The following is a 52,112-nucleotide window of genomic DNA, read 5'->3' as shown; positions in this document are numbered from 1 at the left end:
CCCACTCCTCAGTATATAACCAAAAGACTTAAAATCAACATACTACAGTGACAGCCACATCAATGTTTATAGTGGCTCAGTTCACAGTAGACAAGCTGTGGAACCAACCTAGGTGCCCTTCAACAAATGAATGGATAAAGAAATTGTGGTATACACACACACAATGGATTATTACTCAGCCATAAAAAAGAATGACTTTATGACATTTGCCAGAAAATGGATGGAGGAGACTAAGGGAAATAAGCCAATTAAAAAAAAACCCACAAAGATTGAATGTACTTTCTGATATGTTTATGGTAACCCACAACAAGGGAGGAGGGAGGGAAAGAATAGAAGTTCAGTAGATTAAACAAATGAGGGTGCAGGGAAGGGAGTGGGAACAGGAAGAGGAAAGACAGAGGAATGAATTTGGCTTTCCTGTGTACACGTATAAATACACCACAGTGAATCTCCACATCATGTACAATCACAAGACTGGAATCCTAATTAGAATAAGATGTACTCCATGTTTATATAAATATGTTGAAATATATCATCATCTATAACTAAAAAGAACAAATTTTTTAAAAAGCTGCAAAGTAATGTATCAAGTAGTGGTGAGAAAACCTTCCAAGATGGGAAGGAGGTGTTGTGGTGACAGAAAATAGATCTATCATATACGTAGAACTCATTTTGCTTCATTCACAGGTGTCATGGATCAGGCAATACACCTTTCCAAATCCCTAGGATTAGAATGTAGGGGTTGCACAGCTAGGCAAATGTTGTACCACTGAGTTATACCTCCAGCTCTGTCTCTAATATTAAGACACACCCCCACTTCCTCACAAGCCGCTGTGTCCTAAGTCTTGGCAGGATCTTAAGCACCAGCTGTATACCCTAGTACAAGTCACGTAGGCTCTCTACACCTCAGTTTTCTCATTAGCAAAATGGGGTTAATAGTAATATTTACCTCATAGTGCTTCTATGAGATAATGTATACAAAGAGATTAGTTTGCTGCTTAGCTACTGGTCAGGGGAAGCATCTCTGGTGTGTTTTGAGTCTTGTCCATGTGATTAATGATGTCACAATGCCCTACTAGACTCCGACTTCTCCATTAGGGAGTTGCGGATCCTTTGGAGCCAAGGAATGGAACTGACATGCAAGATCTCTATCAACTGAAGGTTTCATGAGCACGCTCCTTTGCCAAGATCTTGGTGAATAGTCTCTCACTGTGCGATTATATTTTAGAAATTATTTTCCTTTTTATCATGATTGTGCTTGGCTGGATGCTTTTTGTTGGATTTGCATGTTACATGGGCACATTTCCAGAGTTTGTGGTAAGTAATGACTTTATGTGTAAATCCCTGGTAGCCACCTCTGGCTCTGCCTCACACCTCCATCTGGAATTTCTGACCAAATTGGAGAGAGCTGAGGTCTCACCACTAATTAGAAATCAGGATGTGATGGGAACAAAGTTAGTTTCCCAGGCTCCTCCTCATCTCATTGGGACACTCTTCTTTTAAGTCCTTTTTTGTTTCCCCTTCTTTCTTGAAATGTATAAGGGGTCTGCTGGAGACAGTGCCTAGCTTCTGGATTTTAAGACAAGTAGATCATGAGTTGCTGGTAGGAATAGGGACCATGAGGACTTGGGGGACCATTCAGCAGTGCTTCCAGTCACCACCCAGAGTTACTTACCTACAAGGCCAACAAGTAGAGCCATCTTGATCTTTAAATTTCTTTCTGACTCAGCCTCCACCTCTAAAGTGGAAACAGAAGTGGCCCATTTGTGAGAGCAAGGCACGACGGAGGAGCCGGGCTTTGGAGGAAGATCTGTCACTGTAAGTAGGTGGTCAGATTTGTTGGGCTGGGTTTCCAGAGAACTCTAGCACTGGAGTCTCCTCGGAGAGAGTTTGATCTCCTGGAAAATAGAGTAAACCATAGAAGGGGAGATCATTTGAGGTGTATGGTGGGGAAAGAGGACTTGGGGACTACTATGAGGCCAAAATTCAGGTATAAGTATCCTTTTGTTTTGTTGTGATTTTTTGCTATTCTGGAGATAGAATCCAGGCCTTTCACATACTAGGCAAGTGCTCTGCCACTGAGCTACATCCGAGCCCTATAGGTATTGCTCTTGAAGATGATTCCCATTTATTTATTTTCTCCTCACAAATACTGTACTATCTTGTACCAACTCACCCCTCCTCCCTTCCTACCTCATTCTTTGCCTCATGCTCCCTTCCCTTTCTTTCCCTTCCTCACCCCTCCCCTCTCCTCTTCTTCCTTCCTTCCTTAGGATCAAACCCAGGGATGCCCTTTTTATTTTATTTTTGAGATAGGGTCTCACTAAGTTTCTGAGGCTAGCCTCAATCTTGCTGTTCTACTGCCTCAGCCTCCTGAATTTCTGGGATTACCAGCATGCACCACTGTGCCTAGCTTGTATCAACATTTTAAACCACCTTTTTGGCAGATCATAAAACTAGAGAACATGAACTTGAGTTCAAGTTCTAACTTTGCCACTTATTAGCTATGTGACCTTGGGGAAGTTTAATTTCCTTGAACCTCAGTTTCATCATCTGTACAATGGGAGATATCTCAGTATCTTAACTATTTTTGTAAAAATTACATATGGGAATTCATGTAAGTATTTAATGCAAAACCAGACAATTAACATTTAGTAAAATACTAACTTAACAACTAAGTAAAATAATGAACTAGTAAACAAAGATTTACTGATGATAGTGTCCTCAGGCATTTACCCAAGGCCAGCTCAATGATGAGGGTAGGATTCAAGCTAGGGGCCTCTCATATTCATTCCACTAGACCAGACTGCCTACAGAAAATATTAAATGGACATATCACTTTCAGCAAACCATCTCCTAGGTTTCTTGCATCCTATTGTTTGGTTTTTTTTGTTGTTGTTGTTGTTGTTTTATTTTTTTTATGCCTCTCAAGAGTGGTTCCATTGTTAGATAAACTTAACTCTTTGTAGTCTTATTATCCTGATCACACAGGAGCAGTGTTTTTGGAAGCCCCCTGCCACCTTTTTTTTTTAAGAAGGAAGAGGTGTCAAGCCCTAATCTTAGGTATATTAAGAGCAGGACACTTGGTGATTGGTTTTTCTTGTTGTTGTTAGTTTTTTGCTTGTTTATTTTGTTTTTTTAATCCATCTGCCCCAGGATTTCCAAGAGAGCATTGGCCCAAAGCAGTCAGACCTTTGTGAGAAGCGTGGGGATGTGGATGGAAGAACTGAAAACATATTTAGCTGAGACATTGCCACATTGTGTAATCCTGACCAAATCACTTAAACAACTCTATGCCTATTTCTTCAGCTGTGAAATGAACATAATAGTCCATAGTCCATCTTTCTTGTCTTCTTTTCCCACGGTAGTTGTAAGGTTTATGCTGCATGATGAAAATTGCATTTCACAAAATGCAAGAATTTTCCTTTTTGAACAACCTAACAATAGCATTAAAGTTAATTGCTCGGCTGGGGATGTGGCTCAAGCGGTAGCGCCTGGCATGTGTGCGGCCCGGGTTCGATCCTCAGGACCACATACAAACAAAGATGTTGTGTCCGCCTAAAACTAAAAAAAAAAATGTCAAAAATTTCTCTCTCTCTTAAAAAAAAAAAAAAAAGAAAGGTCAGGGGCTATAGAGCTGCCACTCTTTAAAGTTAATTGCTCATAGTATACCTAACCAGTTAATTCCCTCAATAAATCCAGGATGGTTTTGTTTTGTTTTTTTGAATAGCGATTTTTTTTTGTATCAGATTGTTTAAAGCTACCAGTTATATATTTTAGTATGCAATGAGTTGTTATTAAGGATGTGATGTTACTGAGATCCTAAACAGTCACTAGAGTATAAGGGCCCTTTTGATAAGGTTTCTTTGCTCCAACATATGTGGCATCCTGGCCAACCATCCCATAGCTGTGCACTGTGATTTTTTTTTTCCCTAGTGTCACAGGGGCTGATGTCACAATTGGTATCTGAGCCCTGCCCCCCAAAATGGCCATGGAGAGCCATTTTAGTTTAGAGTAGACCCCAGAGACCCTCAACCAGGAGCTGTCATGCTGGGCCATCCATCCTCTAGTCTCTAATGAAGACAGCCCAGTTCCCAGAACTCAGGGAATAGAACACTACCTTCCAGAACCACCGATTTCCCTAGGCACACACCACCAGCTGAGCAAGAAGCCCCACAATGATCGTTGTCTTATGGTTGCTTCTCATTGCAGGAACGATGTGGAAGGGATTTAAATATCCCCCAGGAGGGGTAAGTGTACCTTTGACTTTGTTCCTACTTTGAAGTGTATACCCCTAAGTAACAAACTAAGCATGAAAATCCAACTCTAGTAACTTTAGAAACAAATACTCTCTTCTTGTATTTAAAAAAAAAAAAAAAAGTTAGCCAGGCACGGTGGCACATGCCTGTAAATCTCAGTGGCTCGGGAGGCTGAGGCAGGAAGACCGCAAATTCAAAGCCAACCTCAGCAACTTAGTGAGACCCTGTCTGAAAATAAAAATAATATTTTTTTTAAAAGGGGAAAGGGGCTGGGGATGTGGCTCAGTGGTTAAGCACCCCTGGGTTCAATCCCTGGTACCAAAAAAAAAAAAAGAAAATTACCTACTTCTGTTACTATTCACACTCAGAATTCGGAGTTCCCACTTTCTTTCATGTGCTCTTTTATACATATTTTCTTAAAGGAGTTTATTGATTTTTTTAAAGTTCTTCATTTAGAGGTAAGGGGATGGATGTTTCTGGCCCAGAGCCAAAGGTATCTGACATGGGTGATCTAATCTATAGTATGCTAACAGCATATTTTTAAATGAACAACCTTCATAAGATTTTCCTAAATCAGTCCATTTCAGCAACCCAGACTTAACCCATCTTTGCATAAATACTTGTTGACAAAGGGTTCTGGTAGCTGATGTTTCTTTCCTTTCTACCTCTTGTCAGCTCCCACTTTGTTGAGCCCCCTGGCAGCCAGCATCAGAGGTCTTAGGTACCTGAGACAGAATTGGACACAACTACCCTTGCCGCCCTTGGCAAGAAGAGCAATTGCTTGAGCCCTTCACCCTAGCAACCGCTGGACCCACCTGACATACTTTTTTCCCCGCAGACCCCTGTGGAAGTAAGCAAGGATGATCCTGGTGAAGTAATGCAGCTCTGAAGCTCACCTGACTAGCTGTACAGTTCCTGTTGTTGGTTTCTCATAAAGTAATTGCACATTATTTTGTCATATTTTATGTCCAGTTCCGCACTTTTTAAGATGAACAAAGACGGTATTATTATAACAGGAAGGTGGAGGGTAAGAAGGTGGTAGGAGATGATTGGGTCCCTTCCAAGGCAATTTTGTGTCCCCTACTCAATTTCCTTAAGGATAGAAATTTCTAGAGCTCTTTAGACCTAATTTCCAAATAATATCCTCCTCTTAAGTACTGTTAACCAAAAAAGGCTAGAGGATACAGCAACTTTAAGCCTTTTCTTTGTAGGCATTTCTCTGTAGCCTTTTTAGTTATTACTAAGAACACAAAGTTTACCCCATGTGGGGAAAGGAACTCATTTTAAAATTGAGAACAGATACTAAAATATACATATTAGCCTTCTGAAACTGGGTGTTAACTTTGCAATGTGGCAGAAATTGAGAGGCTTAAATATCTTGCCAACACAGCTCTAGGCCGAAGTCAAGATTAAGACCCAGGCTTTGTCCAGTACATGCTTTTATGTGCTAAGGCAAGTCCAATGAGAAGGACTGGGATTATCTGAGGATTTTGTTACCTAAATGTCTATCACCTGAAGACAAGAAGCTGCCTGATAATTCCTTAAAGCCAGTATATGTAGACATAAAAGCTAACGGCTCAGACCTCCATATGGTACAGCGTAGTTTATGAAACCGGGATGGAACCTGAGTATGAAACCTATTTTATTAATATATTTAAGTGTAGGAACACTAGAATTTTTTTGTGGTGCTGGGGATTGACTACAGGGTCTCTCACATGCCAGGCTAGCATTTTACCACTGAGCTACATCCCTAGCCCTGAACCCTAGGATCTTTATAAGCCCTCTGAAAGTGGTTTGAGGATTTCAATTAACACTCAGGAAGTGGGAACACAGGTTAGGGATTGTAATTCCAATGCTCTAGAGAACTGCATCCTTTCCAGCAAAGCAGATCTTTTGGTTATATAGTCTCAATGGTTTGGATGTGAGATGTCCCCAAAAGGTTCATATGGAAAATGCAGGAATGCTCAGAGGTAAAATGATCAGATTATAAGAGCTTTAACCTAATCAGTGGCTTAATCCACTTGATGGTTTAATTAATGAGTGGATTACTAGGTTAGGTAACTAATAGGCAGGTAAGATGTGGCTAGAGGAAGCAGGTCATTGGGGTGCCTTTGGGGATTATATACTTTATATTATGTATTATATAAGCTAATGAGCTTGGCAACTTTTCTCTGCCCACCTTTTTGTCATGTTATTCTGCCTCACTCTGGTCCCAGAACAATGGAATCAGCTGACCATGGACTGAGACTTAATGAAACTGTGAGTCCAAAATAAACTAGTCAGATAGTTTGGTTATAATGACAAAAAGCTCACACAAGATTACTTGGTACATGTTTAGTAAACTATTTGTAAGTGGCTCTTCACAATGAATGGATTTTCCTTTTTATGAAAAATAAAATGAATCTGAAATCCATAAACACAACTACTATAATTTCTGAATGTATTATTCTAGCCACTTTACAGTTCTCTTAACTTGGGTATCTGAGAGCACAACAGGACTTAAGCTGGTAAAAGGAGAGAGAGATCAGTAGTAGGGGCTGAAGAGACATGAATGTATGACAGAGAACAAGCAGAGAAGTGTGTACAGGAGACAAACCCAATCCCTAAAGTCTGAAAAATCTATGGAGATTTTAGCTAGAAAACTGTATAATATGATAAGGAATAACTCAAAGTTTTGATCAATAAATGCAAATCACTAAAAATATCAATAAAATATCTTTAATGCCTACAATTTCTTGTATACATAAATTGCAAAACATTCACCTGTATATGCAAAAGTATTTTCTCTTGCAGGTCAACAGCACCAGAAAACAAGCTAAGCTATGTAAAAGTTGTTTTTTTGTTGTTGTTGTTTGTTTTTTTAAACTTGATTTGTCCATTATGTAAAAGACATGATGGATTTAACAACTTCAAAGAATCTATATTCCACTCTTAATCATATACTAAACACCTGAATATTTATTTCATCACATCCACTCACAAAATAAATAGTCTAATATATTCAGCACACTGAAAATAAAACAACCAGTCTCTCTTCATATATTTATTCTCTTTTCAAAAATGTTTTGGTCTCCTGCTATATCTCAGAAATGTACTAATAGCTGCTTTTAAGTTACAAAATACAAAATAACAATTTATTTCTTGGAGAAAATCTTGGGGATTACCATTAAAAAATGAAATTTTGAGTTCCCATAGACTTTCTTTTTGTTAACAGTCTTTGAACTTTCTCATGGCACACATGTAAGGCTGCCTGTGACATGTGGTACCCTGGCCTCCAAATGGACATAATTGCATTTATAGTTTATAGAGAAAATACAAAGACAAGTCTGAAAGTAGCCTTAAAAGAAAGTGCCCTTTGCTTTGACATAGAAACATCACAAGCAAAATGGACTGTGCAATCAGAGCCATGAGTTTTATGAAAACTACTTTCTTTTCACATCTTTTGTGTTAGAGAATGCCACACCCATGATCATGTAACATTATTATAATTGTGAAATAACATTATTACATTCGTGAATTAACATTACCCAATAAAAGGCACATCTTCAAATATTAAGAAAATCTAAAAATCAAAATAGTAGAGAATACATTAAAAATCAATCACTTAATTTGTAAACCTTGAGAAAATAACAGCCCATTCCAGTTTCTTCAGAGGCTTGTAAGCTTTTTATAAGAGTGGTCAGGAAGTGTAGAACAACAAAATGGAAGACAGGACTTGAAAACAAGGCCAACATTAATTTACAACTTTCTTTTTTTTAATGAGCCAGAAGTATTCTTTTATAATGTTGATGCAAGTCAGCATCTTATTATGAAAGAATACTTCTCGCTCAAAAGTGATAGATTTACAACCTGACTCTTCCTACTAATCTAGCACAATGGTTTCTTTCAGTAATAAGTGCACCATTCATTCAGTGCTAGTAAATTTTAAGCCACCAGAAATCTTTCAGCTATAAGTACTTGATTGTAATTACAAATTTCAGAGTCTGAATATTGAAAAAAAAAATCCAAGAAAAAAAATTTTTTGAGGGAGGGCCTATGGTAGAGAAAATGTTCTAAACCTATTAAACAGAATATCCCACTACCCTTAAATCAATTTCACTGAAGGTGTTTGAGATGGGTGAGAGGAAGTCAATAGGATTTTCTACTACTAGTGTAACATCTATGTGAAGAGTTATGGTGTTACTCCTAATGAAGAAAACACATTTCATGGGATTCCAACTTTAAAATTGAATCCTTGCACTTTCAAAGTTTGAAACTCAATTCAAAATAAGTTTTAAAGGACTTGGTCATATGGTCCCATTAATGAAAGCTAACAATGGTACTCTGTAATACTATAATACCCAAACTCGAAGAATAAAGACTTCATGGGTAAAAAGGAATATATGAAAATGTCTGTGTCTGCTGAAGAGTGAGTAAGGATTCTTTGTAGGACAATTCCCCTTCTACTTCCTTTCCCCCACTGTCCAGTGGCTTAAGCCAGAAAAATTATTGAAGTATTGTCCTACAAGCTTATTTCTGACTGCCTCCAAACCTCCATATTTGGAGTTAAGGACAAATGCTCTGTGATATCCTGTCTCATTTTCTGTTGCTAACTGTCCTTGAGACTTGGCTTCCTTCCAGACAGATCTCAGGTCAGCCTGACTGGAACTGCTTGGACTTGAGGCTTAAGTGATATAATGTCTATAGATATGACTTTAAGAGTGAAAATGAAGAAAGTTCCACAGCCCAATAAAATACCAATAACAGGAAACACCCTTTTCTACCTGGGGGTTAGGGGTTGGGGAGTCGGAATCTCTTCACAGTGCATAGTTTGAAAGAAAAGTGCAATATGGGCAAAAAAGAGAAGGTGATGCTCTTAATACACAACAAATTTAGTTTTTGGTTTTTTGTCATTGATATTTTCTAAGGAATTTAAGCTAAAAATGCAGTCATTAACATCAAGAGGTACAGGGGGACCTTGGGATTCCAAAATATCTTTGTACTGGGGGAGCCTCTCATGTCACTTTCTTGTTTTTAAACACTCTCTCAAATCCAACATTTGAATAAAATAATTTTTTTCTTCAATATAAAAATGAACTTCTTTAGAAAAAAATAAATCAGCACAGTGACCTTGTCTGTTTTGCGCTAAAGCCAACATAACAATAAATCTAAAAAAAAAAAAAAAAAACAAACACAAAAAATAACCCAATAAATCTGAAAGGAAAACTCAGAAAAGAACATTCTTATATTGGCCTAACTTGTATTTTTAACTGGAAAACTTTTATTTGCCTAACCACCTAAATTAATAAGAATGTTCAGTAATGCAATCCATGTATAATGCAGAATACAATATAATTCCTTCTACTTTGTACTTTAAAGTCACAAGGATGACATCCATGTGATAATTATAAAATTTACTCTACATTTTTGAGTTCTCAATCCAAACATATAGATTAGGACAGGTCACTTTATTGCTGGAAACATTCATGGAAGGGCCAGGTTCCTCATAAAGACAATAAGTTTGATTTGGAGTTGGGCAGGCAAGTGCCCTACTCACATCAGCAGAATTATAAGGAGTCAAGAGGCAATCCTTTCTTTCCTTTTAAAGTAGCAAAGGAACAACAGAAGATTGGTTGACTTGTCAGTGGCCCCACATTAGAGTGCATAGCTCATCAGGATCAAGGCTGGCATCTGTGAACAGTTAACTTCATAAGAGCACACTGTGGGCATTACAGATTTCACCCTGGAGTATTTGAAAATACTTTATGCTCAGTTGACAGCCTGTAAGTAACAGTATGCATTCCTTCTCTTGAGTACCCAAGTATAAATCTAAAATGAAGGGGGCTTATTCAGTCTGAAGGCAGAAACTCCTTGCAGCAGTGTTTCCAGAATTTTTCAAAAATAAAGAGCAGCTAACGTCTCTTCAGCTTCTTGGCTTTTCGACGTTTCATTTCTTCTTCTTCACGTCTCATTTCCTCTAAGTCCTCTTGCATACCTAGTCTTAAACTGTTGAAAAACAATTTAAATGGTATTTGTCAATATACATGAGATTACCACTTTAAAAATCAAAAAGTGCAGTTTCACCTGGAAGCTCACATGAACCCTGCTGATGTTCTCAAAAAGCCTCAAGATTTTATTTTTTTTTAACAAACCCAAATTGTAGAAGAAGAAAAAAATCTTACAACAACAAAACGCCTTAATATTTCTATCAAAGTAATAAAATATAAATTTATTTCAAAAGCTTTTTAAAAATAAAGAACAAAGATGATTTACTCAATAACAACATTCAAAAGAACACTTTGTCTGACATTTTATCTAGTTACAGAAGGGGGAAAGAGTTTTAGTTTTGTGGGTTGAGACTGAAGTGAATTATTTACTAATAATAGGTAATAATAATAATTATTAATTAACACTATAAGCAAAGTAATCACAAGTTACCCCTACTGAAAAATTATCATTAGTTTACTATTTGGTAGCCAAACAGGAACCAGGTAGAGGGAATCTAATTTACTGCTACTGGGTCCTCAAAGCCAACAAAGTTAGAAGTTAGCGAGAATGAATCTAATGGAGGAAGAAAAGCACAGCATTTCCCTCACAATATTCGAGGCCTCTAATATTTACTGTATGTTACACATGTGAGGCATGGTAAGCACCTTATACGCATTGTCTTAATCTTCATAATACCTCAATGAGTAAAATAGTGTATTCAAATTTTACAAATGAGAAAACATTTTAAAAGGTTGTGGAAAAGTTTTAGGATATTTTTGCACAAATGTGTAAAGTTTTATGCTTACCTCTTTGCTTCTTCCTTCTGCTGCTCTTTCCAACTACTCTCCATGTAACGTAAGGCATAATCACTTTCATCTTTGTATCTGAAGAAAGTTGTTAAAAAAATTAAAATTTCTTAAAAAATTACATCCTCTCACTTGAAAAAATCAAAACCTTTATAACTAAATCAAACACATTTAGGATCATTCCTCCTTGCTTAGCACTTCTACAATAGGTAGAAGTGAGTTTCTGCTGCAAAAACAAATTAAATGAGCACTTATTATTCTTAGAAAGCAGCTATTCCCAACTCCAATGTTAATGAAGGTACCAATCCAACAATGCTTCCTCAATTCACTCAATTTATATTAAAATCCTGAAAGCACAATATGAAAATTATTTTATATATGTGAATCTCATTTAGTTTCATGACCATCATGAGGTGGCACAGGACTTTAGGACAGAAGAAACTAAAGTAATTTTATTGATGGTTTGACCAAGAGTTGATAGCTAAGTTATTGACAGCACTAAGATTATATTTTTATTTTTTTTTTTAAAGAGAGTCTCCCTATGTTGCTCAGGTCAGCCTCAATTAATGATCTTCCTGCCTCAGTCTTTTAAGTACCAGGGACTACAGGCTTATGTCACTGCACATGGCTCAGATTAGATTTTTAGATCTGATTTTTAATCTAATTCTTCCACTCTAGTAATTTTTTTTTTTAAACTTTTCTCATCTAGGGTTCTAAAGAGGTAGCAAGTACTAATGTAAGGATTGTTCTAGGCTTTATACCCAGCTTCTCAAACTTTAATGTAATTATATATATATGGATGATCTGGAGACCTTATAAAGTAGATTTGGATTCAGTAAGACGGAGGTGAATCCTTAAAGCTCATATTTATAACAAGCTCTCAGGTGTATCAATGTTATTGGTCCCACACTACTGTCCATGGACCACATTGAGTAGTTAAAAAAAAAAAAAATTTAATATTTTGTTTTAGTTGTAGTTGGCTGGACACAATACCTTTATTTTATTTTTATGTGGTGCTGGGGCTTGAACCCAGTGCCCCGCACGTGCTAGGCAAGTGCTCTACCACTGAATCACAATCCCAGCCTCTAGAAGTAAAACTTTTTACACAAAAGAAAAGCAGGTGTCAGATCAGGGTAGATTTCTGACTTCAAAGCCAATTTGTTTTCTTTTTTAAAAAAAGTCTTAGCCATCTTTGTCTACAACCTGAGATATGAAAAATTGTGCTGTATGTGTAATATGAATTGTAATGCATTCTGCGGTCATATATAACAAATTTTTAAAAAAATGAAAAAAAAAATCTTAGCCATTTCTTCATTTCCTTCTTTTTTCTTTTCCCTTTTCTTTCTTGGCATTTTGAAACCCAGGGTGCTTTACCATTAAGCTACATCCCCCCAACCCTTCATTTAATCTTCTCTTGAGATAGGGTCTCACTAAGTTGCTGAGGCTGGCCTGAAGCCTGCTATCTTCCTGCCTCAGTCTACTGAGTCATTGGGATTAAGGCATGCACCACCACACCTGGCTTTAGTTGGGGAAGAGAAATTTAAAGGCTGAGATTAAAGTCCTGTACTTTGGGCTCAGCCCAAAGCCAATCTATTTCTACTACATGTTCCATTTTCCTTAAATATATATAAGATAACAGATTGAAAAGGGTATTTTTTTTTTTTTTTGGTCCTCATGCAAATAACTAAACTATTCTGGATTCTAAAATATTAAGTGCCCAAAGGGTAATTCTATTCAAAATAACTGTCACCCAAGGCTTTCCAATTAAGCATTACACTCAGTGAACCTACTATTTATTTCTCCCTTATAACATGAATTATTAAAAATAAAAAGTATATCACATTTATCTAAATCTTCTTTAGCCTTACTTTTTTCGGTCATAGCCAAAGATTTCTCGAATGTGCTTGGATATTTCTTCCTGAGGTTCTCCTTCATCTTCAATGAAATCATCCATTTCAGAATCATATTCATCATCATCATCTTCCTCCTCATATCCTCGCTGCCTTTTGTAACTAGTAGGGAAAGGAAGTCTTTGAGGACCTAAGAAGAGAAACCACTATTTAAAGGAATATTAAAACTTTAAATATTAAAATATTACCACCCAAGTTCTATGTAATTTGAGATTCTGAGAAATCATTGACAGTATTCTTAAAAACTAGAGCAAACAGGCTGTCCTTCAGCATGGTATCCTGAAGGAATAGAATTTGCTTGTCCCAAGTTTTTTGCCACTATGGATCAAACCCAGGGGTGCTTGACCACTAAGCCCTAACCCCAGCCCTTTTTCTTATTTTTAATTTTGAGATAGGGTCTCGCTAAATTGCTGACGCTGCCCTCAAATTTATCGTTCTCCTGCCTTAACCTCCCGAGTCACTGGGTTTACAGGTATGCACACCATGCCTGACTTATCCCAGATTTTATCAGAAATGTCTAACTATATTTTCTAGCTTAGCAGTGTCCATACGTCTGGGATTTAAAAGATCAGTAAAATACCTAAAGATGAATAAATAAAAGTTACAAACTGTCACAGAATCATTAACTTTTATTTTTGCCAAATAAGATAAAAGGAAGCACCCTTCTATTTTTGTCACCATAATTTCATTAAAAAATTTTAAGTCCTATATGTACCTATAATCTCACAGGGCAGAGGATTTCTTGAATCCAGGAGCTTGAGGCCAGCATGGGCAACAGACCAAGACTCCATAGCAAAAAACAAAAATTCAACAGAGTATAAAAGATTCTCAAAATAATTTTTCAAACTGAGTGACTAAACTGACTACAGGAAAAACTCACTCCATTACCTCTTTTTTTTTTTTTTGTCAAAAGACTCATTAACATCTCTCCTGTCTCCAGATGTAAAAATAAAAAATGTCTCCAGACAATGTGAAATGTCTCCTTGGGGGAAAAGTCACCTGTTGAAAATCAATGACCTAGCTGAATGAGGAAAAAAAATATATATTTTTTTCCTGGTATTAAGGACTGAGTCCAGTAGCACTCTACCACTAAGTTACATCCCCACTCATTTTCATTGGGTCAGGATCTTGCCAATTTGCAGAGGCTGGCCTTGAACTTGTGATCCTTTTGCCTCAGCCTCCAAAATAGCTGGGATTACAAGCATGTGCTACTGTGCCCAGTTGAATTAGAAAATTTAAAGGAATTTCATCATTGTTTTCTTTTTCTCCACAGTGCCTAACAAATGCTTTAAAGTAATGCCTGTTAGCATGAAGCAGCTATAACCTAGTAGCTAACAGATGCAACCAATGATTCTGCACCTTGGGACAGCAGATTCCTAAAGCACCAGTGGTTAAGACTTTGATACTACCCATTATAGGGAGAAGAAACACAAGGACAGTCTAAAATAGCTCCACATAATAGGCTCTTAACAGGGGCTGGGGATGTGGCTCAAGTGGTAGCGCGCTCGCCTGGCATGCGTGCGGCCTGGGTTCGATCCTCAGCACCACATACAAACAAAGATGTTGTGTCCACCGAAAAATAAATAAATAAATATTTAAAAAAAAAAAAAAATAGGCTCTTAACAAACTTTGACTCAATGAACAATGCACCAAAAGGTTTCAAGATTACAATTACCCTTGATCCCCTGAAGACAGGTCTCTTCAGTGTTCATGAAAAGATTAATTTAACCACTGAACCATATAAGGCATGTGCAGCCCCCTATCTCACAAATCATAAAGCAAGTTTACTGTAGCAGTGAACACAGATAAGTCTCTTTCTAAAGACTTTTCCAAATCACAATCATTAAAGGAACAGGGCAGGCAGACAAAACATTAGGATTCCATCACTACCAGAGTACACTAAAGGGCACATGGAAGGATTTGCAAGGTCCTTGATTATATAACACAAAGTACTCTTTCCAATTTCCTGGGGAAATTGAGAGGCAATTTTACCTTGGGCAGATCTGTAGCCAGAGAGAGCAGGTTTCATTCCATTTATCTGTCCATTGCTGGTTCGGCTAATAATATTCTTGGAAGATATTGTTTCTGAGACAACAGTACACTTGGGCTTTAAAGGGGGACCTGGGCTACTAACTGTTCGCCCAGGTCCTAAGCCGCTTACTGGTCTTCCAGGGCCTGAACTACTGATAGTACGTCCAGCTGGAACAGAGCCACTTATGGATCGTTCAAGCCCACTGACCGACCGCCCAGGGGGTCCTGAGCTAGTCACCGGTTGTCGAAGGTCATGTGGACTGCTTGTAGGCCGTCCAGGGCCTCCAGAACTGCCTACGAGTCTCCCAGAACTACCTGAGACACTGATGGGTCGCCCAGGGCCACTTGAACTGGTTGCAGGTCGTCCAGGGCCATTTGTACCAGTGACTGTCCGCCCAGAAGGATTTGAGTCACTGACTAGCTTCTTGGTCCCACTGGCCGAGCGCTCAGGTCCTGAGCTGGAGCTGCCATTCTGGCGTCTAGGCACAGGGCCAGAACTAAGTATGGACCGAGCAGTCCCTGGGCTGGGTCTCCCAGGGGCTGAGTTGGAGTTGCTGCCTGGCTGCCTGGTACCTGGACTCTTAGCCTTATTGTGTTGGGTGACTGTGGGCCCAGGCTTGGAATGGCTAGGATGAAAAGGGGGAAATTTTTTGGCTTTGTGCTCAGTAGCAGATTTCTGAGTCCCACTGGCAGAAGTCTTTGGGACACTTGGTGAATAGGTGCTAGAGTGGGGCTTTCCAGCCCCATTGAAAACAGGTCTGTCATGACCCTCACGAAGTGAGGGTTGGGAACTATAGCCAGATCCTGCCTTGGTCCTCTCTCCTGGCATGGATTTGGATGAAGACACTGATAAGTGTTTCTCATGGGCTGTGCTGGGTTTGGATTTCTTCTCACTATGAGGAAAGGGCATTCCTTTAGAAGAAGGACGCCTGTCCCCAGAACCTTTGCTAAGTTTTGTGCCCACACTTTCCTTCTGAGAGGGTGCCTTTTTGGACACAGTTGGAGGTAGTTTTGCATCTGTCTCAAGTTTCTTTTTCCTATGCTTTCGTTCCAGGAATTCTCGCTCCCTAAGTTCTTCCGCAGTCATAGGCCGCTCTTCTGATTTCTTCACTACCTTGATCTCCACTGGTTCAAACTGCTTTTTCTCAGCCAGCCTCAGTAAATCAGTGAAGTTCATAGGTGGTGGGGCACTTTTAAGGGGGACCTTTGGTTTGCTTTCAACTTTGGGAGGTACTTGCTCTTCTTCATACTCCTGTTCTGACTCTGCTTGATTGTATTCTAAAAATTCATCCTCTTCTTCCATCTCATACTCTTGTTGTACTGCCTGGCTGGTGTGGCTTTCCACTGCCTGCCTCCTCTTTGACTTTTCCTCAATAGGAATCCCATTGTAACCATGGAAATTATCCTTTGTCCTCTTGGCCATAGCTCTTGCTTTCTTGTCATGTTTGAGCTCAATTCGTTTTTTCACTAGTTCTTCTTTTCTCCTTTTCTCTTCTAAGGCTAAAAAGGACAAAACAAGAACATATTATTTCAAGGTCTCAAGACATCAGTGTGCTCATCTGAAATCAGTAGTTGGCCAAAACAATGTTCAAGTTATAAATTGAAGATATCTAGGAATCAAATGTGGAAGTCATTTGAAAAGCAGCAATTGAGTCATCTTTACATAATGAGTAGGTAACATATGGGTTTTTCAATATGACTCAGTAAGTGGGAAATTTGGTTTTCTGCTTTAAATACAGAAAACAGGGCCAGACACATGGCACACACTTAAAATCTCAGTGACTTCCAGAAACTCCCAGAGACTCAGGAGGCCAAGGCAGGAAGATTTCAAGTTCAAGGACAGCCTTGGCAATTTAGCAAGACCACTTTCAAAATAAAAAAATAAAATAAAAAGGGCTGGAGATGTAGTTCATTGGTATAGCACCTCTGGTTCAATCCCCAGTACTGCAATAAATACATATATACAAGAAAATGGTTCGTACCAAATAATATACCAAGTTAGGGGAACAACTGGTACCCACTTATTAATTATAAATCAATAGATACTTATTCAATCTTTTCTTTGTCATTTAAACTACTACTTGAGTTTCATAGTTTTAAAAAGTCCATATTTAAATTTTTTAGATAACACTCTTTTTGAAAATATAACATCCTTATTAATTTAATAAAATACAAAACAAGTAGAAACAGTTTTAGAACCAAGGTTAAATAAGTTAAAGAATGAAGAACTTATTAGGGATTCACTATGGCCAATTAGAAGACATGATCACTAATCCTCAAAAGTTCCTTTTTTTTTTTTTTAAAGAGACAAGGTCTCACAATGTTGTCCAAGCTGGTCCCAAACTTCCTGGTTCTAGCTATCTCTCCCTCAGCTTCCCAAATAGGTGGGACTCCAGGGCATGCTACTGCACCTGGCTCCAAAAAGCTTTTAAGTAGCAGTAAAAGAAAATTTACAAGTTACCAACATATGAACAAAAGGAAAGCTATAAATAAATTTAATACATACAAACATCCACCCCAAATCCACTACTCTGCTGTTTTTATGAACATCCAGTGTTGCAAATAATATATGAAAGTAGAAGACCTTAATATTAAGACACTTGCCTTTTTGTCTAAGTTCCTCTTCTTTCCTTCTAAGAAAAGCTTGTACAGCTGCTGATTGGACACCTTTAACTTTTGGGTCTTTCTTGGGAGGTCCCACTGCTAAACTATATCTTTTCTAAACATAAGAACAGAGAGTAAAAGTTATAAACAATGCAACTTTAATAGTATAATGTCTAGGGATTGGGGTATAGCTCAGTGGTAGAGCACTTGCCTCCCATGTACCAGGCACTTGGTTCAATCCCCAGAACCTCAAGAACAAATAAACAAAAGCTTTCCTTCAGAGGTAAGCATTCCAAAGTCTAACTTTTCAAACAAACAAAAAAAAAAATTACTACTTTACTGTCTCTCCTGACTTTGCTATTCCAGATGATTTTCTAGTAGGGAGTTATAGCTATGTAGGCTATTTTGCTTAGAACATTGAAAACACTGACTTTTTTATTTGACTATAGGCAAAAGCCAGAGATAAAAACCATAAATAAAAAACATTTCAAAGAATTTTAGGGGGACTAGAGTGTAGCTCAGTGGTAGAGCACTTGACTAGCATGTGTAAGGGCCCGGGTTCAATACCCCTGCACAAGAAAAGAAAGGAAGAAATAAATCTAAACAGAGAAGGACCTGATTCTTTATAACCTTTAACTATAGTGCTACCTCCATTATCTTACTATACAAACTCAGGACAGGAGACCAGTTCCATCCTAACCCAAGAAAGTGCTAATATTATCCTGGCACAGATGGTATTTCTCTAGACTTTAGTTTTTATGTAACTGCATAAAGAAATGACTAAAAGTAGAATATTAATTTGAATTATGAAAGGAAAAATTTTCATTTTATAAGCATTATTACAAAAGTACTATAAACACAGAACTAATAATTCAGACCAGGGATGAGTCATCTTTAGGACCATTCCACATTATAATCATGGGCCAGGAAATAAGTTTGTTTGTTTTTACAGTGCTGGGGGTGGAACCCAGGGCCTCTCATATGTTAGACAAGCACTCTACTACTTGGATATACTTCCAGCACTTGGATTAAGAATTTAAAGTACCTTCCTTTTGTCTTGTTAGGCAGATGCCAGTTCAAGTATCTCCTGAACCTATTGCTATGGTAGTAGAAAAAGAAACATTAATCTCCTAGAACAAAGTGAGCAATTTATAAACCAAAAAAGTATTTCCACAATGTGTATGAAATTGTTAGAGGAAAGCCAAAGGATCTGTGCTTACTATAAAGGCTGCCAAATACAAAGTATCTTGAAACAGGCTGAAGTTGCAACTAAATTAGTCTACCAACAAAGCTACTGGTCAAGGAGGCGCAGGCCCTAATCCAACCTGAAAATCCTGCATGATAGCAATGCTGAGAACTGACACATCCCTGACAGAAATCCCAAAACAGCACCCCAATGTTTTCCCCAGTCACCTTGGCTGAGACATAATAAGTTCCTTTACTAAGATCCTATTTTTGTAAATTGAATTGTAGACTCTTTCTTTCCCAACATTTAAAAGAAGGAAAAAAGAGGGAAAGGAAGACTAAAGAGAAAGATGAGTAATAATGCTAATCTAACTAGATAATATAAAATTGCCCTACTTTACGAAAAGAGAACCTCAAACCCAGGCCCTGTCCACAAGCAGCTAACATTTTCATTATGGAAATGCTACCACAAACGAGATGCCTGATTTAAACTGATTTAAGACAGAAAGTCACTCATTAACTCCACTCCAACCTATCAGGAAGGTTTGGAAGAAGAGGATAATTTGATTTTTGTTGCCAAAACTTAAGATTTTCCTGTTCTTGTCCAATTTATATATATCATAGATTCACCTGCCAAATCCATACTAGGATTTCCCCAGAAAAATGTGAACACATAACTGATGCTACATATTTAAAATAGGGCTGGTTTGTTGTCTATGTATCATAGCACTGAGCACAACTTAACATGATTCTGAGAAAGACATCATTTGCCCTAATTTGGGAATGCCGAGAGACAGAAACTTAAGAAATGACTAGCAGAAAAGCTGTTCTTGATTGAATACTGATACCCAAAGGCGGGGAGGTATGAGATATAGTTTAATGCAATTTAACCAAAATACATTCATAATTTTTGCCTTTTAGTATACTACCTATATTATTATTGACTAATTTTAAAAAACAATATAGACCTAATACCACAACCTATTATATTGCTGAGCTTTACCTCAGCAATAATACTCATGAAATGGCTGGTTAGAAAAGCTACTTATATTTTTCCAATTCATATCAAAATATATAACTATTAAAATAAAAGTATTTGTGTATCACCTAAAATCATAGTACAATCAAATCTATATGCAGAAGAACAAGGAAAGGGGTATTCAAGAATTCAGCTTTGGGCTGGCACAGTGGTACTAAACTGCTTTGATAAAGTTTAATTTTATTTACTGATGTAATCTTATTTACATGAACTGAGTCATAATGAATAGTTTCCTATATTCTCTGAAACTTGAAAATGCATTCAAAGGATACCTAGAAATAGTTTAGGTCACAACCTATAAATCTTCAGGTGGCCAGGGAGAACTGGGTCACCACTGATCATCTCTATTTTAAAACATCTTCGAGATATAATTCACGTACTATAAAAACTAACAATTTAACACATACAATTAATGACTTTTCTTATATTCACAGAATTGTACAACTATCACTACTGACTCCAGAACATTTTCATCATTTTGAAAAGAAACCCATAAAAAGCAGTCACTCCTCCTTCCTCTCTCCTTGTCAACCCCTGGCCACCACACAAATGTACTCTCTCTATGGATTGTCCCATTCTAGATTTTCATATAAATGAAATTGGACATTATGTGACTATGATAGTTAATTTTGTTAACTTGACTGGACTATAGAAATCAGTTACTTAATGTAGGTGGTCTCATCCAATCAGTTGAAGGCCTTAAGAGTAGGTCTCTAAGGTTTATCTGAACTGAAAAGGATGAATTATACTTTAAGACTACAGTAACTCCTGCCTCATTTTCCAGCCTGCTGGCTTTTTCTACAAATTCTGGGCTTGCCAGCCTCCATAATCAATTCCCTAAAATAAATCCTACTGGTTCTGTTTCTCTGGAGAACACTGACTGATAACAGTAGCCTTTTGTATTTAGCTTCTTTTATTTGGCATAATGTCTTCAAGGTTCATGTTGTTGCATCTATCAATATTTCACATCTTTAAGGGATGAATAATATTCCATTTTATAGATATTCAACATATTACTTGTCCACTCATCAGTTGGACATTTGGATTGGCTCTACTATTATGAATAATGCTGCTGGTGAACATTTGTGTAGGTTTATGTGAATATGTGTTTAAATTTATCTTGGGTATATGACCACAGATCTTAATATTGAGCTGGAAAGAGCTTTTGAAGGAAGGTTACACTCAAAAGATTTATGGAATACTTTATAAGATAGCTTCCCACAGGGGTAGATGAGAAGAGAACGATTTCTTTTCTTTTTTTCCTCCCTCTCTCTCTCCTCCCTTTCTTTGGTACTGGGGGTTGAATTCAGGAGTACTTTACCACTGAGCTATTTTCCCAGCCCTTTCTATTTTTTATTTTGAGACAGGGTCTCACTAAATTGTAGAGGCTGGATTTGTACTTGTGATCCTCCTGCCTCAGCATCCCAAATCACTGGGATTACAGGTGTGTGCCACTGTGCCTAATAAGAATGATGTTTAAAAAAAAAAAAAAAAAAAATCTTAGGCTGAGAGTATATTATATTCTGTTTAATAAGGGAGAAGAACTATTTGGCACTTTACCCTGCATCAGATAGTCATATGTAGCTCTAGCAGCAGTACATCAAGATGTGCCCATCAATTCTGAATCTGATTCAAGGCAAAAGGCTGCTTCATTGTCTGAGCTTCAGGAAAAGCAGCTGGACAGAGTTTCTTTTATTCTAAGCATATCTATTCTATTACACTGCAAGCCAACTCTGTCACTCTGCTGAACCCAATGAATAATCCACAATAGTGGCACTTCTGCCATTTAAATATAGAATCAGAGATTTTGCCAAAATTTGTAATCCTAAAGCCAAACTAGAAAATATTATGCCACTTTAAAAAAAATCATATGTGTTTATATAGAAACTATACTGTTAGGTCAGGTTATGAAAATAAGGAGCACTCAGTTGGGCATGGTGGTGCATGCCTGTAATTCCAGTGGCGTGGGAAGCTAAGGCAGGAGCATCACAAGTTCAAAGCCAGTCTCATCAACTTAGCAAGGCCCTACACAACTTTGTGAGACCCTGTCAAAAAATAAATAAAAAGAAGGGCTGGAAATGTGTCTCAGTGGTTAAGAGCCCCTGGGTTCAATCCCAGGTACCAAAAAGAGAGAGGAGAAAAGAAAAGAAGGAGCTTTCAGTCTAGAAATATGTAGTTATAGAATGTGTTATATTGGAACCAGTAATCAATCCCCTCTTGAAAGCTGTACTTTACCAGGAGATAATATAGTGTTATAAGTAGAAAATAAAAATTTTGTGATGATTTTACATAAATTAGAGTGTTACTGGTTAGAAGTAGGAGTGTGAAATATTCAAAGAATATATCCTTAACTTTAATAAACACCACACAATTTCAAACATCTTCTCAAAACATCACAACCAGGGAACAAATATAAGAAAACAATTGTTTTCATTACACTAGCTTAGCCAGATGACTAAAAAGGGTAAAATGAAAACACCCCCCCAATACATACTATTCCCAATTGCTATGGGGTTATATGTAAAATTTACTGTAATTGGGTTTACAAAACATATATGATTATAAAATGTAATAATATCAAGTAGATACTTCGGAGTTTCTAGTCCAACTCTGTTAGAAATGGTCCAAAAAAGATAAATGAGAAGCTGGGGTATGGCCCAGCACATGCAAGGCCCTCGGTTTAATCCTCAGCACATAAACAAACAAAATAAAGGTACTGGGCCCAACTACAACTAAGCTGGGCATAGTGACACATGCCTGAAATCCCAACAGCTCAAGAGGCTGAGGCAGGAGGATCAAGAGTTCAAAGCCAGCCTCAGAAAAAGTGAGGCACTAAGCAACTCAAGTGAGACCCAGTATCTAACTAAAATACAAAATAGAGCTGGGGATGTAACTCAATGGTTGAGTGCCCCTGAGTTCAATCCCTGGTTCCCCCCACTCCAAAAAAAAAAAAAAAAAGATAAACTATATTTACAAGCAATTACACAGTTTGTAACAGGTCTCCTGACTAAGGTCCAAATTGTTCTCATTATAACATGCTTCACTTCTCATTAACTCCAACACTTTCATCTTAACTCTAACCTCAGTCTTAAGTGACATTCCTTAATTTCCTCTGGCCTCTTGAATTTCATTACCTCAGACAGGTCTACAACTGAACTTTTATCTTATCTTCCTTCACTATCAGACTCACTTCTATTTATCAAGATGGCACTGATAACAAGGCCAAAAAGGCCATAAGTACTCCTCTATCCACCAGTTTTGTGGTGCTAAGGATTGAAACCAGGGCCTTGTGCATGTGAGGCAAGCACTCTACCAACTGAGTTATATCCCCAGCCCTATCCACCAGTTTTTAAATGGTGTTAGTTTGGCATTTAAATGTCTCTCCCCTCAGACTTTACTATACACTAAGAATGTCATTTTTTAAAAAACCACGGGTGCTGGGCATGGTGATGCATACCTGCCTCAAGAGGCTGAGGTAGGAAGATCACGAGTGTGAGGCCAGCCTTGGCAACTTAGTGAGATCCTGTCTCAAAATAAAAAAGGACAGGGGATGTAGCTCATTGGGAGAGCACCTGTGGGTTCAACCCCCAGTATCAAAACAATAAAACAAAACAAAACACTAAGAGTTATTGTCAAAAGCAATATTAGATAAGAGTTGAGACAGGGAGCTGGATGAGTTCAGGCTATATAGATGTCAATCTTTCTTACCACCAATACACTTCTTTTCATTCAACTCAAGGTCATGATTAAGAGCAAGAACTCTGGAGCCAGACTGCCTGGATTAGACTCTCTGCTTGTCATAAAAGACCTATCAACTATTAGCTCTGTGACCTTGTGCAAGTTCCTTCACCTCTCTGGGCCTCAGTTATCTTCTCAGTAAAACAACCTCCTTTATATGGTTATTATGGTGATTAAGTTAATACATAAAATGCTTAGAACAATGCCTGGCACAAAGTAAATACTATAAATATTATTATTACTACTATTCAGAGATAGATTCTCTAGGTTGTGACAAGGGAAGACAGGTAACAATCCTTATGGGGATAATGTGGACAGTAGTTTTTAAGAGAATTTCTCCTAAAACACTGGTTGAGAAGTGTGGTTCAAAGTTAGAGACCCAAAACTGCCCCAGGTAGTGGACAAGTCATATTCAGATCCAGGAAGGGAGTCATCTAGTTATAATCCATTATAGATCAAATGTTACCCACTGGAAAGTTTCCTGCAGAGACTTTTTTGTTGGCCCATACTGTTCTTTAAAAGGAAACCCTACTATAAAAAATCATAAGCTGGGTACAGTGGCACATACCTGTAATCCCAGCAGCTCAGGAGGCTGAGACAGGAGGATAGCCAGTTCAAAGCTAGCCTCAGCAAAAGCAAGAGACTGGGCAACTCAGTGAGAACCTGTCTCTAAATAGAATACAAAATAGGTCTGGGGATGTGGCTTAGTGGGTGAGTGCCCATGGGTTCAATCCCCGATTCCCCCTACCCCTTGCAAGAAAAAAAAAATCAAAGACTTTCTTTTGAATACATAGAGCTTGGAGCCCATTATTTTTATATCCACTACTTCAAGAAGTTACATCAAGGCTGGAGTTAGCAAGCACTTGCCTAGCATACACAAGGCCTGGTTTGATCCCCAGAGTTATAGGAGCTGCAGTGGGGGAGGGGGGAGGGGGGAGGTGGAGGTGTTACATGAAGAATCTATCTGGCCCCTAAAAATATCTGAATCTGTCAGCTCAGTTAAAAGTCCCTGAACTCCATTTCTAGTACATGGTTCTTGTACTGGAGGGACAAAACTGGACCCCCAAATTCTCATAAATCTGGTATCACATGAAGACTTGCTCTTCAGCTTTTGGTTTGGGGTGGGGTGCACACCAGATTTTCCATGAGAAGGACCATATAACTTGTCTCATGTATTATAATGAAACTTACAAGAATCCATATTCTAAGCTGTACTATTCTATCATAATGAGACAACTACATTTTGCTATTGAAACCCAGAGAAAAATCAAGTGTAAGGATACCAAAAGTATCTTTTCTCCTTTAAATAAACACAGAGCCAGTGACAATGACTAGTTACATCACCTTGATCAGCTGTTATTTTGTATTCAGTTTCCACTGGGAAATGACATCGATACATGATGCAATTTTACCTATATTATTAATGTAAGTATTTCTCTTAAAAGAAATGAGGGACTAGGGATGTAGCTCACTGGTAGAGAGCTTGCGTAGTATACACGAGGCACTGCCAAAAAAAAAAAAAAAAAAAAATTAAAAAGGAAGGAAGGAAATGATTCAGGAAATATTAGTACAAGTTGAGCATCCCTAAACTGAAAATCCAAAATGCTTCAAGATTTCTAAGCACTGACATAACACCATACATATAAAATTCTACCCCTGACTTCATGTGAAAGGCTGAAGTCAAAACACAGGCATACTAAAAGTATGTATAAAAATACGAGTCCAAAGTTGATGTATAGTTGATTTAGATTTTAGTCTAATCACTGCTAGTCATCAGACTTCCTATCTGTAGCAAAGATCTGACCTAAGAATCCTGAAAACTAAAATAAATGCCAACTCTAATAGGATCCACATAGAAGATGAGGGAAGAAGATGGCTAAAAGGAGGAAAAGGACTAAACACTAGAATGGGATGTAGGCCTGTTGTCAGTTACTACAAAGCATCTGTGGTTCTCAGACCATTAGTCAATTAAATTTAGGTCAAGCAGGTTATATGTATGCCACAGAGGTGTTGTGTGTGCATCTATCTTAAAATGCTTCTTGACTTGGATGGTATTTTATTTATAAGGTTACTTATTTTACAATAATTTGTTACACTGTATAATCTGTTATATTTTTTTAAAGCAGGGAGTGTAAAGACTTCTGTCATCAATTTTTCTTTATTTCTTTAGAGCTATATGGGGGGCTAGGGGTAGAGCTCAGTGATAGAGCACTTGCCTAGTATATGAGACCCTGGTTTGATCTCCAGCACTTCAACAACAGTATGTGTGGGGTGTGTGTGTGTATACATATATGCATATATATGCACACATATATAGTATACAATATATATCCATACAATGTATATAAAACATATACACACATACATACAAAAAATTATAAACATAAATATAGATTTTGTTAATATATATTAAATATGAGGGATATATGGCATGGACACATGGCAATATCTTAATATTCTGTATGTTTGCAGGTGCCCAAATTATTTTGAGCTGATAAAGAAAGTAAAAGCAAACAGATGAATGAAGTTAAAACAAAATCATGGATTAGCCAGGTGCAGCGGCACATGCCTGTAATCCCAGCTACTTGTAGGCTGAGGCAGGAGGACTGCAAATTTGAGGCCAGACTCAGCAACTTATTAAGACCCTGCCTTGAAATTAAAAAAAATAATAATAAAAACAAAAGATGTAGCTTAGTGGTAGGACACCCATGGGTTCAATCCCCAGCACAGGGCACAGCAGGGTGGGGGGCAGAGGGAGATGGATTAAATTTAATTTGTTCTGTTAGTTTCTTTTTTGTGACTTTCATTTCATATAAAAGGACAGGGATTTTAATGCTAACAAAATCAAACTTCTAGGTTAACTAATTTGGGGGGAGGACAAAATAGGAGTATGATTCATAAAATATACAACTGCTACTCATCTATTAAAATTTAAATTACTTCAACAGTTTATCCTTTTTCACTTTGTGATTGCAATTATAGATGGATTACTATACACATATACCCATATACACAAACACCACACATATATATCCTCAAATGTACACATATTTTGAAATTTTCTGCTCTAGAATTATTTACCTGCTTTTTTCCCAGCAGCCATTGGCTTTTAAAATAAGAAATGACTAACTTGATTCTTGGTTCTTACACAGAACACTCCTAAAGCTAGTATTATCAATCTTTGACCTCAATTGAAATTCTGAAGGATCTAGAATAATGGACCAAATTATGCAAAGAAGAATAGTTACCAGACCCAAAACTGATTTGTCTAGAAAATTTACATGCACATATAGCAATTCTGTTGTTCAAGGTTAGATCCCATAACTTCAACATGCTGGTTTATGGTTCACATCTTAGGGGACTGATTACTCTTGAGTACTTGGGATGGGGAATGACTAAGAAAAAAATATAATTCATACGTATAATATGTGATATTATACATGTATACATATATTGTACATATGTGTATGATATTACATGTTATATATGTATTATAATATCACAATATATATTATACGGGCTCTTTATTCATTATTTTGTTATTTCAGATCAATATTTTCGAAAGGGTAAAAGAAAACGGCCAGATTCAACAAGACAAGTGGCTGAAGATTTAAAAAAATTCATTATGTTTTATAAATCTAGGAAATACATATTACATAGTAAGAGGTTAATTAATTCCAGTTGAACTGACTTTGAAAGTAATGATTTAAGTTCCACACCTCACTGCTCAAACCGCAGGTATCACAATGCAATTTATCGGTTTACAGCTGTGCTGCGGGTACCATCTGAAGATCCAGAAATGATTAGTTTATGCAAAACAGCTACAACCCCACAAACTAGGCACTCTACCAATTTAGTCTTTGGCTTTTCCACTTTAACCGGTCTGCGAATTTCAGTGAATTGGCAAACATGTACTAAGTAAATGGGAACTAGATTTCAAACAAAGACTGAGTGTGGGAGGGCACAGGTAAACGGAAGCTTAAACTATCTCGCCTTTCTGTTGGCCCAGATTTCGCGGAATCTGCTCAAGCTCTCTTCCAAAACATAGAAGGTAATACTACCCCCGCTTAGCAAGCGATAAGTGGGCGGGGTTCAGTGGTGGGGGCCACGAATGAATAAACTCCGTTCAAGAAAACATTAAATGTTTAACCCGAAGATCGTCGAGAAGTCAGTCAAAAGGCTAGCAAGCCAACACCCTAAAGCCCCTTAAGTCCCTTACATACATTCTTCCTCCTCAACCTTTGCTCTTAAAAGTTATGCCGAAGCCTGAAACTACTATCGCTAGATTCCACTAAGCGCCAGGCGTGCATCACTCCCAGGCTTTACAGCAACTCCAAAGCACACAAACTGCAAAGTCCTTGTTGCAGGGGTAACTAACCTGGCGAAACCCCATCACGGGGAGGCTTTCTCCGCATCCCAAGCTTCTCTTTACCCCGAAAAAAGGAAGTAAGACATTCAGGTCTTTCCTCTCCCGGGCAGAGAGACAGCTGCCTGAAGTTCCACGGGCCACCATTCCGAACTTGAAGACTAGGGTCTCCTACATAGCACCCCGCCTGCTACTTACCGGCACATTGTTGACACCTTGTCCTTTGGAAGCTATCAAGAGAATTTCTCTGAAGTCCATGTTTGGCCGAGGAGCAGAGACCGGGCCAAGCACTCGGAAAGGGGCGAAAGCACGCCTTCCCGAGGCAGCCGCTACACCGAGGGCTCTGCCTCGGCAACCCCTTTCCCACCCCTCCCCAACGCACCCACTTCCGGCGCCTTCCAATGCCGTCTGCCCTCCCCCTTCGCTCCAGCGGCCTATATCCTCTGAACGGCCTCAGAGCTCGCGAGTCTGGCGTAACTTCCGCTTTCAGGATGAGACACGTAGGAACGTGATACGTGGCTGCTGGGGTGGGCTCAAAGGGGAGGGATTAAACCCGTAGCCGACCAAAGAGATGCGGCCTGGGTGTGGCTAAAGGAGAGAATGCTTCCCTGGCGGCCGGGACGAGCGGCCTGGTAATGTTGTGCTTTGTGGGTTCCGGTAGTGGAAGCGAGGGGGTGGGGTGTTTCTTGCCAGGCCTGGGCGCTCCGGTCCGAAACCGTGGCGTTTGGACAGTAGAGCCGATAGGTCTCGAGACAGGGATTTCAGTTACCTGTTAATGGGTGCTTGCAAAGCTGCGCAGGCGCACACTGCTTTGGTTGGTGGTCTTAGATACACGTTACTCTTCTAAGTACTGGCAGCTACGGTGAGCTCAAGTCCTCGCTGGGTGCAGAGGCGGTGCTTACAGCTGTTGACCCATTTAGATCATAAAAAGTAGCCAGACTCTGTTTTGCTCAGGGAATGAAGCGATTCTTCGCACACGGACAGCCTTAACATACTAAGATGCACTGATGAATATATATTCTGCATATTCATCGCGAGCCCAGTTCTGGCTTTCATTTGAGAGTTAACTTGGGTCTGTAAAGTCATTTCGACTCAATTAACTCAGATAAATGACTAGGTAAGACTGGGTCTGAGTGGAAACAGGCCAGGGATTGATAGCAGATGGGCACAAGGGAATCTTTCAGTATGGTAGAAATGTCCCCAAACAGGATCGTGGGGATGGTTTTAACAAAAAAATCATTGAACTCTTGAAAGGGATGAATTTTAAAATAAAGTTATATGTAAATAAAGCTATTCAAAAAAAAAAAAAAAATAGGCAAAGCTGCTGGGCCTTACTTTTTCAATTGATGTTTTAATGCTGAATTGGAAATTCTCCAGTTTCTCTTCAGGCTGCCCGAGTAACAGACCAAGATTAAATTAAACCTTTATCCTAAGACAGAACTGAAAATTGTGAACTTTCCTATTGCCATTGTGGAGCCCAGCATGGCATACAGCTCAATGTTCCATTCTTACCATAGAAATACATACCCATCTGTTTTAAGTAGTTCACACTTGTGGGGACTCCATCCCTACACATATCTTACCTTCAAGATACTGTATCTCCAACACAGGAATGGGAGGTTATAATCCATGTATGTATAATTTGTCAAAATACATTTCACTGTCATGTATAACTAAAAAGAACAAATAAAATTTTTTAAAAAGATACTGTATGTCAGTTTTATTCTCCATAAAAATAAAATAACAGGATTACTATCAAATATTGCATATGAGCATAGACTAGTACCTGATTCTAATGGGCAGAGTTGTGCCCCCACAAAATTCTTACATTGAAATCTTAACCTCCAGCACCCCAGAGTATGACTGTATTTAGAGATAGGGTCTTAAGTGATATAGTAAATGTGAGGTTATTAGGGTGGATTTCTTTAGATATAAATATAGTTAGAAACAGAGGAAATCCCATGAAGATTTGGGGATTTCAGAGCAAAGACAGCCAAGCCAAGAACAGAAACCTCAAGATAATGACAGTTTGATCTTGGACTTTTAACCTCCAAATTTTTGAGAAAATACATTTCTGTTATTTAAGCCACTCAAACTGTGGTACTTTGTTATAGTAGCCCACAAACTAATACACTGATGGTAAGTACTCAGTTAATGTCAGTTAAATTTGTCTCTTAACAGTAGTAGGGATCAAACCCAGGCTCTTTGCACATGCTAGGCAAGTGAACTAGACTAGCTCAATATTCCTTTTACACATTCATAAGGCCTCCACTCTTTTCCTTCACACAACCTTTCCCAGTTTGAAATTACATATTTATGTGTGTTTTTTCTAATAACCGGTATCTCTTGTGGTAGACAGTAAAATCTATAACAGAGATGAGCCTATTTTACCCTCATCACCACCACAGTTCTCTGTTCATGGACATAAAAGCAGCAATAAATAACTTTGACCAAATTAATGAAATGATAAATGAAAAGTTCCCAATATTCAGTATCATGATAGCTACCATATATTGAGCCCTTATATGCCAAATGTTTGACATGGATTGTCTGGTTTAATCATAAGTGCCTAGAAGGTATTACCAAACTCAGGTCCAAAGGCTCATCTCGTGGAAAAACCAGTGTCTGAGAGACACATGCTGGGGAGAAAGAAAGGCTTTATTCAGTGGCCAAAGAATGTAGAACAGGGAACTTTGCTTAAAAATCAGCATCTTAACTCCAGGGACTTGAGGAGGTACAGACAGTATAATAATGATGAGGGTGAGAGAGATAGCCTAATAAAAGGGAGAGAATGTTCACATATTTTTGGAGGGATTAGGTGAAGATCTTCCAGGAACTTGGGTGCCATCTCTTTTCATTCCTTTCATGGTCTGGTATTTCTGATATGGTAGCTGGTAGGTGTCTTTAAAGAGTGGAGGGAGAGAAACTAGGCAAGTCTAGTTTAAATTAACTTGTGTGATGGTTTTGAGCTGTTAGACCAGGACGCAAGAAAAGACCACTGACTCCAATTAAAATCAAATTAAAGCAAGCTTATTATTTCGACTGGCCGGGCTGCTTCTCCCTCCCAAAACGGCGGGAACAAGACAGCCCCCCACCTTTCCTACAGCCCAGCTTTATAGCCCAGAAAGTTACACAAAGGGGGGTTACAGATAACAGAACTCTGACAAGCATCACACTAATGGTAGTTTACTTTTTTTTTTTTTTTGCTGGCCCCAACATCAGAATTTATGAGGACCATTAGAGCCTCAGAGAGGGTCGTTGTCTGGCCAGGGAAGGCCAATATTTATGAGGTGTCACTAAGTTTCAGAGAGGGCTGCTATCTGGTCAGAGAGTCAGGCATGGGTGAGTTCAAGGCACGGGCAGGCATTCCAAGCAGGTTCAGAATTTGCAGTAATTTATAGTAAAGCCGAAATTATCTTTTCATGGCTTTGTGGCAAGATGGCTCCCAATTTTAATAAAAGATCAGGTTGGGTCTATCAGAGCAAAATATTTCTGAAATGATCAACATGTCTACATACAGTGCTGAGTAGAATTTGACTCAAAGGTTAAGGCAATAAAGGAGACAGACACAATGTGAAGACAGAGGTGCCAAGCCTTTTCATCCCATTCCAGTCACCCATTGGACATCGGTAGGCCCAAATGGAATCAGTGTTTTATCAAAATCAGCCTTCAGGTCTCTAAAGAGTAACCCAGGCAACTGTTAAAATCCACACTTAAGTGGTATTATCTACAGCAGAGCTTAGTGGGAGACTAATGTATTGAACAGCTGTATGACATCCCAAATTAGTGATCTTTATTTTAAATTTTTTAGTTGTAGTTGGACACATTGAAGCCAGATTTAAAGTTAGGTAGTCAGTGTAGTTAGGTAAATCGGGTCTAATATCGAGTGAAATCTAAAATGGAGACCATGCGGAGAATGACTCAGGGAAAACACAGGACAACTCATGGAAGTCCCGAAAAGGCCCTAGGCCAAAGTCCACCTCAAAGAAATGTTAATGAACAGCCCCCAGCAAAAAGGTGCTCAGAAGTCCTTCCTGACCAGATTACTTCTTTGGCCCACCTGTGTCCCACCCCTCGGTCCTTCCCACCTACATTCCATCACTGAAAGAACTATAAAAAGGGGAGACAACATCCCTTCCACGGATTCCACCTCTTGGGTCCCCTTCTTCCTCCGGGAGAAGTCTTTTCTGCTGTCCTTTAATAAACTTATTTCTACTCTGACCTTGCCTCGGCGTGCTTCTTTGGTGTTATTCTTCAACATTGGGGAAGCAAGAACTCGTCACCGGTCAACAGCGGTAACAACATTACCTTTATTTTATTTATTTTTATGTGGTGCTGAAGATCGAACCCAGGGCCTCACATGTGCTAGGCAAGCGCTCCATCGCTGAGCCCCAGCCCCAGCCCCCAAATTAGTGATATTTATGACAACTAAGAGCAAATAAAGCTAGAGGGTTTATTTAGGCTTTTCCTCAGTAACAAAGGCACTACTTAGCACTATTTTATATATGAAGAAACTGGACTAGTCAAAATGAACATGAAGGAGATTAGTCAGATTAGACTGCCTTTGTTTTGTTTTGTTTTTGCTGTGCTGGAAATCAAACTCAGGAGTGCTCTACCACTGAGCTACATTCCTAGCTCCCTGTGCTCACCGCCCCGCCCCCCACACACAATCTTTTTTTAAATTTTGAGACAGGGACTCCTTAAGTTGCCCAGGCTGATCTCAAACTTGAGATCCTCCTGCCTCAGCCTCCTAAGTAGCTGGGATTACAGGGATGTGCCACCAAACCCAACTAGAATGCCTCTTGACATTTTTTTTTTTTAGTTGTTGATAAACCTTTATTTTATAATTTATTTATATGCGGTGCTGAGAATCGAACCCAGTGCCTCACCCAGGCAAATGGGCTACTGCTGAGCCATAGCCCCAGCCCCATGTCTTGACATTTTAATAACCCATTTGACCTGATATAGATAAAACAAGAATTAGAGACAGAGAGTCTGTGTAGATAGATAGGGTCGGATGGCAGAAAAGCAGGTTTGGGTCTGGGTAGTTGGAGACTTTGATTACCAAGATTGCCTGTCTATACTGCTCCTCTCAGAAGGTTGTTAGTGAAGAACCCCCTGAGCAGACAGGGAGCTGCCAATTAATGCCCCCTGGGCTGCTTCCTTCCTGCTTGGATCACTCCACTTTGGCCCTTGCAGCCTACCAGCTTCTCACCTTTTGGCCATCCCTCTGGCATCTCCTGTAACCATAGGTACATAGGAAGGAGAGAGATAGGGGGAAGAGAACAGGAGAACAAAGAAAACCTAAATGTGTAAGCAGGACTCTCCTACTTCTTGGGTTACCAGGATACCAGGTATAGCCCTCTTCTCCCTCCTGGGAGAAATCTGTTACTATTTTTCAAATAAAACTTGCTTTCTAGGCTTACCTCAGCCACTTCTGTAATGTTCAAACTTCAACATTTGAGGAAGCAGAACTTGTCACTGATAACTGGTGGTATCATAGATATTTACACATGAAGTTATAATTTAAAAGGGCTTGGATTAGGAAGCTAATATATAGTTAATCAAAATCACCAAGAACAACTGTTAGAGGCGGGAGTGAGTAATAAGGGAAAAGAAGAAAATTTCCAGTACTCTTATAAAATTTAATATTGAATTCGGCAAATATTTCCTGAAAAAATACTGTGTTCTCAGCCCAATGGACAATACAAAGAAAGGGAAGATCCAACCCCTGCCTGATCAAGGCATTAATTTGTTTTTTTAAAGGAGAGAAAGAGAATCTTTTTTTTTTTTTTTTTAAGATGGACACAATGCCTTTATTTTTATTATGTGGTGCTGAGAATCAAACCCGGGTCCCGCCCGTGCTAGGCGAGTGCTCTACCTCTGAGCCACAGTCCCAGCCCCAAGGCATTCATTTTTTGTATGAACATAACAATGATGACAGGGCTAACTGCATTGGGTGTACAAAGTGCAGGGAGTAGGGTTACCAGTTCAGAAATAAAAACACGGATACCTGCTGAGAGCCATAGCCAAGTAGGAATGACGCATGGCATTTTTGGTTGAAAGGTGACCCCAGCAAGCCATTGAGATGATAATGATTATGTTAAGATGGGCATTCAATTGGAGATTAGACCCCTGCTCTCTGCCTAGGCCTGCTACTTTGGAGCTCTCCCTGTACTCCCCGGAGAGTTCCCATTGGTTGGGGAAGTGCAGTAGGAGGGAATTCCGGAGGAGGGATTTCCTGTTGGTGTGTGTGAGAAGGCCAAAGGCGGCATTCGCGGGAGTTTTGGAAAATAAAGTTTGTTCCTGCTTCAGTGGCTCGTGATTTGTGCCCAGCCAGACTGCGGCAGATACCCAGTTAAATTTAAAAGGCAAACTTAAACCAAAAACAGTGTTGTTTCTCTGAAATTCAAATTTAACTATGTGTCCTGTATTTCATCTGGAAACTTTTAATAAAGTGATGGAGGGCTGGGGATGTGGCTCAAGCGGTAACGCACCCGCCTGGCATGCATGGGGCGCTGGGTTCGATCCTCAGCACCACATAAAAATAAAATAAAGATGTTGTATCCACGGAAATCTAAAAAATAAATATTAAAAAATTCTCTCTCTCTCTCTCTCTCTCTCTCCTTAAAAAAGAAAAGTGATGGACTATCAGTTAAAACATGAGCAAAGACAGTCAGAAAAATCAGGGTTTTGAGAAAAGTAGTACATTTATTAGGAAAATGGTAGGAAATAAGGTCAGAAAAGTAGATGAAAGCCCAGAGCAAGGGTGAAGGAAAGAGCAAAGTCTGTGAAAGATCGGTCAGAGAAGTAAGAAGAACATTAAAATCACAATGAGATATTCTTTTTGCCTATCAGATTAGAAAAGTTTAAAATGTTAGGAACCAAGCAATGCTCATAAAAATCAAGGAAATAAGATCCTACAGTGGGAAATTAAGTTACTTTAACCTATTTGAAGACAATTTGGCAAAATAATAATATAATAAAATCTAACACTGTGTATTGTGTGCTATTCTTCTAAGCAATTTTTATATATTAACTAGTTGAATTTTCACATCAACCCTAGTGGTTGATCTACCACTTGGCTTCAGTCTGTGTTCTATGGTATACTCTTATCCATCAAAAATCTAAAATGCAACTACTCCAATGTAGAAATTGCTTTTCCAGAAATATGTCCTATCAACATATTCACGTGACTGCAAAGACAATTGAACAGAGTTATACATTATAGCATGATTTGAAAAAGCAGAAGACTGAAAATAATGTTCATTATTAGGGAGACAAATTAAATACATTTTGGTATAATCTCAGGAAAACTATTTAACCCTTAAAAAAAGGTGAAATGGAGCCATATATATGCATATGGAATAATCTCTATAGATATATTGTTAGGTGAAAAAAAGCAAGATATAGGACGATATGTTCTAGTAGGGCTTTAAAAAAAGTGACTATAAGGGGCTAGGGTTGTGGCTCCCTGGTAGAGCAAGCTTAGCATGAGCAAGGGTTATTTTTGTAACCAACATAGTTTCGGCACCATAATGAAAACACAAATAACTGGGACAGAAACGGACCTCAAAGGAGCAAGAAGAGTCAATCAGGCAGGCACTGGAGGGGCTCATTTTCTGGGTAGAAATATGGCCCGCCAGTTATAGAAGTGCACTGATTTTGTAGTTTACAATGAGGGTGAATTAATTATAGGAGACAGAGGCAGAAGTTGTCTGTCTGGGCAGTCAGGAAAAAAAGTTCTAAAAAGCCTGGGACTCATTGTCACTGTGAGAAGCTCAGAACTCGGTGTTCAAGGTTCATCTTCTTCCTCTGGGACCCTTTGTTACCCAGAGCTTTTCTCCTTCCAGGCCTCATCAGCAATGGGAAAGGGTCAAAGTCCAAGGCCCAGCATTTCAGTATCCGCCTCCTCCCTTCAGCACCTGTTATGGTTGGGAAGAGATAAATGTTTGCTTTTGGTGGAGGTGCTAGAGATGAACCCAGGAAGGGATGAAAGTTTGCTTTTTCCCTGGGGGAGGGGGGCCCTTGTTACTGGGAAAGGATTTCCTGGGAGAGGTTTAATGTTTGGTTAATTTCACTCCTTCCTTTGGGACTACAACATCTTTCTGTTTTTCCCAGGGGCTGTCTTGTAGGAATATTATTTTCTATAACATTTCAGGATCAATGCCCAGTACACACAACAACAAAAAAAATGAGAAAAAAGTGAACTTAGAGGGCTGGGGTTGTGGCTCAGTGGTACAACACTTGCCTAGTGTGCCAACTGGGTTCCATTCTCAGTACTGCATATGAATAAATGAGTAAAATAAAGGTCAATCAACAACTAAAAAAACTTTTTAAAGTGAACTTAGAGTATGTGCGCTTGTATATGCTTGTCTATATTAAAGTTATATCCCAAAATAATGGGGCCAAGAAGATGATCTACAGGATAGTTGCCTCATAAAGGAGAGAATCAGTCAGAGGGCCACCTCTTACTGCATCTTTGATGTTGTTTGAATGTTTTTCCTTGTGTGTCTACTGCCATTTAAAATTTTTTTCTTTCTTCCCTTAAAAAAAAAAAGTAGGAGAACCAGCAGTTTTGTAGTCTCCACTTTATAATGGATTCTCACATGAATTTTTTTGATCCTTAAACAGTCTTCAAAGAAAGCCATATTTGCCCCTTTTCTGAGAGTAATTTTACAGATGTAAAATAGTCTGTCAGAGATTTCTTCCCAAAAAGGACTCCATGGGGAACTGATCTGCTGCAGTGGCACTTTTATTATTATGAGTGAGAGGAAGAGGCTTGGGCAGAGCAGAGCAAGCCCTGTGTGTTTAGCTGTCTCAGCACCCAGTTCCCTGGTAATTAAGCAACCTCAACCTGACAGTTTTATAAGCAGCTTCAGCAATCTGGTGAGGGGAGAACTGAGGACTCAGGTTAATGGGATGTGAAGAAGAACAGGTGAATATATAATTCAAGCCATATGGTAATAAAAGAAAGGTGAGTGTGGCTGGTTGGGGCCATTAGGAGAAAGGCAAAGAGAGGTAATGTAAACAGAAAATAATGGAGTGAGCTGGGTCTTTGCCAATCACAGGTCCAGACTTTATTCCTAGCTCTGCTGTGGAAAGGTTATATGTCTTTAGGCAAATAACTTTCTTGTATATTTTAGTGTATGTATGACAAAGTATTTGAATACAATGTTCGATGTAAAAACTTTTCAAATAACAGAAATCCTCACCAGCCTCAATCTCACTTCCCTCCCCAGAAGAAACTACCATATTAGGTTGCTGGTCTCTAACTTGGCTTAAGTGATCCTCTGGCCTCAGCCTCCAAGTAGTTGGAATCATAGGCATTTGTTACCATGCTCAGTTCTGAGATTTTTTATATGCACAATTATGCCTCAAGTACAATATTTGTATCATATATATATATATATATATATATATATATATATATATATATATATAGATAGATGTACTGTATTTATGTAAGATATGTAGAATATATCTGTTGTTTTCATATTGATGTCAAGCAAGAGCTGCTGTCTGGCCCATATAGAAGCCAGCCTATGTGGGTCAGACAGCAGTTTTTGCAAAAAGAAAAAGTTTTATTGAATGATCAACATCCAAGGAGGCCAGGATCCGGTAAAGCTCAAATCTGCCTCCTTGATCAGTTGGTAGAGGGGGAATTTATAGGAAGGGAGAGTCGAAATGTTGCCTATTGATTGGATGGAGAGAAGGGGGAGTTTTAAGATTCTTTTGTAAAGGTATAAATTGTTATTATGCCTCTTCATAAGTTGTGTGTTTCTTTTTGGGGAGAGTCACCATGTTCTACATGTAGGATTTTAATATTATAACTTCAAAAGGTCATTAAGCTGGCTTCTTTTGTGTACCTTGAAAGGCTGATTCCATACCATTCCTTTTTTTTTTTTTTTTTCTTTCTAGGATTGAACCCAGGGGTGCTTAACCACTGAGCAACACTCCCAACACTTTTTATTTTTTATTTTGAGAGTCTCACTAAGTTGCTTAGGGCCTTGCTAAGTTGCTAAGACTTGCCTTGAATTTGTGATCCTCCTGCCTCAGTCTCCCAGGCCTCTGGGATTACAGGTGTGCACCACCATGCCCGGCCAATATAGGACTCTTATAATAAAAGGAAACCACACCAGAGATGCACACAGAAAGAAGACCAAAGGATCACACAAGAAGATGATAGCCATCTGCAAGCCAAGGATAAAAACCTCAGAAGAAATCAAGTTGAGGTTAGGATAGAAGACATAAGGATAGGTAGAAGGGTGACAGGTGGAACAAAACAAGAGTGTCTATGATTTAAAGTCCAGATTTAAATTCTACTTTCCCATGATATTAAGTCCACATTTAAATTTTACTTCTACATATTTTAGTCACAAACAACACTATTAAATTGATTATCAGACCTTTTACACAATGACCTCTCTTTTAATCAGAACCTAAACAAAAACAGGTCTGAGAATGCTTTTACTCAACATATAGATTTCTCTGTAACTTATTGTTAAGATCTGGTTATTTCATCTCCATATCATACTCTCCATCAAACCCTTAATGGTTCAATAGATGTAGTTCTGTGTAAATTCACAAAGTAGAACGATAAAACCCCTACATGGGGAAATTAATAAAAATTGTTCATCAATAATAAAGAAGGAAACAAATCCTGATAGGTAATGATTAACATGTCCAGTGACCAACACAAAGAAGAATTAAAAATGCCCTCTTGGAATTTGCCTTGCTGAGGGGTAGCTAGTGTGTTCTCTCCAGTGTTGGTACTCTGTTTCTCACAGTGTGTGTGGTAGAATTTTTGGTAGAAGCCAGCGCGGTGACACATGCTTATAATCCCAGTGGCTCAGGTGGCTGAGGCAGGAGGATTGCAAGTTCAAAGCCATTCTCAGCAAAGGCAAGATGCTAAGCAACTCGGTGAGATCCTATCTCTAAATAAAATACAATTTAGGGTTGGGGATGTGGCTCAGTGGTCGAGTGCCCCTGAGTTCAATCCCCAGTAACCTCCCCCCCGCAAAAAAAGAGAATTCTTGGTAAAGCCAACATGCACGAGTTGCTGGGTTGGATCCCTAACACTGTAAAATAAATAAATAAAATAACACTGTAAAATAAATAAATAAAATAAAAGTTTTTTTCCTGTCAGTACAAATTGACCTACTGGTTTTTAACATAGATGTTGATTCATATTCCTTGTTATGTACTTAATATGGTTTATTTAACCATACTGCTATTTAATTTTTACACTTTAATTTTTTATTTGTTCTAATTAGTTACACATGACAGGAGAATGCATTTTGACCCATTGTACACAAATGGAGCACAACTTCTCATTCTTCTGGCTGCATGGTGCAGAGTCACACCAGTAGTATAATCATACATGCATATAGGGTAATAATGTCTGTCTCATCCTACCATCCTTCCCATCCCCACAGCCTCACCCCTCCCCTCACTCCCCTCTGCACAAACCAAATTCCTCCATTCTTCCCTTTCCTCCCCCCACCCCACTATGGAACCATATTGTTATTAATAAGTTGTAAGACTTCTCACAAAAGCTTACTATCATGAATAGTGTTGTAGTGAATATCCTTGGATTTGCTTTTTTGTACAATGATCCTGTTTCCCTGTTAGTTATTTAGATATTTAGAGATTGGGTTGCTAGGATGAAGGAATGCTTTTTTAAATTTTGATAACTACTACCAATTTGTCCTCCAAAAAGGGCATACCAATTTAGAGCCCTATCAGCAATATATTGGAGCACACTTTTCTCTATACCTCATCAGATCTGGATATTATCAAACTTTTGCCAATTTGATGGGTGAAAAAATATCTCATTGTCTTATTTTGCATATCCTCAATTATTAGCCAGCATCTTTTCATATGCTAATTGATGATTTGTTTTTCCTTTTCTTCTTCTATAAATTGCTCACATCTGCAGTGCATAGTTTGATTATTTCTCTGGCATCATTACCATTTCCTCTCCCATTGTAGAAATTCCATCAGGGTGGGATAGGCCCCACTCCCAACTCTAGGGTAGTCCCCTGAATCCCATTGCCTTAATCAAATCATTAAACTTTACCCTCATTTTCCCAACAGTTAAATCAAAGAATAATTCCATGCAGGTCTTTATTAATCAAGAATGAACAATGTCTCTTTGGGTTACAGTACACATAGTGCCTAGGGATCACAGTCCCTTTAAGAACACATGAAAATATTTTAACTTCTTTTAAATTCAAACAGGAAAAAAAATAACTTTTGGGCTGAAGAAGTTTTATTTTTATTTTTGTGGTGTGGGGATCAGTGTGGTTCTGAGCACTCTGCCACTGAGCTACATCCCCACTTAGAAAATGTTTTAATATATAATATTAGTATATTTGTCTTTACCAGCAATGTATTTACAAAATATAACTTAAAAAAACTTTTATGGAAGCCAGGTGTAGTGGCACACACCTGTGATCCTAGTGACTGGAGGCGGTGCTGAGGCAGGGGGATCACAAGTTCAAAGCCAGCATCAGCAACTTACGGAGGCCTTAAGCTACTTAGCAAAACCTTGTATCAAAATAAAAACTAAAAGGGCTGGGATTGTGGCTCAGTAGTAAAGCACCTCTGGATTAAATCCCTATAAGGGGGTGGAATGGGTGAGGGAGTGGGATAAGACTGAACCTGAAATAAGATCTTATGGCAGATTGCATATATTTTCAGCTCTTATGTCTTGCATGAGAGTATTTTGAGCAAACATAAGACAGTTTAAAAAATAGCACTATTTATTAGGAGAGAAAAAAGAAGGATGAAAAACACCATCAAGGGAGAGAGTCCTCTGTGAGAACTCATTTTGTGTCCCAGCATTTGCCTTTTTTGGATGAGATTTATCAGAAGGTCCCACCCAAGTCAGTCTCTCTCTCTCTCTCTCTCTCTCTCTCTCTCTCTCTCTCTCTCTCTTTCTCTCTCTCTGCTCTAGATTGATGGACTACATTAGTTAACCAGCCTAAAGGCAATTCTTGGTTATCTTGGCTCACAGGTCCTAATTGGAACTCGTTTTACAGAATTTATAATTGGTGGGCTCCAGTCTTAATCATCCTGCTGTCCTGGATCTGGAATCTCTGGTCTGGGTATAAGGCCATGCTTAAGATGTTTTAGCAATTAGACTCTTTTGAGTGAACATATCCTTGTCCTTTGGTTCTTGCCTCCTGATTTTATCAATCTTCCTCCTTTATGTAAAAGTGATGGTTTGTAGTGCTCAAGTCAGGCAAAGGTCCTGAAATAGCTATCTTCTCAGACTTTGTGGTGCTACTGAGGGAGAACTGTTGAGATTAACCAGCCAATTTACTCTGCAGTAGATATTTTCTTAAACTTCTGACACACTGCTCATGTGTAATTGCTACCTAACACCCTGCTCACACTGTTTTTTCTAAAGTGCACATTGTAATAGCTTCTGACATTAGGTACAGATAGTTATTTTGAGGTGCTTTCCTCTTTGCAATGCTGGGATCAAACCCAGGGCTTCTCACATGCTAGGCAAGTGTTCTACTGATGAGCCACGCCCCCACCCCTTTTGTTAGTTCTTAAATGTTCTACTGATGAGCCACGCCCCCACCCCTTTTGTTAGTTCTTAAATGTTTGACAACATCTCCATTTGCTTTCCTCAAGTCTGCTGAATAAGAATTTATTTATTTATTATAGTTCTCGGCGGACACAACATCTTTGTTTGTATGTGGTGCTGAGGATCGAACCCGGGCCGCACACATGCCAGGCGAGCGCGCTACTGCTTGAGCCACATCCCCAGCCCCTGCTGAAAAAGAATTTAAACTTAGGGCTGTGGATGTGGTTCAAGCGGTAGCGCGCTCTCCTGGCATGCGTGCGGCCCGGGTTCGATTCTCAGCACCACATACAGAGTTGTTGTGTCTGCCAAAAACTAAAAAATAAATATTAAAAATTCTCTCTCTCTCAAAAGAAGAGAAAAATTAAAGTTAAGTTTTTTTTTCTCAAACATATACCTACTATGCAATTTAGCTACAGATAGGCCTCTACTTAAGGAAAATGAATATGTATTTCCAACAAAGATGTGTACATGAATGTTCATAACTATTAGCCCCCAAATTGGAAATGCCCAAATGTTCACCAATAAAGTGAATGGACAAATGATTATGGTATACCCATACAATGAAATGCTAAGCAAAAAATTCATAGGCTATCAATATTCAAATATCACACATGATTCTCAAAATCTTTATGTTGATTGAAATAAGATAGAAAAATATGATTGCATATTGTAAGATTCCATTAATATAAAATACCTATAAAAACCAAAACTAATCTATAATGACAGAAAGCAGATCAAAGTTTGCCTAGGGAAATAGAGAAATAGATTACAAAGTGGGTTAAGGAAACTTTCTATGCATCATGAAAATATTGAGTATGGTTGAAGGAGAGCCTTGTTACTGACCTAACCAACTCTATTTTGTCCCTTTCTGAATTCATTTGCCTATTAAACATATTTTCTTCCTGAGACATTTTCTTTTGTAGTTACCTTGGATTCCAGGAACTACAGGCCTAACTGATGATCATCTTTATAACGAGGGACTGAAGCTAACCTTGAGCTACAGCAAGCCTCACAGCATAGATCACCCCATGATGAGGTTGCCCCCATAAGTGGGAGCAATAACTGCATGATGAATGAAGCTGCTTCCCTAAGCTGGAGCAATCATCACAGGATGGGAACCGAATTGCCCTTTCATGCGATGATGACCTCAGAGCCTCATAGAACCAGTCTGGTTGATAATTATCAACCAGAAACCTGACCAGGATGACTTACTCTATCATCTATCTATACAACACCCCAAGCCATATGAGCCCACAACTGTTGTCTTTGTTCCCCTTTTCTACAAAACCTCAAAGTTTCTGTTAGTCCTTGAAGACAAATCTTTAGTAACTATTAGGCAGGAAGATAGACTACCCATAGTCATCCAGGAAAAGGGTCTCAAAGAAGAAAGAGGATGAGAGAATGGGAAATCAGTCTTCTGACTCCAGCTGGTCCTAGCCACAAGGACACAAGGACAATTCCTTAACAGTCCCTAGACATGACCAAAATGTTCTCTAAAGCACTTCCTCTTGCACCAACAAACCTTTACCCACTCCCCAGCCTTGTGCTAATAAAGCCCTAGAAGTCACTTTTCTCCAGAATTACTGAAGAAGACAAAGTTGATTGGCCCCTTTCTGAATCCTGTATTTACATGTCATCCCGCCAGTCATCTACAGGGACAGATTAAACCCAGAAAGCCCCGTAGACAGCAGACACCCATTAGCAACCCTCCCTGCTTTGGGATTTCTGCTTTCTTTCTATTACTCTAATAAATCCTGTTACTTTACACTAACCCTTGTGTCTCTGGATTTCATTCTTTGAATTTGAACTCACCTGACAACCACACTCCGTGTTACAACCATACCCTTATATCTGTTCTTCCTAGCATGGCCACATTCATTAAAAGCTCCTTTCCTGGCCTTCACCACTGCTTTTCTTTTCATTGACATTGGAATGAGTGGCAGAGCCTGGTCTGTTGGGATGACCAGGGACGGAGTCAAGGATTCAAGGAATCCAGTAACATGGTGATGGTTTCAATGAAAAAAAAAAAAAATACATATATATATATTTGAAGGAGAGCCTAGTCACGACCTAACCAACACCTGTGTGTGTGTGTGTGTGTGTGTGTGTATACGAGAGAGAGATCTCTTATATGAAAACTAATCAAATTGCACACTTTCAATTTGTACATTTTCTCGAATTTCAATCATATCTCAATAAACTTGTTCCAAATATTTTTCACTCGGTATTTTGAAGGTATTGTTCCACTGTCTTTTAGCTTGTATTTTTGCTGAAAAGTCTGATGCCATTGATTCTAAGTCCATTGTGTGGGACTTATTTTTGTTGTCTCTGCTGCTACTGCTTGCTGTTGGAGAGTGTGTGTGTGTGTGTGTATATGTGTGTGTGTGTGTTTTCTCAAATAACAAAACTCCTAATACTTTCTGTTTCTATTGTTCTAAAACATCACAAAAATGTGTAGGCATACCCTTTGCTGGCCATTTTACTGGCCATATCACTCTCAAAATTTGTTTTGTTTTGCTTAGTTCTATTGTCTGTACATGCAAATGGGAGTGCTGTAACATTGAGCTGCATTCCTAGCCCCCCCTGGAATTTTTAAAAAACAAAATTCTCTGTTCTTCTATTTTCTTTCTAGAACTCATAGTGGATCTCTTGGACTTTCCTCCTAACCTTTAATCCATCCCTCATCAGCGGTGTTGGGGATCCAGTCTAGGGTTTCACACATGCTAGGCAAGCACTCTATCACTGAGCTACATCCCTAGCCCACCTTCAATTTTTTATATCCTATTTTGGGGGAGAGCTGCTGGGAATTATATTCAGAGGCGCTTAACCTCTGAGCCACATCCCCAGCCCTTTATATTTTTTATTTTGAGACAGGGTCTTGCTAATGGCTTAGATCCTAAATTGCTGAAGCTGGTCTCAAACTTGCCATACGGGTTGTACCACCAGACCTAGCTCTCTTGTATTTCATATTTATTTATTTGTTTGTTTGTTTGTTTATGTACTCTTTATTAGATTGCAACTCTAGTTTGGAATATTTTATTTTAGCTACTATATATTTTTCCCAGTTTATTGGAATTGGTGAAGAAGCAACCAAGTGGTTCTATCATTCAGTGGGAATTTTTTAAACCTAATTTTCCTGATTTCAATCTAATGCCTTACTATTACTTTCTACTATGCCTGGTATAATAAATTATACCTCTGTTAACTTGATTTCTTCAGAAAACAATAAAATTTCTTTAAGCCTTCATTTATAAAACAGGAATAAAAAGATACCAATTTCATACAATTGTTATGAGATTAAAGATGTAATACATGCAAGGAGCTTTGAACCTTATGAGTAGTAAGCATCTCATAAATGCCTGCAATTATTATTCTATTAGTGTGACTTCAAGAGGGAAAGTAAATCAACACATGTGACCATCTTTCATTTTTAACCAAAAATCATCTTGTGCTTTTTTCACACTAGCGATCATTATTACATACATACCTACCATGTTCTATACAGTTGGTGTATGATTATGCCTTCTTGTGGTAAAATATTTCAGACAAGTAAAAATGTATAAAGAAAAATGTAACACTGGTTATGGTGGTACATGCCTGTAATCCAAGCAATACGGGAGACTGGGTCTGGAGGATTGCAAATTTGAGGCCAGTCTGGGCAACTTAGAGAAACCTTGTCTCATAATAAATTTTAAAAGGGCTAGTAATGTATCCCAGTGGTAGAGTACACCTGGGCTCAATGCCCAGTATTGGAAAAAAAAAAGAATATAAAAATAACCTATGTAGTCACTGCCCAGCTATGACCCAAAACATTACAAACATAGTTGAAATCCTGTGTACCATCTCAAATCAGTCTCCTCACTCCACAGAAGAGATAATCATCATCCTAGGTGTAGTTTTTATCATTCCCATGCATGTGTTCATATTTTTGCTTCACACTGTATTATTATGCTTAAACTGGCTTGAGTCAATTTTTTTTGTTGCTTGCAGGTAAAACAAGGATGATAATTTTTAGGAAAAGGAGGAGAAGGAGGAGAAGTTGTCCAGTAATACTAAAATGCAGAGATGCTGAGCACCATGAAGCATGAGATGACCTTTGGATTGGGATTAGTACATAAGTGTTGACTTTATAGGGGAGAGATCTCCCCTCTACCACTTTTGGTTCCAATGTAGGCTCTTTGACTGGATTCAGGAACCTAATTTATATAAGAGCTGATTAACAACAACAACAAAAAAGCCTAAAATGTTATTAATTTTACATGTGCATGGGGATCTTCATAAGAGAGTGAAGTCTGAAGAACTAACCAAAATATGATACTTTTATACATGTCACACAAAGAAAAATACATATTGAAGAAATGGCAGGGAAATTGGTATCGTCAGGACTAGTAAATTCTAGGGATATTAGTAGGAGATTTGGGGGAGGGAAGGATGTAGAAGCTAGTGGGAGATAAGGGTTCCTTCAAAGAGTTTCTTTATTCAGGCTCAGTGCAGCCCCAGTTACCAGTCTCCGATAAGGGAGACTGTTTTCCACTCTCAGTTGAAAAACCAGCCTCTACCTCAGAGCAAAGCCTGTCCAAGGAAGGGACATCACCTTTGTCCTTGGAAAGACCCACAGAGCACTCCTAGGCACATTCTCACCCTACTAAATTGTTTATCTACAAATAACAGGAGAGATCTGCTGTGCCAGGTGTCCCTGACTCAGGCTAGGTGGGGATCCATAGCAACCCCCTAGCAGCCACCAATCAGTATGAGACAGGGAAATACCTGGGATGCCAGATGACCCTCCCAGTAGTTTATGGTGGTTGATAACGTGTTGGGAAACCATGTAGTTTAGCACAAACACCCCTTTTGGCTTAAACCAATCAGTTCAAACGAATCCCCCTCTTGTAGTAACCAATCACCCCTACCCAACTTGTTCCCACCAGTGAATGTGCTAATCATGTTTTAGAGTTGTTATTTGATTTTTCTGCGGTGTGTGATGATTTGCTAAGAAATGCTATGATGTATGTGGGGGTCCCTGCCTTCTCCAAAGAATGTATAAAACTGCTGCAAACCCTGGGCTTGGGGCCTCTCAGTGTCACCAGTTGCTGTGTGCTAGCTCGCAATAAACACCTCTTTGCTGTTTACATCGATCTTGGTCTCTGGTGGTTTTTTGGGGGTCCCGAATGCGAGCATAACACAGTACGTGGAGGACATCCCTCCAGGAAGAATCTTATTTATGGTTCATTGCATATAGGGAAAGACAGGACAAATGACTCTTCCTGTGGTTACAGTTCCTCGAGGGATTTCAGCTTCATATAATATAACAAGTTGTTATGTTTTGCCTTAATTCCTAACTTGCTAGATTGTTCTTTGACTATGATAGGGGACGTTTAGAGCTCAGATAACACTGGGCAGAAGGGCAAGTGAGGTGATAGAAAATAGGGTTGGGGCCACTACTGGGAAGTTTGGCAGTAAGAAGAACATGTGAGGACAGTAGTGTAAAAGGGAATATGGGTCCAGAGAGATTATTTTAAGGGCAAGCACATTAGGTAGAGTGTTTGAAGAGATAAGAGAGGGTTCATAAAAAAGAATAAACTTGGGCTGGGGTTGTGGTCAATGGTAAGAGCGCTCGTCTAGCATGTGTGAGGCATTGGGGTTGATCCTCAGCACTACATAAAAAATAAGTAAACAAAATATGTACACTCAGAAATTATATCCCATCTGATTCAAATGTATGATATGTCAAAATCATTGTACTGTCATGTGTAACTAATTAAAACAAATTTTAAAAAAGAAAAAAAAAAACAAAATAAAGATATTGTGTTCATCTATAACTTTTTTTTAAACAATAAACTCCAAGAAGACAAGCAAAGGGCACTGTGAGTGCATGGACCATGTCTTGTTTATCTCCATATCCCCAGCCCCTAGCACAGAGCCTGCTTATAGAAGGAACTCACTAAATGCTAGTTTGATGAGTGGATGGATAAAACACAGAGGCAGTTAGCCTTGGAGTTGGGGAGGGACACCTTTCCTTAGAAAAAAGAATAAAGGAAGAGGGAGGATAAAACCCAAAACACTAAATGAGATAATTTGCCTTTTATCAGTCAAGTAAAAGACAAGGCCATTTGCTAAAAACAAGAAGTGGGCAGAAAGGTTTTGGCAGGTGGTGATCTGAAGGTCTTTCACTCACATGAATCAACCAAGGATTCTTGGTGCCTATGAAGCAGCGATCCCAATTTGGGAAGGAACCCACAGATATAAAACTTCAAATATACAAATATATTAATTTCAGGTTTATGTGTATTAGCAAAAATCTAGAAATAACCTGGATACTCTCAGTAGGAGAAGGACAGGAAAAACAAACAGCAACAAACATGATACATTCAAGCCTTGGTAGTTATTATGTTAGTCTGGGTCTAAAAGAGAGGGAAGTTTCATATGTTAATGAATCATAACAGGGGATTAGCATAAAGAGGGACTGGCTAGGAAGAAGTAAAGAGATTTCTAGCTGGACACAATGGTGCATGCTTGCAATCCCAGCTCCTTAGGAGTCTGAGGCAGGAAGATTGTCAAGTTCAAGGCCAGCCTGGGCAACTAAGTGAGACCCTGTCTCAAAAATAAAGACTAAAAAGGGCCAGGGTTCAATCTCCAGTACATGCACTCTCTTCCAGAAGTAAAGAGAATTCTAGAGACTATAGAAAACAACCACTACCCCTATAATTGAGATAGAACATCCAGAGAGTAATCCCCTGCACTACAGCTCACATCCAGACTTGTTGGAGAAGACATTATTATGGCTCACTGAGTGGCAGAGAAATGAATGGAACTTGTTGGAAATCTGACCTCTGGAACTTGATATCTGCCTTCTAGGGAGCTGGGGAAAGCTGTTCACAGGGAGATGTCTTACTGAAGGTGCTCTTCTACAAAACTACTCAAGAGTGTGGGGTGGAAGTCATTGCTGATACTGTTGGCCATGCACTGCAAGAACTATGTCTCTCTAGCACCCTCTACTGACATGGCTTCAGCAGAGGAAACATTTAAAGGGCCCAGACTCTTTTTTACAGAGCTGTCAAAAAGGGTGAATTTGCACAAATAACTGGCACAGTAAAGTTATATATACAAGGAAATTTATTTCAGGATTATTTTTAATGGCTAAGACCTAGAAACGACCTGTATGTTCTCAGTAGGAGAATGATCAACTAATATCATGGTGCAGCTACATTTAAAATATGTTAAATCTGTATCCATTCCTTTAGAGGGATTTCTATGTTCTTTGGACAAAAACAAATTTAAAGATTATTTCAGAGCAAAGCATGTGATTCTGTTTTTGTGATATGAACAAGGATTTCACACTTACATAGATAAATATGGTGAAATAAGTATGGTGAAATAATGTGGGGAATGGGTGGGAGGAAAGAAGGAATGAGGTTTTAAAAAAAAATCTCCAGGGCTGGGGCTGTAGCTCAGTGACAGAGTGCTTGCCTGGCATGTGTGAAGCACTGATTCCATCCTTAACACCATATAAAAATAAACAAATAAAATAAAGGAATCCTGTCCATAGAATCTACAACTACAAAAAAATCTTCATCTGGTCACAGTGGTGCACGCCTGTAATCCCAGTGCCTCAGGAGGTTGAAGAAGGAGGATCACAAGTTCAAAGCCAGCCTCAGCAAGGAGCAACTCAGTGAGACCCTGTCTCTAGATAAAATATTACAAAAGGGCTGGGGATGTGGCTGAATGGTTAAGTGTCCCTGGGTTCAATATCAAGTACCCCCCCCCAAAAAAAACCACAAAACCACCACAACAACAAAAAAACCCAAACAGACAAATAAAAAACAACTCCAAAGTAATGAGAAAAAAATACAAAGATGAAATAAGCTTGTTTATTGCCATGTTCTCTTTATACTGGCAGAAAAGTAGAGCATAAATGTTCTACTATGGAGAGTTTATTAAATTAATTATGATATTCACATGTAGTAAACACTCTATGCCCACTTAAAGTGATATTGTGTATGAAATAGTGTTTAAAATGCATGCTGATAAGTGATAATGAAAAAACATGAGCTCATCCACTTATATGTTTGTATATGTGTAGAATAATCTTTTAATTGAATCATAACAAACACGCTGAAAAATTACCAAATCACAAGTGTACAGATCAATGAATTGTCACAAGTCAGTATATTCCAGCAGGTAAATCAAAAACATTTCAGTTTTCCCAGAACCCTCCTCTGGTCACTATCCCATCCCCCAAGGGACACCACTATCTTGATTTCTAACAGCATAGATTAGTAGTATGCACCAAGCCCTGGGTTCAATTCTCAATACTGCAAAAACAAACAAACAAACAAAAACCCGAAACTAACAGCATAGATTAGTTTTGACTATTTTTGAATTTTATATAAATGACTCAAAGTATATAGACTGTTGTGGGTTCTTTTGCTCAATATTATGTTCATGATATTCATCTATATTTTTGTGTGTGCTTGTAGTTTATTCATTTTTATCATTGTGTAGTATCCATTGCATGGATATGTCTCAATTTATTCTGTGTTGATGGATATTTGGGTTGTTTCTAGTCTGGAGCTACTGTGAGCTGTGTTGCTATGAATCTTCTTTAACTTGTATTTTGGTGAATATATGTAAAAATTTGGGCCTATCTCCCCCTTTATTAAGTTTAATTGATTAATCTGGGTACAATTGTGCATGCTTCTAATCCAAGCTACTCAGGAGGCTTAAGCAGGACGATCACAAGTTTGAGGACACCCTCAACAACTTAGTGAACCCTTGTTTTAAATTAAAATAAAAGGGTCTGCGTTGAAGCTCAGTGATAGAGCTCTTGCCTATCATGTGCAAGGCCCTAGGTTCAAGGTCAAGTACCATAAAGATTTTAATTGATTAATTAATAAATTAATTAATTTTGTGTTGGGAATTGACCTAGGGTCTTTCAGAGAGACAGGGTCTCGATAAGTTGCTTAGGGTCTCACTAAGTTGCTGAGACTGGCTTTGAACTTGAAGTCCTCCTGACTCAGCTTCCTAGGCTGCTAGGATTACAGGAGTGCACCACCAGGCCCATCTTCTTTTGTCCTTTTTTGATAATAGCCATTCTTATTGGTGGGGGGTGATATTTTATTGTGGTTTTGACTGTTATTTCTCCAATGATTAATGATATTGAGCACTTTTTCATGCACCCACTAAAGAATTGTATGTCTTTTGTGAAATAGTTAATATTTTGTTTATTTTTTAAATTTTTTTTTTTTTTTTTTTTTTTTGGTACTGAGGATTGAACCCAGGGGTGCTTAATTTCTGAGCCACATCCCCAGCCCTTTTTTATATTTTATTTTGAGACAGGGTCTTGCTAAGATACTGAGGCTGGTGTTGAACTCACAATCCTCTTGCCTCAGCCTTCCAATCTGCTGGGATAACTTGAAATCCTCCTGCCTCTGCTTTAGAGTTGCTGGGATTACTGATGTGCATCACAATGCCCAACTTTCTTTATATACTCTGGATATTATCCTCTTGTTAGAGGTGTAGTTTGAAAATTTTTCTCCTATTCTTTAGGTTGTTTCTTCTCTCTGATGATTATTCCCTTTGCTGTGAAGAAGGTTTTTATTTTGGTGCAATCCTATTTGTCTATTTTTATTTTGTTTTCTGTTTGTTTGGGGTCTTATCCAAGAGGACCCATTTTAAGTTGATTTTTGTCTCTGGTGAGAAATAGGGGTCTACTTTTATTCTTTTGAGTGTGGATATTTATTGAAAAGCATTTATGGAAAAGACTGTGTTTTCTCCAATGTGTTTTTTCGTTTTAATTAGTTACACATGACAGTACAATGACCTTGACATATCATACATTTGAATCAGATGGGGTATAATTTCTCATTTTTCTGAGTGTACAGGTTGCAGAATCACATTGGTCATGCAGTCACGTATATACACACAGTAATAATAATGTCTGTTTCATTCTACTATCCTTCCTATCCCCCCCGTCCCCTCCCCTCCCCTCCCATCACTTCTCTCTACCTAATCTAAGGTAACACTATTTTTTTTCTCACATCTTCATACACATATTTTGTATAACGAGGAGGGTCTCCTTTCACCATCCATGCAATTCCCCTTCTCCCTCACTTTCCCTCCCATCTCTCTTCCCTATGTAGAGGTCTTCTTCCCTTGCTCTTCCTCCCTACCCCATTTTGAGTAACCCCCCTTATATCAGAGAAGACATTCGGCCTTTGTTTTTTAGGGATTAGCTAACTTCACTTCGCATTATCTGCTCTAATGCCATCCATTTCCCTGTAAATGCCATGATCTTATTAGTTTTTTAGTGCTGAGTAATATTCCATTGGATATAAATGCCACATTTTTTTTATTCATTCATCTAAAGAAGGGCATCTAGGTTGGTTCCACAGTCTAGCTATTGTGAATTGTGCTGCTATAAAGATTGATGTGGTTGTGGCCCTGTAGTATGCTATTTTTAGGTCCTTTGAGTATAGTTTGAGAAGAGAAATAGCTGGGTCAAATGGTGGTTCCATTCCCAGCTTTCCAAGTAATCTCCATACTGCTTTCCAAATTGGCTGCACCAATTTGCAGTCCCACCAGCAGTGTATGAGTGTACCTTTTTT

At 38.6% G+C, this 52,112-nt stretch overlaps 2 protein-coding genes across 2 annotated transcripts; one reads left to right on the top strand and one right to left on the bottom strand.

Annotated features, from left to right (window-relative positions):
* Window positions 1–1,248: 1,248 nt before the first annotated feature.
* On the top strand, window positions 1,249–7,069 carry Misfa (mitochondrial sheath formation associated). The gene is made up of 4 exons (XM_027942363.3): window positions 1,249–1,317; window positions 1,730–1,818; window positions 4,213–4,250; window positions 5,098–7,069. The coding sequence occupies exons 1-3, from the start codon at window positions 1,249–1,251 to the stop codon at window positions 4,232–4,234; spliced, it is 180 nt and encodes a 59-aa protein (XP_027798164.1). The 3' UTR covers window positions 4,235–4,250; window positions 5,098–7,069.
* Window positions 7,070–7,287: 218 nt separating this feature from the next.
* On the bottom strand, window positions 7,288–28,258 carry Spty2d1 (SPT2 chromatin protein domain containing 1). The gene is made up of 6 exons (XM_027942362.3): window positions 28,104–28,258; window positions 17,578–17,692; window positions 14,935–16,473; window positions 12,901–13,072; window positions 11,033–11,110; window positions 7,288–10,244 (listed from the first exon to the last, which is right to left on the bottom strand). Exons 1-6 carry the CDS (start codon window positions 28,161–28,163, stop codon window positions 10,151–10,153), a joined length of 2,058 nt encoding a protein of 685 aa, XP_027798163.1. The 5' UTR covers window positions 28,164–28,258; the 3' UTR covers window positions 7,288–10,150.
* Between the last annotated feature and the right edge of the window lie 23,854 nt (window positions 28,259–52,112).

Source organism: Marmota flaviventris, chromosome 9 (assembly GCF_047511675.1).
Source record: "Marmota flaviventris isolate mMarFla1 chromosome 9, mMarFla1.hap1, whole genome shotgun sequence".
NCBI classification, from domain to species: domain Eukaryota; kingdom Metazoa; phylum Chordata; class Mammalia; order Rodentia; family Sciuridae; genus Marmota; species Marmota flaviventris.
The sequence above is the reverse complement of the archived record's forward strand: the minus strand, read 5'-3'. Positions and strand labels throughout refer to the sequence as shown.

Bases quoted from the DNA above. Each gene is read 5' to 3' on its own strand.
- Spty2d1 (XM_027942362.3), bottom strand. From the start codon at position 28,163: ATGGACTTCAGAGAAATTCTCTTGATAGCTTCCAAAGGACAAGGTGTC. The intron at 13,073-14,934 runs GTAAAATTGCCT...TTCTCTTCTTAG, and splicing joins TGGCTACAGATCTGCCCAAG to GTCCTCAAAGACTTCCTTTC. The intron at 10,245-11,032 runs GTAAGCATAAAA...GTTTTTCAACAG, and splicing joins CAGAAGGAAGAAGCAAAGAG to TTTAAGACTAGGTATGCAAG.
- Misfa (XM_027942363.3), top strand. From the start codon at position 1,249: ATGATTGTGCTTGGCTGGATGCTTTTTGTTGGATTTGCATGTTACATG. The intron at 1,318-1,729 runs GTAAGTAATGAC...TTTCTGACTCAG, and splicing joins GCACATTTCCAGAGTTTGTG to CCTCCACCTCTAAAGTGGAA. The intron at 1,819-4,212 runs GTAAGTAGGTGG...TTCTCATTGCAG, and splicing joins TTGGAGGAAGATCTGTCACT to GAACGATGTGGAAGGGATTT.